The sequence below is a fragment of the Cajanus cajan genome, chromosome 8 (genome assembly GCF_000230855.2).
Source record: "Cajanus cajan strain Asha chromosome 8, NIPB_CcT2T_4, whole genome shotgun sequence".
In the NCBI taxonomy this organism is placed as follows: domain Eukaryota; kingdom Viridiplantae; phylum Streptophyta; class Magnoliopsida; order Fabales; family Fabaceae; genus Cajanus; species Cajanus cajan.
The window spans coordinates 52,768,395-52,840,483 of NC_138524.1; the positions used below are offsets into that span (position 1 = coordinate 52,768,395).

At 36.0% G+C, this 72,089-nt stretch overlaps 5 protein-coding genes across 5 annotated transcripts in view; all 5 read left to right on the top strand.

Annotated features, from left to right (window-relative positions):
* The first annotated feature begins 2,509 nt into the window (after positions 1 to 2,509).
* On the top strand, positions 2,510 to 3,375 carry LOC109793093 (albumin-1). Its single transcript, XM_020352559.2, has 2 exons — positions 2,510 to 2,663; positions 2,762 to 3,375. The coding sequence occupies exons 1-2, from the start codon at positions 2,612 to 2,614 to the stop codon at positions 3,091 to 3,093; spliced, it is 384 nt and encodes a 127-aa protein (XP_020208148.2). The 5' UTR covers positions 2,510 to 2,611; the 3' UTR covers positions 3,094 to 3,375.
* Positions 3,376 to 28,945: 25,570 nt separating this feature from the next.
* LOC145950536 (uncharacterized) lies at positions 28,946 to 31,283 on the top strand. Its single transcript, XM_083061630.1, has 3 exons — positions 28,946 to 29,628; positions 29,694 to 30,977; positions 31,163 to 31,283. The coding sequence occupies exons 1-3, from the start codon at positions 28,946 to 28,948 to the stop codon at positions 31,281 to 31,283; spliced, it is 2,088 nt and encodes a 695-aa protein (XP_082917756.1).
* A 1,687-nt stretch (positions 31,284 to 32,970) lies between these two features.
* On the top strand, positions 32,971 to 34,609 carry LOC145950537 (uncharacterized). Its single transcript, XM_083061631.1, has 2 exons — positions 32,971 to 33,986; positions 34,372 to 34,609. Exons 1-2 carry the CDS (start codon positions 32,971 to 32,973, stop codon positions 34,607 to 34,609), a joined length of 1,254 nt encoding a protein of 417 aa, XP_082917757.1.
* Positions 34,610 to 48,139: 13,530 nt separating this feature from the next.
* LOC145950538 (uncharacterized) lies at positions 48,140 to 49,570 on the top strand. The gene is made up of 2 exons (XM_083061632.1): positions 48,140 to 49,000; positions 49,106 to 49,570. Exons 1-2 carry the CDS (start codon positions 48,140 to 48,142, stop codon positions 49,568 to 49,570), a joined length of 1,326 nt encoding a protein of 441 aa, XP_082917758.1.
* A 17,400-nt stretch (positions 49,571 to 66,970) lies between these two features.
* The window catches only part of LOC109804674 (E3 ubiquitin-protein ligase KEG), a 16,079-nt gene continuing 10,960 nt past the window's right edge, over positions 66,971 to 72,089 (top strand). Inside the window, exons 1-6 of the mRNA XM_083062871.1 lie at positions 66,971 to 67,752; positions 69,919 to 70,284; positions 70,379 to 70,609; positions 70,776 to 70,901; positions 70,995 to 71,331; positions 71,410 to 71,567. Of these exons, the coding sequence (XP_082918997.1) occupies positions 67,136 to 67,752; positions 69,919 to 70,284; positions 70,379 to 70,609; positions 70,776 to 70,901; positions 70,995 to 71,331; positions 71,410 to 71,567 (1,835 nt within the window). The 5' untranslated portion in view covers positions 66,971 to 67,135. The remainder of the gene's footprint in view (positions 67,753 to 69,918; positions 70,285 to 70,378; positions 70,610 to 70,775; positions 70,902 to 70,994; positions 71,332 to 71,409; positions 71,568 to 72,089) is intronic.

The following is a 72,089-nucleotide window of genomic DNA, read 5'->3' on the forward strand; positions in this document are numbered from 1 at the left end:
CTTTTTGCAAACATATATACTCATAATTGTATGCACATATCAGACAAATTACCAAACAAATGAAGAATAAACACAAAAACCCTATATTAGAGAATAAATCAAAGATGAGAATAAATATAGAGACAAATCAGAGATAAACCAAGACTAAAACACATACATAAAACCCTAGATTATGGAAGAAACAAATTAAAGAGAAACTAACTAGGGAGAGAACAGGAGAGGGATCGGGAGAGAGAGCATGAACAAGCAGAGCGAGGGTTTCTCCGAATGAAAATTTAAAATAGTAAACTTTCTTCTTTTAAAATTCTCTTCATAAAATCTTATCCACAAATTATTTTTAATTTGAAAAGGTTGCATCCAGGAAAAGTAAAAAAAAAATGGAAATTTGTATGTTTAGAAATATTCCCTCTGAACTGAAAATAAAATATAAATATATTTTAATTAACTTTACTTTTTTTAATATTATTATCTCTAAAATATCTCTTATTGTTTTATTTAATTAAAAATATTATTTTTTAATATGTAGTAATGTAGAAATGAAATATATATGAATGTATTTTGATTAATATTATTTCTAAAATATCTTTTATTCTTATATATATATATATATATATATATATGTAAAATACATTCTGATTAATGTATTTATTACATATATATGAATGACTTCGGAGGACTCCGCATATATAATTGGAAAAGAAAAGTTTATTGGGTATAGTCAAAAGGCTTGGGACAAAAATCCTTTGAATGGTTTCATTTTATTCGTTTTGGTATTGTCACTGTGATTAATTTTAGACTTGAGTGCATCTCAAAATTTCTAGAACTCAAATCACATTAAACATATTTTTATTTTCTAAAATTAAAAATAAGAAGTTAAATTAAACATATTTTTGAATTTCAAATAATAAAAAGAAATTTATTTTTACTAGAAAAAAAATAGAAAACATTTTCTACAACCATTAATTAAACATATTTTTAAATTTCACAAAATAAAAAGAAATTAATTTTTAAACATATCATTAAAAATTAATTATTTTTATTGACTAATATAATTGATTTAGTGACAATCACATTATTGTTATTAAAAATTATTTTTGTGGTAGTACAAATTTATCCACCTGATAATATATATTAGTTTAGGTTGTAACTCATTCAATATCTAAGTCCTCAATGACTTGTTTTGTAGTGTTGACTTAATAGAAAACTATGTTTGATTTGTAATGTTGTTGATGCTTTTGATAGATTTTATATACTTTATAACCTTGAACTATTGATAAACAAATTAGTAATATTATATGTTTTGAAGTGATGAGATGGTAATATGTTTTGTAAGTAAATATATTTAACTTATTATTTTAATGATAAATCTAATGAATAATCCAAAATAATTGAAATATTAGATCAGTTCAAATCAAAAACTTAAAAAATATTAATTTAAATCAATTAAAGTTGATCCAATAAAAATAAAAGAAAAATCATTAATCCGTTCATATATATCCGTGCCACTCCTAATAGCAACGCTATTTCTTTTCCCACTAGGCTGTAATAATCAAAGAAATTTAATTTAAAGAATAATTTACCGGGAATTGCATGGTTTAAGATCGGGTAAATAATTGCATGCAGCAAAAATAATTTCATAATGCAGTGCGAGAGATACAAGTGGAAGTTTGTCATACATCAACATCTTTTAAGCCTCTCTTGAAAACTCAACGCACATCATTGTCATAATTGAATGCCAGGTGGCTTACATGCAAGCCTTTACACCAACACCACAACGTACATGTTTGGATACATGTAACGTAAAATATTTATACTAATATCGAATATTCCTTTTAATATTAAATCTAACACTAATTGTTAGATTGAAAGTTTATATCACTTTATATGTGTATATTAAATTTTGTTAAAATTGAACAAGTTGAAAATAATTAAAGTATTCATATTTTAGTGTATTTTGAAATGAATATATTACATCAATTTTGTTTTACAAAAGTAAAGTATCAAATCATCTTGGATTAATATAAAATTTTGTATATATAATTTAAGAGATATAAATTTTCAATTTAACAGTTGGATTTACAAAATTAATAATTAATATTAAGTTATTAAGCGGTGTAATACTTAATAAAAGTTACACCGGTATAATTATAACCTCCTCATATATATATATATTAGAACTATAGTTTATGAGTTAATCATTCATACACTGTTAGTTTAAATTTTTTACACTGGTACCCAATCATATCATTTAAATTATTTTATTTTATTTTTATTTCATTAAATGAATAACTGACATAGCACTATTAGAAGATATGATTAGTTGTCAATGTAAAAAAACTTTACACTAATAATGTACGGATAATTAACTCATAATTTATACATCATCATAAATAATACTACTGCAAATAAAATTAATATTATTATAGGAGTCAGTAGGTATTGGATGAGAATCGCATGACTAGAGTTTAACGGTTCACGTGAAACGTAGGACAAATTATTTTGAACCTGTTGCTCTTATTGCAGAAAAACATGCAATAAACAGTGTCTATAAATTGCTGCATGAGAGAAGGAACCAACACAGGAAACATCTTTGGAAATACTAAATCAAGCAATGGCTTATGTTAGGCTTGCTCCTTTGGCTCTCTTCTTTCTTGCCACTTCAGGTATATATATAGCGTTTCAATATCATGAGTTCTTCTTCTTCTATATATACACACTCCCAAAATTATTTTTTCTTCTAACTTTGGCATATGATATTTAGTAATATTCTCGATGAAAAAGATAGAAGCAGTGGATTGTTCGGGTGCTTGTTCACCGTTTGAGGTTCCACCATGTGGCTCGACGGATTGTCGTTGTATCCCCGTTGGACTATTTGTTGGTTACTGCACATATCCAAGTGGACTTGCATCGGTTACAAAGATGATAGTCGAACACCCCAACTTATGTCAATCTCACAATGAATGCAAGAAGAAAGGAAGTGGAAACTTTTGTGCTCGTTATCCCAATAACTATATGGATTATGGTTGGTGTTTTGACTCTGATTCTGAAGCACTAAAAGGTTTCCTGGCAATGCCAAGGGCAATCGCCAAGTAACATGGGTATGCCAAATGAATGTAACCATGCATGATGCATCTACTATTTTAACTAAATAAAAGCTTATGATGCATCACTACTTTCAATAATAAAAGGAGTCTTCCAGATCTTTGGTTTCCAACTCATCGTTGGTTATTTGTAGACTCCATGTACGTTTATATTGTTGTTACAAATAGATAAGAATTCAAAAAAAATGACAAATATATAGTGACCAATATAAAATGAGCGGTTATAATTAATACATACCAACACTACTTTCAATAATTAAAGGAGTGTTCCAGATCTTTGGATTCCGTCTCATCGTTGGTTATTTGTAGACTCCACATACGTTGATGTTGCTGTTACAAATAGATAAGAATTAAAAATAATAATAATAAATATATAGTGACCAATATAAAATCAGCGGTTATAATTAATACATATACAAAGACAAAAACAAATTTATGAAAAAATAGGATTACGTAAACAAGGTGAAGTTGTGTTATAAAATTTAATTTGAAATATTAATAAACTAAATAACTTTCATATTTATTTGAAATTCAACAGAAAAAAAATGTTACATAGAGATAATTATTTGATTTCTACTGTACCTTTATATATTTAAAAAGTTTTGAAACTGCTTTTTTGTTTTTTTATTTTTTAAAGACATGAACATTTGGTATTTTAGAATAATTTAATTACATTTACTTTTTTTAATTTAAATATATATTCTCTTAAAATTCTTAATATATATATTTTTTATATATAAATATATATTCTCTTAAAATTCTTAAATATATATTCTTAAAATTCTCTTAAAATTCTTAATATATATATATTCTCTTAAAATTATGAAATATTTGGATTTATTAAGGATATTTTTTTTATATATCATCAATCATGATAAATTAAGATTCTTCATACTCTTGTATGTAAATTTTGAGAAAAATTGAGTAAAATATTCACAAAATCTTCCTCTACTTCAAGAAATATAATTTTATTGTATTTTTTAAAAAATTATTTTGATTTTTACAAAATGATTTGGAATACTTAGACTAGTACTGTTTGGTGAGAAGAAAGAATAGGTTAATTATTTAGATTATTTATTCATCAATAATACATCACTTAGTGTAGAGAAAAAAAATAAAAGTAAAAAAAAATCCACAAATTAAATCATTTTTATTGATTTCAAAAATTAACCATACGAAAACATATTAATTTACACACTATTAAAATTTCTCTTATTACATACGATTTTTTCTGCGAATTTTTATGAAAAATTCGCTAAAAATTCGCAGGAAATGTTGTTCTTACAAATTTTTCTGCGAAATTTTATATGTAGGTAATACCCTCGTCGATAATATATTTTTGCGAATATTAAAATTTCCTGCGAAAAAAATTTGCAGGAAAGTTTCTTGCAAAAAATATTTGCAGGAAAGTTTCCTACAAAAAAAAATCACAGGAAAGTTTCCTGGAAATTTTTCCCAAAAAATTCTGCAAGAATATTTTTTATGAAAAAAATTAAAGAAATTATTATAAATTCTATCAATAATTCTTCAACTTTCAAATGCTCATAATGAATTCATTTGAAGCATTTGTTTCCATGCCTCCAACATGTGATACATAATCTTTTAAATTCTAAAATTGTAGATTATAAGCCTAACACTCAACCATACAAATCAACTTGTAAGGTAAGTATTGCCCCAACTTATATACTCTTTAATTTTTTTATTTTCAATCGATATGGGACTTGAAATTTTTTTAAAATCTTAAACATATAAATTTAAATATTTTTTTTAATTTTTCCTGCGGATTAAAATTTGCAAGAAAATCCGCAGGAAAAGTTACCTGCAAAATTTTTCTACCATTTAGTAAACATTACTTGTGAATTTATTTTTGTAAGAAAATCTGCAAGAAACAAAATAAAATTCTTACAATATTTTCTGCAAATTTTTACCATGGAAAAAAATTTCTATGATTATTAAAATTGTAGCAAAATTTGTAAGAAATATCTGTAAATTATTTTTCGCAAATAATTTCTGCGAATATTTTTTTGCAGGAAAATTCGCAAAAAATTTCTGCGAATATTTTTTTGTCGGAAAATTCACAAAAAAATTCTATAAATATTTTTTTGCAGGAAAATTCGCATGGTAGTGACATGAGTACCATAATAACCTCATTTTAATCTCACAAAAATGGAGAATGAACATGATTTGAACCACACGTGAAGTGTAATGTTATGGAATTTTGGCATTACCAATTCAGAATTGCTGATTAGTTCTAATTCTCGCGGGTGTGTCACTAACGTCGTACGTGGATCAATATATATAGTAGTGTCAAGTGTCAACCATATATAACTTCATTAATGTTGGTAGTTTTTCATTATCATAATTAAGTATTTTAGGGTTTAACTTCATTAATGTGTGGTGGGTGGAAAAATCTGCAAGAAGGTGAATATCCAACTACAACATCAATAGTGAAAAGACTTGGGGAAGATGTGTGGAGGTGTAGATCAACTTCATTGGTTTAACTCCGGATTTGAATGGAATATTGGACAAGGTGATAGAGCACAATTCTGGTTAGATAAGTGGATTGAAAAAAGAAAAAAAAAACAACCTTTGAAGGATAGGTTCCCGTGATTATTCCAAAACTCGGAGCAAAAATATGAAACTGTGGGTGACATGGAAAGTTGGAGTGGACAGGTATGGAGTTGGGATTTTAAATGGGAAAGACCATGGTTTGAAAGGGAGATTCAACAGTTGATACAAAGCGAAGGCCCACAAGGGCAGGAACCTGATACATGGAAATGGTTGTGTTCTTACCTGACATTGGTGGGTAAGACGATCTTTGAATGAGATCGGTAAGCCTCCTCTGCGTGGTACGTCTGCTGCTCCAAGATGGGGGTGGTACCTGCAAAAGAGACTCAAATGCTTAAGTTAGTCTTTGTGGATGTATGGATCTCATATATATAGTGCATGTACCTTGATATAATTAGGGTTTTTCTTCTGTTGATAATTGAGTTGGTTAGGATATGATAAGATCTCCTTCTTATCAGCTTATCTTATCTGTTGGAGAGATGGGTCGACCTTCCGAGTTGGCGTGGTCCGAGCTCATCATCGCCAGGGTAGGCCCTGGTGCCTATGTGGGCGGTACACTTGCCCCCCGAGCTCCGAGGCCTTGTAGCCGAGGAGTTTGTTTTGAGGTCGATGAAGGGCTCTGACCCTTCATTTCTACCGTTGGGTTTGGGGCCACATGTTACTCAAGTGTCGCCTCGTTTCACGAACGGAGGCGACTATAATAATGAAGGGTGACGTCTCATAATGATGGGGTGTACCCTGTCATTATGGCATTGTATTTAATGCCCTTGTCTCTTGTCATTTTTTTGAAATAAATTTCAGGTTCCCTCCTTATTTCCCCATAGCTTTCCCTTTGTCTCTGTGCTTCCCTTCTTCCTAGTTCTGTCATCTCCTTCCATCGTGCTCTTGTTTCTCTGTGGTGGTGTCTTCCTCGCTCGTTGTCGTCGTTTGTGAGTTTCCGTTCTAGGAGTACCAGGTATTTCCCCTTCCTCTCTCTTTCTCTCCCCATTTTTTTCGAACGATGGGTGGTGAGGGTTCCGCTCCCCCAAAAGCCGCGGCGGTCAAGGCCAAAGGAAAGGCCAAAGCGCGTGGGGATGTGGTGGTGGCAGCCGGGGAAATGGTCGCCGCGGGTGAGGAAAAGAAGAAAAGGGTGGAAACAACCCCAAGGATTCGCATCCCACCATCTCCATTCCAGGCTATGAGTGGGTTAGGAGGGACGTTAGGGAGTTCGAGAGTAGGTATAGGTCTTTCCTCGAGGTGGACGCTTTGTGGGAGTTGTTGCCGATTTGCAAGTCGTCCATATCTAAGCTTATCCGGGTTGAACCTTGTCAGCCCAGTGAGCGTGTCTATATGGCTGGTACAGCGAACACTCCCTTCTTCTATATGTATTTGTACTTTTTAAGGACCTCGGTGTTTGTTTTCCATTCACCGAGTTTGAGTGTGACTTCCTTTCATTTATCAACGTGGCCCCCTATCAATTGCACCCCAATAGTTAAGGGGTTTTGCGCGGTTTCCAAGTGCTATGCTCGGCCTTAGGGATGAGGGCATCTTTGGCCGTCTTTCTTCATTTTTATTAGCTTAAATTAGGTGAGCCTCCTTTTGGTTGGGTGTCGCTCAGTGGGAGCCAGGCTGGGGGGTTGTTCCAAATATACTCCCAGTCTTATAAAAACTTTAAAAAGGAGTTTATTCGGGTTCGACCTGTTAATACCGAATCGAGGAGTGATGAGGTCTTTCATCACGAGGGGGAGCCGAGGTTCCCTTTCTTTTGGCAGAGGAGCCCTTTGAAGTTCAATGGGTCGAGTTGTCTCCATTTGTCAGATTTCGACAAAGACGATATTACCGACTTAGTGGAGTTGTCGCGGTCGTTGGACTGCAAGCTTGTCTTGACCCTTGCCGATTTGACAGACAAAGAGAAGGGTTTAGAGAGTGAGTATTTTGGTTGTTTTTCCGGGTGTTCTTGCTGAGTTATTTGTTTATCGTTTTGATTATCTCCATTTTGTTTTTGCATATCTGATGGGGAAAAGTAAGTGACGTGAACTGAAGGCGAGGTTCAACACCGAGGAGCTTGAGGTGCCCGATCCCGGTAAGGAGGAAGTTGCCTCCTTGAAGCCTCGCCACAAGAGGAAACGTGCGAGGGAGGAAGTTTCGTCGTCCCTGGTTGCGGATGAGGCAACCTCGAAAGCCGCCAAGCCGACTGACACCATTGACTTGACCTCCAGTCCCCGAGCTGAGACCCCCCTGAGGGAGCCTGTGGTGGAGGCTACCCCGGAGCGACAGGTTTTTGATCTTATCTTTGCCTTTGTTGTCTATCTTTTACCTCGCGCCATGAGTTTGAGTTTAACTTAGTATTTTGTTTTTCGCTACAGGTGGTGCCGACTTCCACTGTCACCGATGTCTGTGGGGTAGGTTTCGGTTCTAGAGTTGTCATGGCGGCGCCCTCAAGCGTTGTTCTGCCTGTCCCTGGTTCGTCCTCCGTGTCGAGGTCGAGGTGTATTTATCAGCAGTTTGACAAGGATAATCCGCTAGCGAGGTTGGATCATGTGAGCATGTCGCCCGACGTGACTTTGCTATGGAGTTTCTCCCTGACCGTCGAAGGCTTCTATAAGGAGGATCCAACCTTTGTGGCTAACAAGGCGATGATTGAAAAAGTCAGTCCGGTGGGGGGCTTGGATTCGATTGAGGTCTTCATGCAGAGGTCTATTGTCATAGTTGACCATTGGAAGCGTAGGTGGCAAAGGCATCAGGGCGACCTGGAGAAGGCGTAGAGGGATCAAAGCGAGCTCTAGATTGTCAGGAGGGACTATCCAAAAATGCATAAGTCTTTGGAGGTCACTTTGAAGGCCAATGAGGCTTATGCTGTTCAAGTTGGCGACTAGCGGCACGTCGCCAAAGCTTCAAAGGTGGAGGTTGAGACTGCTCAGGGGCGAATTCGGTCATTGGAGGAGGAGACCGAGGCTTTGAGGGCCAAGTTGCGAGCGGCCGAGGAGAAGCATCTTTGTGATAAGATCTCCTTCTTATCAGCTTATCATATCTATTAGAGAGATGGGCCGACCATCCGAGTTGGCGTGGTCCGAGCTCATCATCGCCAGGGTGGGCCCTGGTGCCAATGTGGGCGGTACAGGTTGTATGGCATTGATGGCAGATATTCGGTCAAAATAGCATACAATGCAATACAAACCATAAATACCCCAAACAGTAGCAACCCCTTCTTCAAAACACTGTGGAAGTCGGATATCCCTCCGAAAGTTGCACTATTTTGTTGGAAGATGCATCATAATGCCTAGCGACGATAGAAAATTTAAGCAGAAGAAATATTAGCCTGGTTGATGTTAACACAAGGTGCACTCTATGTGGGGTTTCCCATTTTACACTTGTATTATGGGGTGTCTTAGATTATAGGATTTTATTTTATAGCTAGGGTATTTTATTAAGGTTGGAAACTAGGCCTAGACATGTTTTTTGGTGGCATTAGATTTATTTTTGAACTTGGCAAGGCTTAGGTCCAAGTGGAGGGCACCTAGGTTGCATGGTCTTATCATGTACCTAGATATAGCTTAACCAAACCCAAAGATTTCATCCTTGGCCACCAAGTAGCATCTAGGGTTAATTTAGGTTTCATTTGAAGTGCATTTGGATTGCATTACTTGGCCATGCACTCTCAAATGTAACCCTAAATGCATCCTCCCTTCTATAAATATCCTAGGCTAGCCTCCTTGTAAATACTTTGGAATTATGATATTAAGAGAGCCTTTGAGTCTTAATATTCTTTCCTTAGTCCCCTTGTTCATTTCAGCCGACTATCCTTCTCATCTTCACCGTGAGTGTTCTCACCTTTAGGAGTGGCCTTCATCCATCAATGAAGTGAGCCAAAACCCTAGAGTACCACCTTAGCATTTCATCAAACACCTAGCCTCCATAAACACCATTCGTCCATCTCCATCACCAAGACTAGAAACCTTGAGTTCCATGATCCAAGGAGTCCGGTCTTCCCTTTTTGATGCTCCTAACTCAATCCATGCAAGGAGGGTTGTCATCACATGTAATGTTCTCTTGTATGTTTGCAGACGGATTATGGAAGGCATGCTATGGATGGATATCGGCAACAACAGTGCTACCACAAGGATTACTTCAACATGTCTTCCAACAACCTCTCTCTAGGATGTCAAACAGAGAAAGAATTAGGTGGCAGGTGGCATGGTGCACGATTACATGGAACATCTGGAAGTCAAGAAATAATAGTAGGTTTAAAGGGCAACAAGTCAGTGTAGACAAGATATATCAAGATATACTGTACTTCACTTGGCTGTGGTTAAGGTTAGATAAGTCGTTTCAATACAGCTACCAACAGTGGCACATCAATCTAGGTGCTTGTATCTCAGATAGTTGTTCCCTACTTATTTATTGAAATTGGAGTGCAAAAAACATACTTATTGTGAAATAATATAGGAGGAATGTAGGAAGAAAAGAATTGTAGGTGTCAACATTTAAGGGGTAAATGATAGAAGAGAAATAATGGATCCTGATGAGGTAGTACTAGCAATTAAAACCTCTTAGAGGTATAGGTACGGGGTGGGACTGTGATTTATGGTTGAAGTGGACCTCGTGCCAAAATTGAAAAATTACATAAGGCTGACACATGGAAGCTGTAGAATGGGGCTTCAAGGGATTATTCAAGGATTGTGACAACCTAAATTTGGAGCAGTAATTTAAAATATAAGTATGTAATGTTGGGACAGTGGGGCGGCATGAGCTTGGTGTAGAAATATCTATGTGATGATGACACCTATATGGATGACTCATTCAGGAATAAAGGTGGGATGTGGCAGGGTCATCTGCACACCAGAGGTTTGCCACTCAAAAGTATTGTGTATGTACTATGTCATTGGAAGTGGATAAGAGAAAGGAAACGAGGAAATTAATGTGGAGAAGCATCTTGTTGGCACGAGTAGAATGTGAAAATGATAGGCTCTAGGATGCTGTAATATATGTGCAAGTTTTTGAGTGTTGGAGACTGAATATATGCCCTGTAGCTAATATTTATGCGAGACCAATTAACACCTTATTGTAGAATATTATTCTAGTTGCTATTTGGCCTCCCACATTAGCATCATTCAATGAAAGGAGGGTATTACAATTCTGATTTAAGTTATTTATCTCTTCTTCTGTTCTAAATGGGTTTATGGTACCCTTGTACCAAATTAATAAAATTCTTTTGCTATTCAAAAGAAATAATTAAGTATTTTAAAGTCTTTGTAATTTTATGTTTTATTTGCAAGTTTGGTTAAATGTTACTTATTGTTAAAACAAATAAGTTGTGCAGGCAAGTGATATTTATTTATTAGCTTAGATATATTTTGGTGTTTGTTTTATTCAATCAAGAGTTAGTCAATTTTAGTATTTAAGTACTTGTTGTAAATACTTTCAAAATGTGAAAATTTGAGTTCATAATTTAAATATATTATATCAATTTTTGTCCCTTTTATTATGTATAATGTTGTAGATTTTCTAATTTGAATCTCTATATTTTGTTTAGTCATACATATTTATTTTTCATGTTCTGTTTTCAACAATTACCCCAACATTGGTTTCTACTATGAATTTGCCTATGGATCCTTCTCAACAAGTGGGAGTTCGATTGGGAGATGGATACCATGTTAGTACAATGGGGAAATGTTGTGGGTTTTTTTTGCAAATAGGTGAAGTAGAGGTCAGCTATGATTCATATGTTTTGGGTTGATGAGGTGTGGATTCAATCCTTGGTGTAGTGTGGTTTGAAACTTTGGAGAAGGTCACGATGGATTTGCATGAAGTGTCGAGAGGTTTTACTAGGAAAGGTCGTTATGCTAAATTGAAAGGGATCATTAATGTTGTTAACAAAAAAGGTTGTGAGGGTGTACTTGCCTCACTCCAAAGTATATTTGGGGAAGAATGAAAGGAAATTGAAGGACTGTTGTTGTCATTTATAGGTTTAAAAAATGAAGAAAGTGTCCATACACAAGGATAGTTAGCTCCTACACTTGAGTCACGTTTATGTTGATTCTTCTTGTTTTATGGTTTGTTATTTTTTAGTTCCAAGTTATATAGTTACGAGATGTCAGATATATATACTTTGAGTTGTATACAATAGCTATTCATTCAATGAGTCTTCTCCATTATTTTTTTCATCTTTTTTACTTTTATAGTATCAAAATATATTCTATCGATTATTAATTATTATTGAACATATTAAGTCACTTACTATTGGACTACTTTTGGAGTATTCAAAAATGTTCAATCTTAAAAAATTTATGTTTAAGATATCGAATCTTTAACATAGGGCCAGTTTTGACATTTTGTAGGTCGTAGGCAATATAATATATAAGGGTCCTTTATTTATAAGTATTTTAATATTATATAAAATGACACACCAGGAAATTGAAAGAACAAATTATGACCAACCTTGCTTTGATTATCAAATGATGTGAATCCGTGCACAAACTTAATGATACTGTTCGATTCAATCGTATCTCACATTGCAAATTCCAAAATTGCATGACTCCACGTCGAGATGAAAGATGACATTCTAAAATGCAATTTAGACATATAAATTACTAAAAAAAGATTAGTAAAATCAGAGATATGAAAATAAGAAAGTTTGGATAGATTCGGAAATTAGCAATGTGGAAAAATAATACGGAAACAGAAAATGAGTGAGGAAGAAACTGATATGCGCCACAAACAATAGATGTTTGATAAGCCTTTAGGATCGCCACCAAAATTTTAGTGAATTCTTGATAAGATCAAATAGTTCAAGGAAGAACTCTAGTAGAGACAATTCTCATGCTTCAGAAAAATAAACATCCAAATCTGACTATATATATATATACACACATACATATATATATACATACATATATATATATATATATATATATATATATAAAGAGTGTATTTTTTCGATCTCTAATTGTTTTCTAAAATGAAAGTATCACATTGAATAATTGAGTATATATAATAATAAAGTTAATATAAATGAACTTTGATATTTGATATTGATTTTCATATATACATATATGTGTGTATTTGTGTGTGTGGGCGCGCAATAATTAAAGCGAAAGTAATTGAAGTAAATATGTTGGCGTGATAAGTTAATCAGCTAATCAAATCTTATTAATTAGCTAATTTGTTAACCAAATCTTATCTTTTATTGTAACATCAATTTATATTCCAATAATTTTTGATATGGTTGTTAAAAATAACCTTTCTCACTATTATATAAGATATGTATCACAAGCATTGATAATCAATTCATAAAACTATTATTTTGCATATGTGTGAATATATGTACATGGTATCAGATTTGCCAATAGTTTAACAGCTTGTTATGATCCCAAATTTCTTATGATGGCTTCTACAAACGCCACCCTCCTTGTGGAAATTTCTACTATAGCCATTCTTCCTATCAAATTTAAACTCCAATAATCATCACATATGGCACACCCAAATCACTTATCTCTATCAACCCCATGATCTTTATGGATATGTTATTAGAGATATCGTTTGTCCTTCTTCGATGGTTAGTACAGGAACTGACACCACTATCAATCCTGCTCACACTCATAGAAAATGTCAAGATCATTATGTATTTTTTTCTCTCCTTGGCTCATGTGGTCCTGATGCTCAAATTGTCATGACCTCTACAAGGTCCTCTACTGATGCTTGGATACGACTCATAAAGATCTTCTACTTTAACTAAATAAAAGCTTATGATGCATCACTACTTTCAATAATAAAAGAAGTGTTTCGGATCTTTGGTTTCTGACTCATTGTTGGTTATTTATAGACTTTACATACGTTGATGTTGCTGTTACAAATAGATAAGAATTAAAAAAATAACAAATATATAGTGACCAATATAAAGTGAGCAGTTATAATACTGACCATGAAAAAACAGGATTGTGTAAACAATATCCAGTTGAGTTACAAAATTTAATTTTACAAAAATAATGAATGTGGGTGAGTTAAAATTCCACAAAAAAAAAGAAGAATGTGTTAGAAAAGAATGGCCCAATCCAAGAGGGGGGTGAATTGGATTCAATGACCCTTTAAAAAATTTATCAGAGTTTTTGGATCTTAAATTCAATCAAAACTTTTCTATGACAGAATTTTCAAATGAAGCACTCTTAAAGACTTGTTACAATGATATGAATGCAATGTGCAACTTGATTACAAGACAATGAGGTTCAAATATAATATCCAATTATAGATTTAAACCATCAAAATTCACATACACATGTTAATCAAGTTTTATCTTCTTTAAAGCACAACCAAGAAATTACAAAATAAGAGATAAGGTTGAAGAAGATTGCACAAGTCTTTTATACTGGTTCAGCCACTCCACATGTGACCTACATCCAGTCCTTAATCACCACCTGATTAAGATTTGATCCACTATATTTTAGCAAGAAGGTTTACAAGCACACACACATGCATATACTTCACTACAAAAAGATAACCACTTTCTTGACCCCAAGAAAGTAACCCTTGTAGAACCCACTACAAGAAACTTCACCACTTGAGAAACCCTTCTCAAGATTTTTCACAAAGATTCACAAAGAATAAAATGAAACGAATTCACCTGGAATTCTTGAACAAATCTTTGTCTTCCTCTTTCAAGAGTATGATGATGATGATGATTTCCTTACAAGCTTTTCACAAACGTTTTTCTCTTGGATTTCACAAAGAAAACTCTCCAAGATGTCACACAGACTCTCTAAAACGTTTTTACTAGTTGATTATCAGTTTTTACTCAATGTTATTAAGTTTCAAAAGAGTTCAAACTATTTATAAAAATTCAAACCCAGATAATCGATTATTTTAAAGAATAATCGATTATTTTGTTCTTCAGATTTCTGGAAATCAATCAAGAACAATTTAATCGATTATTTAGCTGGATAATCGATTATTCTAGAGAGTTGTTCCTGAAATAATCGATTATTTTGGCAAATAATCGATTATTACAGCAAGGCATTCCACTTAGCCCACTTGCTGAAATAATCGATTATATTTAACAATAATCGATTATTTTTGAGTTAGTTCTTAAAACTTCATTTTAAGTCTCAAAATAATTTTCCAATGTTTAACTTATCATCATCTACTCCCTACTTGATTCTAGACAAGATTTGCTCAATGCACAAAGCACACACAGACACAAATATAACAATTCATTCATAACAATTTGCTTCCTAAGCTCTATTACATAGCTATACTTCAAGGTATTTTTCTTGACTCTTCCTTGACTTTGTTTTTGTGTTCAATGTTGTTGTTGTACACTTGTTGTCTCCAAGTTGTTGTGATCATCAAAACTCTTAAAGTCTTCAGCTCCCCTAAGCTCAACAGTATGTTCCTATTCCTATTTAGAAACTCTGAGAGTTCTATCCAGACTTTAAAAGTGATTACTGATTAGAAAAACCTCTTTGTCCTTACCTCGCCTCCATATTATATAATAGTAGAGTTATATTTTTCGATTCTATATCCTCAAATTCTTGTCTATTTGGATTGTTGTTATTAATGATAAGTATATCATTTGATAGTTTCACATGTCAAGCCTCTAAACTCAAGAATCGATAGGTTGTTTGTATGTGTTAAGTCAAAAAACGATTTTAGATCCCTCAAACTTTAATGAAAACAAATAAAAGATTTTTTTTATGCAAAATAAATTATCTACAAAATATTCTATATTAGACGAAGTGTAAAATGTATATCATCAATAAGATGAAGAGAATCAGACGATGTATACAGTTTATCTCATTATGCATTGAACGTATACTTTTAAGTGAAACTAATAATAAATCTCATTAAATGATTTATACCTTAACGAATCGAACAAAAAATATGTGTTGGAACTCTTAAAATTTGTTAAAGAATAAAAATTCAAATTATTCATTAGAAGCAAAAGGAAAAATCTAGGATATTATGGAAAAAGCAAGAAAAAGGCCTTACAATAACTGTTCTACACTGACTTTAACTACTATGTGTTGACACTACTTCTATTATGCCCATTTTAGGGAGAAATGAAGATAAGTAATCTACTAGATCATACAAGAGGTACATGCCTTACTAAAAAGCATTTAACACTCACACTAAATGAAGCAACGATAATCTTTCTCCTTTAGGATGAATAGTGAAGACAAACGAAGCAACTCATGAAGCAATGATGGAATCACACTAAGGCCAAGAAGACCAAGAGGTGATATATTGAAGGAGGCAAGAGGAATGGGTTAGTTTTAAAAACCATAAGAGGAGTGGGCCTACTTTTGGGCCTTAGCTCCTAAATTTTTTTATTAGTATAGGATTTATTCCTATTTTACCCTTGTCTTTAATTTCCTATTTTACCCTTGTATTTTGGGTACCTTAGACATAGGATTTATTTATCTTGTATTTCCTATTTTACCCTTATATTTTGGGGTGTCTTAGTTATAGGATTTATTTTTACTTGTATTTCCCATTTTACCCTTGTATTATCGGGTGCCTTAGATTATAGGATTTTATTTTATAGCTAGGGTATTTTATTAGGGTGAGAAAATAAAGCCTAGACGTGTTTTTTGGTAGCCTTGGATTTATTTTTGGACTTGGCAATGTTTAGGCCCAAGTGGAGGGCACCTAGGTTGCATGGTCTTATCATGTACCTAGATGTAGCTTAACCAAACCCAAAGATTCCATCCTTGGCCACCAAGTAGCATCTAGGGTTAATTTAGATTTCATTTGAAGTGCATTTGGCTTGCATTTTTCAGCTAAGCACTCTCAAATGTAACCATAAATGCATCCTCCCTTCTATAAATACCCTAGGCTAGCAACCTTGTAATACTTTGGAATTTATGATATTAAGAGAGCATTTGTGCCTTAATATTCTTTTCTTAGTCCCCTTGGTCATTTCGGCCACCTATTCTCCTCATCTTCACCGTGAGTGTTCTCACCTTTAGGAGTGACCTTCATAACCCTAGAAATGTGTGATGGCTAGGTCATTATTGGGTGATTATTTCCACCTCAAAATGAGAAGGAAATGCACCATAAATGAGACCCAAATGCAACCCTACATGTGTCGCACATGTTTAGGTCAATATGGCATCTTTTTGGGTTAAGTTAAGCTATAATTAGGTGCATGATAGGAATACACAACCTAGCTGCCCTCCCACTTGGGCCAATGCTCCACTTAGCCCAAAAGACCCTCTCATGTTCACGCCCCACTTACAGTACTCTAGGATTCGAAGCCCTAAATTCTAAATACCCAATAATATAAGGGAAAAATAGGAAATACAAAGAAAAATAAATCCTAACTTTTAAATACCTCAAAATACAAGGGTGAAATGGGAAATACAAATAAATCCTATGTCTAAAGTACCCAAAATACAAGGGTAAAATAGTAAATTAACAACAAGGGTATGTGAATAACCAATTTTATCCGTGTTCTTACCGGAGATCTGCTGTAGAGATGATCTGCCAAGTAAGGTCGGCGAGCCTCCTTCCCTGGTACGTTGATGCCTCCAAGATGGGGGTGGTACCTACAAAAGAGACTCCGATGCTAAAGTTAGGGTTTGTATGAGTATGAATCTCCTATAAATAATGCACGTACCTTAGCGTGAATTAGGGTTGCGTTGGGCCTTGGGCCCGAGATTAGTGGTGATCTGATTAAGTAGAGGATCTCGTCTGGACCGAGATTTCCTGATATCGATTATGATCTATTTAAGTGCCGAGCTGACGTCACGCAACGTGTGCCTGAGGTCAGCTCGTGCTGTGGTACTGAGGTCGGAGCCCGGCTTTACAGTACGGATAGTACACTAGCCCCCCAAGCTCCGAAGACCATAGGTCGAGGAGTTGAGACTGAGCTCGTTGGGGGGACGTGACCTTTCGCGTGTGCTGGCCTATCAAGGTGTCGTGTGTCGTAACTGTCACTTCTTGAAAGCGTGCAGGCGGTGCGTGAGAGATGGTGACGGTTATGTAATTATAATTGGTGCTCATCATAATGGGGGTCCTTAAATGTGTTGCCAGTCGTGCCCCCCTGGCTGACACGTGTTGTGGCCGTTTGGATTTTGGAAAAACCCTTTTCCTCTCATTCGCGCCTCCTCCCCTTTCACTTTACTCATTTTTGCTCTTTCACCTTCTCACACACGCCTTCCTTCTTGCTTCTGTTTGTTTTTTATCTTCGCATTTCTACTTCCGTCGCCGTTCCCGGCCACTGGGTTTTGCTCCCTCCTTATCGCTCTTTCTTTTGTTGAAAGGGGTACCAGGTACTTCGACTTCCTCTGTTCTCTCTTTCTTCTCCACCTTTTCTCCTTCGAGTCTTTCTTGCTTTCTCTATGGCTGGGGGGAGTGGTGCTGGGTCCTCCATGCCTATCAAGGGCAAGGCGCGTGGCAAGGCGGCGGTTGCTGGGGCAGCCACTGCCGAAAAGAAGGATCTGCCCAAGGACCTTGTTCCGGGCATCCCTGGCTACGATTGGGTCAGGTGTGAGATGGTGGGGGTCCAAAGCGTTTTCTGGTCTTTTCTTGAGGTTAATCGGATCTGAAGATCGTGTAGGGTTTGTGACCCTTCCATTTCCCGGATGATCCGGCTTGAACCTTGTTAGGCCTGTGAAGGCGTGTACATGGGGAAGTCTACCGACCTTCCCCATTTCTATATGTACCACTATTTTTTTAGGGATTTAGGTGTCTGCCTTCCCTTTACTCAGTTCGAGTGTGATTTTTTGAACTTTGTCAACTCGGCCCCTTGCCAGTTGCACCCCAATAGTTGGGGTTTTTTGAGGGTTTTTCAAGTCTTGTGTTCAGTTTTAGGGATAGAGGTGTCCCTTCCCGTCTTTCTTCATTTTTACCAGTTGAAGATAGGCGTTCCGCCATACGGCATACTGTCTCTGAGTGGGAGTAGGGATGGGGGTTTGTTTAATCTTTACTCCCAGTCATACAAAAATTTCAAACAAGAGTTTTTCCGAGTTGCTCTTGTGAATGTCGACCCCTTGGAGGATGGGGCGTTTTACTTCGGCGGGCTGCCGAAATTCCCTTTCTATTGGTGCCCTCGTCCGTCTAGGTTTCATGGGGTGGGCAAATTGAAGCTGACGGCTTCGGAGGCAGCCGCCATCGAGAACCTCGCAGTGCTTCCTCGTCCGCTGGATTGCAAGCTCATTCTGTCGCTTGCGAACTCGGCGTACAGGGAGAGGGGCTTGGAGAGTGAGTATTTTGTCTTTCGGTAACTTGTTGGAGTTTGTGTAATTTTTCTTCGTTGATGTGTTTTATTTCCTATCTGTAGGTATCATGGGGAAGAACTTGTGGCGTGAGCTAAATCATCGCTACCACGTTACCGAGATCGAGGTCCCCGAACCTCAAGAGGAGGATGCTTCCCCCATGAGAATTAACCGAAAAAGAAAGAGGGGAGAGAAGGAGGTCGGGGAGACCTCTGCCCCTCCCGACGCCGAGGAGGTGACCTCCAAGGCTGCCGATGCTGGTGCGGTGGACCTTACCGAGAGTCCGCTGCCCAAGGAGGCTCCTCAAGTGGCCACTGAGGAGGTGGTTCGGGTCGCTGAACCTGTTGTTCAGGCTGCCAAGGTGGCGACCCCGGCTGTTGAGCAAGTCGCTCCCTCTACCGAGGTAAGTGTCTTATTTTCTTTAATTTTCCTTCTATGTTGATTTTGCTTGGTTTGTTGAAGTGAAGTCGTTCTTTGTAGGCAAGGATAGCTGTCGGGGTGGGGGCCCAGGTTGCTGAGCAGGTCTCCCAGGCCACCGTGGTAAATGCTTTGCCTTTCCTGGCCTTGGTTCTATCTTTATGTTATTTTTCTGCGTTTTGACTTGAGGTTATTTTCTTCAGGCGGGGGATGCTGCCGAGGCTCAAGTGCCCCCGAGGTCGGAGGTTCCTGTCGTTGATTCTCCCGTCGCCGAGTAGGGGGCGCCGGCTTCTGCCTCTGTCGAGGCTTGTGGCAAAGGGTCGAATCTTGAGGTCCCCGTGTCTACACCTGCAGCTTCGGCGCCGCCGTCCTGTTCGTCGTAGGGGGCTTCCTAGAGTCAATATCTAGCTCACCGCTTTGGGAAGGGCCTTTCAAAGGTGCGATTGGACCATGTGAGTGCCTCGGCTGACATGGACTCGTTGTGGAGCGCGGGGGTGACTGCCGAGAAGTTCTTCCCTCAAGGCTCGCTGAGCTCTGAAGACCAGGGGCTGATAGACGAGGTCGGTTCCGTGGATAGCTTTGACGCTGCTCAGGTCCTTCTATAGAGGGCTATGGCCATTGTAGGCCACTGGAAGCATAAGTGGTCCAAGCAGCAGGAGGACCTGGCTAGACTGAGGGGCCGAGTTCAACCCCTAACGGATGAGAACAAAGTCCTGAAGGGGGAGAACAAGGTTCTTGTGGAGGAGAACAAGGTCCTTAGTGCCGAGCTGCGAGCTGCGAGGGGGGATCTTGCGAGGGTGCAGAAGTCGCTGGAGATTGCTCTGCGCTCGAACGAGAACTACGCCTCCCAGGTGGGCGAGCTGCAAGGGCTTGCCGCCTCGTCTCGAAGTCGGGTGCGCTTCCTTGAAGATGAGGTGACGTCTTCTCGTGGTCGGGTTCGCTCCTTGGAGGATGAAGTAACCTCCCTGAAGAGTGAACTGGTGATGGCGGCCGAGAGGCACCTCTGCGACGAGGTCGTGATTGGCGGCAAAGAGGAGGAGGTCGCCGCCTTGAAAGTGGAGCTGGCGAGGCAGGAGGCGGAGAGGGCGGTGTTGGAGAAGAAGCTGGAGGAAACCGAACGAGCTATCGTAGTTGAACACAAGCGGGGTTTCCTCAAGGCAGCTCGCCAGGCAAGGCTTCTTGCCCTGGGGTTCGACTTCTCTGCCATGCACGTGGAGAAAGTAGTCCGCTTTGGGAAGCTGGTAAAGGAGGACGACCTCGAGGGCAGCTCCAGTGAGAATGCCTCTGCGTAGGCCAGTTTTGTCGTAGCTTAGTTAATGTTTTTCTTTTTTATTTTTCTGTTTGGAATTCAAGTGTAGAACTCTAAAATATTGCTTGTATATATATATTTTTCTTTGTCTTTTTGCGTTTGCGCTTTCTTTTGCCTTTGCGCTTTGGACTTGGTTTTTGCTGTTTGCGTTGTGAGACACGTGTTCGATGTCTGTTGTTCGTACTCGATTTCGAGATTTGAGTATTTCTCGTAAAGGTTCGAACTCGACCTTGATTTGGTTATGCCGAGGCTCGTACTCGACTTCGGACTTTGAGTATTTCTCGTAAAGGTTCGAACTCGACCTTGATTTGGTTATGCCGAGGCTCGTACTCGACCACGGGCTTTTTTTGAGTAATTCTCGTAAAGGTTCGAACTCGACAATGACTGGGTTATGCCGAGGTTCGTACTCGACCTCGGGCTTGGGTAATTCTCGTAAAGGTTCGAACTCGACCTTGATTTGGTTATGCCGAGGTTTGTACTCGACCTTGGGCTTTTGTTGAGTAATTCTCGTAGAGGTTCAAACTCGACCTTGATTTGGTTATGCCGAGGTTCGTACTCGACCTCTGGCTTTTGTTGAGTAATTCTCGTAGAGGTTCGAACTCGACAATGACTGGGTTATGCCGAGGTTCGTACTCGACCTCGAGCTTGGGTAATTCTCGTAAAGGTTCGAACTTGACCTTGATTTGGTTATGCCGAGGTTCGTACTCGACCTCGGGCTTTTGTTGAGTAATTCTCGTAGAGGTTCGAACTCGACCTTGATTTGGTTATGCTGAGGTTCGTACTCGACCTCTAGCTTTTGTTGAGTAATTCTCGTAGAGGTTCGAACTCGACAATGACTGGGTTATGCCGAGGTTCGTACTCGACCTCGGGCTTGGGTAATTCTCGTAAAGGTTCGAACTCGACCTTGATTTGGTTATGCCGAGGTTCGTACTCGACCTCTGGCTTTTGTTGAGTAATTCTCGTAGAGGTTCCAACTCGACAATGACTGGGTTATGCCGAGGTTTGTACTCGACCTCGGGCTTTTGTGGGCGTGAAATGATACAGGACTAAAAATATAAATTGAACAGAATGAGTCATTTTTATTGATTATGTAAGCGTGCCTCGTTAAAAACCCTCTCAGCCGAGTTCGCAGCGTTCCGAGTTCGCGGTATTGGTTTTTTCGCCATGTTCTTGCAGTCGGAGAGCACGTGCTTCTTACGCCTTGTCTCCGGGCTCGCTGGTGGGACTTCGTCCTTCATTACGGGGATCGGTCCTCGAGCCGAGGTCAGTGGTCTCCACGTGGGTGATGTGAGCCACGGTGGGGGAATCCTTCTTGCTTTGCTTGCTGGATGAGGCGATCTTCAGACTCTCGGTTTAGCACTGTCGAGCCGTCTTCTGATTTGCTTTGATGGAGATGATTTTACCGTCACTTCCTGGGAACTTCATGGTGAGGTGTGGAGTAGACACCACTGCTCCGAGCTAATTCAATGTCGGCCTCCCAATGATGATGTTATAGGAGGTGTTGGCCTCAACAAGGAGGTATCGAACCATGATTCTCCTTGTATCCGAGGAAGTTCCGAAGGTGGTCAGCAGGTCTACGTATCCTCGGGTGTGCACCCGTTCTCCTGCAAAACCGACTAGGGGCTCTGTGTGAGGTTGGATGAGAGAGTGAGGGACGTCTAACCTGAGGAATGTTGGCCAATACAGGACGTCGGCCAAACTTCCTTGGTCTATAAGTGTCTTCTGAACCTCCCAGTTGGCTACTTCCACGATGATGACCATGGGGTCATCTTGGTTAGGGCTGACACCAGCATAGTCCTCGTCAGAGAAAGAGATCGGCGGTGAGCTCTGGTGCGAGGCCGAGGTGGTAGAGTGGACGCAATTGATATTCCGCAGGTGCCTCTTCTGGGCTGAGCTGCTGGCGCCTCCCCCAGCGAAACCTCCTGCGATTGTGTTGATTACTCCCCGTAAGGGAGCTGACCCTGTCTCCTAGCTTATCTCGGCTTGCACTACGCCGCCGGCATTTTGTTGGGAGCCTGAGGGTTGGTCCGTGCGAGCTCCCGAACCACGACCTCTGCCTCGTCCTCGTCTGCCATAGCCTCCTCGGTGACCCTGCTGTCGCTGGACGTATTGGCCAAGGTGACCTACCTAAATGAGTTCTTCAATACGGTCTCGGAGTGTGCAGCACTCCTCAGTGGTGTGACCGTGATTCCTGTGGTACCGGCAGTGTTTGGACTTGTCAGCACTGTTGGGGGTGTGATTTGGCGGTGGCAAGGTGAGCAAGTTGTTGTTACTGGCTTCCTCCAGGACATGTACTCGGGGTGTGTTCAGGGGAGTATAGAAGTCGTATCTTCCCCCTCTATTTTCTCTGGCTGATTTCTTGAACTGGTTGTCATTGTTGACTTTGACCTTATCCTTGTGACCCTGCTCTGTCTTCGCTGGTCCTTTTCCACGAACTTGGTCACGGAAAGCAGAGTGTTCCTCCATCTAGATGTAGCCCGCAGCGCGAGCGCGGAGCTCGTCCATGTCGCAAGGAGACTCACGACATAGGCTGTCGACGAATGGCCCGGGCTTGAGTGCCATGAGCATGGCATGCAGGGCGACATCGGGGTTCAGATTTTTGATCTTAACCGAGGTGGCGGAAAATCGTTCCATGAACACCCGGAGTGGTTCGTCGTCGTTTTGCCTGAGACTGGCCAGGGCGGCTGAAGTGACATAGTGAGGTCGGCTCGTCGCGTACTGCACTGTGAACCTTCTAACTAGGGTGCCGAAGCTATCGATGGACTCGGTAGGCAGTTGGGTGTACCAGTTGAGCGCGACCCCCTTGAGCGAGGTCAGAAAAACCCTACACAAGATAGCATCATTATTAGTGTAGAGGTTTACCTATGTCGTATACAGGTCGATGTGCTCATTTGGGTCCGTCGTGCCATCATAGCAATCGAGGTGGAGAGGCTTCCACCCGTGAGGGAGCGGTGTCTCCATGATGCCATCCACAAAAGGGTGGCGGCGGAAGGTTGCCTGATCCCCTGCGACATGAGTAGGGGCCTTGCTGACTTCATGGGCCGACTTGTGCGTTGGTGCATGAGACCGATGCGTGGCAGGTCGTTGAGTCGGTGCCCTACTCGTGGTCCGGGGTTGAGAGACTGAGTGCTTCTCTTCCTCATTGTGGTTGCTCGTATGAGGGGGATGATCAGTGTGTCACCGAGGGAGTTGACCACGAATCCGTTCGTTTTCCGTGCTTAGCGCCGCTAGGTCAGCCTCATTAGCGGTCCGCATTGCAGCTAGGTCAGTTTCGTGCTTGGCACGCATGTTCTGCAGATCGGCGTCGTGTTGTTGCCGCATCTGTTCGACCTGATCAATCAACCTCCTCAATGCTGCTTCGTTATCCATGGTAGATGGATGATCTGGGTCGTTTGTTGCGCGTTTGCTATGGCTTCTGGTGCAAACCATAAGCGTGGACGATAAGAGCTTTCTTGATCGGCCCCACGGTGGGCGCCAAATGTTCTTACCGGAGATCTGTTGTAGAGATGATCTGCCAAGTAAGGTCAGCGAGCCTCCTTCGCTGGTACGTTGATGCTTCCAAGATGGGGGTGGTACCTGCGAAAGAGACTTCGATGCTAAAGTTAGGGTTTGTATGAGTATGAATCACCTATAAATAATGCACGTACCTTAGCGTGAATTAGGTTTGCGTTGGGCCTTGGGCCCGAGATTAGTGGTGATCTGATTAAATAGAGGATCTCGTCTGGACCGAGATTTCCTGAGATCGGTTATGATCTATTTAAGTGCCAAGCTGATGTCGCGCAGTGCGTGCTCGAGGTCAGCTCGTGCTGTGGTACCGAGGTCGGAGCCCGGCTTTACAGTACGGATAGTACAATCCGAATCCACAATAACAATGAAATGGACGTCTACTATGAAGAGGAAGAGCTCCCAAAGTATGGAGTCAATACCATATGACAATAAGGAAGTTTGAAGCCCAAACAAGCTGGTTTAAGGACCCAGGAATGGACTGTTGCAAACCGGAACTGGTCGTTCTCAATTTAGAACGGGCCATTCCAGGCTCCTAAAAGGGCCTAAAACCCTATTTTTGGAACGGGCCGTTCCTAAACTGGAACGGGCCATTCCAAGCTCCTAAAAAAGGCTAAAACCTATGCTTGGAACGGGTCGTTCCCAAAATAGAACGGACCGTTCTAAGTTATTTAAAAGGCCTAAAAATCTTCATTTGGAACGGTTGTTCTAGAGTAGCTAGTTATGTGTTAAACTCATCGTTGGAACGGGTCGTTCTAAAATTAGAACAACCTGTTCCAGTAACAAAATTAACACATAACGTCCATTTTCAGAACTGGCCATTCCGATTTTGGAACGGGCCGTTCTGGCAACTTCTGACGTCTATAAATAGACGACTCGGGCACAATTTTTGCCAGAAAATTTCATCCAAGACTCTTTAGAGCTCGAAATTTCTCTTTCTCTCTCCTCTGTATTTCCTGAGATTTTGTGAGGAATATTGTAGTGTGTTAGGTCGTCAAAAAGTGCCTAATAGATCGTTATATTCGAAGACTCAACAAGTTCAAGCATCTCATTTGGTATCATTTCTTTTCTTTTTATTTATTTATTTATTTTATTTATTTTATTTTTATTATTTAATAATTACTTGTACATAGTGAATATGATTTGTTGTCTTTAAAATAATTGTTTGAAAAGTATTTATTATACAACAAATAATAATGTTAATTGAATAACATTTTTATCTCTAACATTATTTGGTTCTAGGGGTTTAATGACTAGTCATTTGCTAGCTTAAACTCTCCTGTACAAAATTTCTTTTTAAAAAAAATAGATATGTTGCAACCAATAACTTTAATTAAGTAGCACTTCTATTTTTAACGTTATTGGAGGGATTTATTGATTAGCCATTTGCTAACTTGAATCCTTATGCAAAATCTATTTCTTTAGATAAAAAATGTAAACATAATTTTTCTTCATGTATACTTATTTTTATGGTTAATGATATTAATTGAGGAGCACTTCTACCCTTTAATATCATGTAAATCATAAAAGTTAATAGAATAATTATTCATTGTCCTAAGCTTTAAGCATAATTTAGTATCAATAAATAAAAATCAATAACATTGATTGAATAACAATTCTATCTTTCATGTTATTGGAAGGGTTTATTGATTAGCCATTTGCTAACCCAAATCCCTATAATTTTCTAATAAAAATACAAAAAAGGGCATCTCACATTAAAAAAAATATACATATATACATTTCTAAGGAGTAAATTAAATATTTATAAATTTATATAATTTTGTGCAATTAATTAAAGGTACTGTTTTTACAGGCGTCATAGGGTGCTAATACCTTCCCTACAAGTAATTGACTCCCGAACCCAACTTTGATTTTAAAAATAATTTGTTAAAGGGTTCTCCAATGTTTTTCCCTTAAAATAAAATATTGGTGGCGGCTCCATTGAAAAAAATGTTAGCGTCATCCCTTCATGATCCCGGTTACGACAGATGGCAACTCCACTGGGGACGTTTGAGAGTCAAGCCTTATTAAATTAATTGTGCAAAATTATGACTTTATAAATATTAATTTTTTTCCTTTCCTTTTATTTTATTTTATCTTTGTTTTATTTATTTATTTTGTTGTTTTTTTTGCTACGCATGTTTTGTTTGGATTTAAGCTGAAATTAGAGTTTTATTTATTTTATTTGCATGTCTGTTTGTTACCCTACACTCTCACTAACAGTTGTACCTCATACACTTTGGGCTCTATACCCGAGCCTGTGCGAACCTAAGAAGAGAAGGTGGCTTGATGACTATTATTGAGGGGCTTGATGCTCACTTGACCGTTGTTGAGTCACTGCTCAGGTTGTTACTAGTAGCATGGGTTAATCATATTGAGAGGGCATGTTCCCTACTTGTGATTAATTCATGCGCTAGGTCCTTATTTATATGATAAGGGCAACCTGGGCACCAATAAATCTTGAGGAGTTTTTAGATCCACCCACAAACCAATGCACTAATAGGCGGACTTAATGACCTTCCAAAGTAGGGTGTTAACCTTAGAAATTTCCTACCCTAGGTTTACCGTAATAGGTCACATTGCACTACTCTCTATCCCTCTTTTATATATGTTCATACTAACAAAAAAAAACATGTTAATACATTCATGCATCATACATTTATATCCAATATCATTTTTGTAATTAGGTTGCTTTTCTTGCCAAAAATAAAATTTATTAATAAACAAATAAAAGATAAAAATGATGGAAGGCCATGCATACATGCATATTAGGGGCATATTAGGTTGCATGTTTTTTTCATTTAACTAAGTCTTTGTCTCATTCATTAACACTTTAAAACAATTGATAGTATTCAATATGGGGGAGATTCAAAATCATACTAGCAATGCATCAGGGTTAAGCAAGAGTATCAGGATAAATGTGCTAAAAATTGATCTCCAAAGGGTAGGTAAGATCTTCCAAAACAATAGCACATTTGACTTGATATATAACTTGTTTTAGACATCATTTGTTGAGGAGAGAATTCTCCCTTGAGTGATTGTTAATCACATTTTTGATCTTGAGATGATTTATCCTTGTTTGAAAATGTGGTTTGTAATGCTGCATTGCTAGTAAGATGACCTTATCCATTGAGGAGTGAATGCTCCCTTGAAATAAGTGTCAACCATTTTTGCCTCTAACGTTGAGATGTGGGAAGTCACTCTTCAATTTGAATACAAAATCAATCTTTTCCAAATTTGTTTCTTCTTCCTTTTCTTTTATACTCGTAAAATTGACTTTGTATTCAGAAAGTAATAAAGCAAAAAAACAAAGTGTTTCCTCGGCATCGTTATAGAACACGTTCTCAGGCCAGGATCATGGATGAGATGGAGGAACGCAACGAAGAACTGAGAAATGATATCAATCAATTGAAGGAACAAATGACCCAAATTCTAGAGATGTTGCAGTCTATAAAAGTGAAAAATGTTGAAGGGACCCCTCTAGTAGCTAGAGGAGAATCTTCAACTTCTCTTGCGTATCCACCTGGCTTTACCCCAACCCCAGCACAACCATTAACTCTACATCTTAACAAATCCAGTCAACAAGTTGATCCTCTAGAGGTCCAATGGCCACCATATGGTCTTCCGCCCAACTACACACTTCCAACAATCATGGATCCTCCGGATAAGCACCAACCATTGGTGAATCAGCCACCTACACAAATGCAACCTGCTCAACCTGAGGTTTCACCCATGAATGTCACCTCTTATAAACATCAAGTTCCCTACCAACCCCAAAATTCTAATTTTATCAACCAAGGGAATCCTCGTCAAACTTCTAGGGGATATCAACCAACCTATGGAATGGAGCATGTTCAGTCTAGTGAGAAGTTACAAATGCTAGAAGAGAGGCTAAAGGTTGTGGAAGGAGGTAATTATGATATCGGTGAAGCTGTCGATCTTTGTTTGGTTCCAGATATAAAGTTCCCCCCAAAGTTTAAAGTACCTGAATTTGATAAATATAAAGGAACAAGTTGTCTAAAGAATCACATGACCATGTATTGCATAAAGATGGCAGCATATGCTCGCAATGATAAGTTACTTATTCATTGTTTCAGGATTCTTTAACTATGGCAGCTTTGAATTGGTATATGCATCTTGAACGGGCCTATATCCGCTCCTGGAAGGATTTAGCTGATGCTTTCCTTAAACAATACAAATATAATATTGACATGGTTCCAGATAGATTTGAACTACACAGCATGTCTAAAAAGGATGGTGAGACATTTAAGGAATATGCTCAAAGGTGGAGAGAAGTGGCAGCACAAGTGGAACCCCCTTTGTCTGATAGAGAAACGGTAGCCCTGTTCATTGATACTTTAAGAGCACTGTTCTATGATAAGATGATTGGGAATATTTCATCAAATTTCTCTAATATAGTTATCATTGGGGAAAGGATTGAGAATGGCATGAGGAGTGGGAAGATTGTGGTTGACCTTGTTGGAATAGCTGGTTCAAGGAAATTTTCAAGTGGTGCAGGAAAGAAAAAGGAAGGAGATACAAACGCAGTGACATTCAACTCTCATGGGATACCTAACAACAAGTCTCCTCATTTCTATACCCCTCACATGGCCTACCCAAATATTACCACCATCTCACCATACCCTTAACAACCGGTCCATCAAGCTCTGCAAGCTTCACCCGCAACACCTACCATATGACCATCTCAATCTACCCAACCATGGAACCAAAATCCTAGTCATACAAGGTCATAAAACACCCAAGACCGAAAACCAATTGATTTTGACCCTATCCCTATGCCCTATACTGAGTTGTTCCCTCTCCTACTACAAAATTCCTTAGTAGTACCTTGCTCGATGAAGCCCGTAGAACCACCATATCCTAGGGGATACAATGCTAATTCCAAATGTGACTATCATGCAGGAGCTATTGGTCACTCCCTTGGGAATTGTAGAGCTTTGAAATTTAAGGTACAAAGTTTGATTAAGGCCGGATGGTTAAACTTCAAAGAGGATAATCTTAATATCGGGAACAATCCTCTATCAGGGCATGGAGGGCCTACAGTTAATTCTATTGAGGAGAATAAAGAACAGCTCATGATAACGAGAGTGAAGGATGTAAAAACTCCCTTAAACCTCATTTTTGAGGAGATGTGTAAGTTTGGGATGTTGGAAGGTAGTCATGGTAAAGAGGAGGGGTGTGGATTGCATCCTGGTAAGAGTCACAAGATTGATGAATGTGACGAGTTTAAACAAATTCTACAAGATTTAATGGATAAGCAACTTATACAGGTCGACTATTTTGAAAGTCATGTGTGGGCTGTGGATTCAAATGTAGCTTGCCCAAAACCCCTGGTTGTCCATTATACCAGGGGTAAGAACATTTTGAATGTTGATAGACCAAAGCCTATCACAATACAAGTACCAAAAGCTTTTCCCTACAAGGATAATAAAGCAATGCCATGGAGATATGGTGCAAAAGTTTGCATTAATGCCTCTGAAGAGGGATTAGAAGCCATCGACATCACAAATGTTGTTGGGTTGGTGGAATGACTTGAAGTGGTCGAATTTACACTCCTGAAGAGTTGAAAATCAAACAAGATAGAGAGATAGAGAAGAGTCATGAGAAAGGAAAGGAAGTGGTGGATGAAAGGATAATCAAAGAGCAAGAAGAGGAGAAGAAGGAAGTCTCCGACGAAGAGGCACATGAGTTTCTAAAGCTCAAACAACAGAGTGAGTACATGGTGATTTATCAGTTGAACCGAATCCCTTCCAAAATATCACTTTTGTCACTGATGATGAATTCTAAGCCCCATAGACGAATATTGTTAAAGATATTGAATGAAGCGCATGTCGTTCATGACATTTCCGAGGAGAAATTCAAAGGTATTGTTGGAAACATCATTGCCAATAACTACCTTACCTTTACTGATGATGAGATACCAGAGGAAGGATTAGGGCACAATAAAGCTTTGCATATATCGGTAAAATGCACAAATCATATCTTGGCGAGAGTTTTGGTTGACAATGGTTCCTCATTGAATGTGATGCCAAAAGCAACATTGGCAAAACTTCCTTATGATGGATCATACATTAAGCCAAGCACTATGATAGTGAGAGCTTTTGATGGGTCTCGTAGAGAAGTGATTGGCGAGATAAGCTTACCTATCCAAATTGGTCTTGTTACTTTTGAGGTAGTATTTCATGTGATGGACATTGTGCCAGCTTACAGTTGCCTTTTGGGAAGACCTTGGACTCATTGTGCAAGGGCTGTACCCTCCACACTTCACCAAAAGCTAAAATTTATTGTGGATGACAAGTTAATCATTGTATTGGCTGAAGAAAACCTATTGGTTAGTAAACCTTCATCCACTCCTTATATTGAAGTTGCTGAAGAAGCTTTGGAGACTTCATTTCAAGGGCTCGAAATTGCAAATGTAAGTTATGGAAAGAACATCGTGAAGCCACAACCATCTGGTGCCTCCATGATGGTAGCTAAAACCATGTTAGGGAGTGGATATCAACATGGTTGCGGACTGGGAAAAGATGCACAAGGACCAAGCCAATTGCCTGAATTGATAGATAATAAAGATCGATTTGGTTTGGGCTACAAACCTTCAAAAGATGATAAATGGCGGGTTGTGTATGAGAAAAGAGAAAGGAGGCTAGCCAGGATGGAAAATAGGGAGGCAAGAATTGATGGGGTCCCTATCTGTGATCTACGAGAAAGCTTTTGGAGTGCCGGGTTCGAGTTTCCAAACTCAATAGCTGTTGTCGAGCAAGACTTTCGCGAGGACGAACAGGCTAGTTTGGTTTGCGCTCCACCGAACATGGAGCTTAATAATTGGAAGATTGTCGAGCTGCCTATGGTTTTTAATTCAAATTTAAAGTAATTTTCTTGTAATGCTAATCTTATTGCTTTGCCCAAGGCTTTAAGATTTATTTCATTGAATAAGGGCTCATGTATTTCCTTTTAATATTAAATAAAATGCATTCATTCTTCTTTCATCTCTTGCCTTTTTCTTTTTCCTTAATCTCTTTATAAATCTTATCCTAACTTTTTAAATAATGCAGATTTGAGAAAAATGCGTTTGAAAGTGACAATGCTAGTGTTGCATCAAATAATTTTGATTGTCCCGTTAATCAAACTTGTGAGGAAATAGAGGATGATTTAGAACCTACTCTGAGTTATTAAGATTAGTGGAACAAGAGGTTAAAGAGATTCAACCACATGAAGAGCTAACTGAGACAATTAATTTGGGCGACGAAGATGAAAGGAAAGAAGTCAAGATTGGCACGCTCATGAAAGAAGTTGAACGTAATAAGTTGATAAGGCTTTTACATGATTACAAGGATGTCTTCGCTTGGTCGTATTAGGATATGCCAGGGCTTGATACTAGTATAGTGGAACACAAGCTACCGTTGAAGCCAGAATGTCCTCCCGTCAAACAAAAGTTGAGACGAATGAAACCAGAATTATCTTTGAAGATTAAAGAAGAGGTCAAAAAACAATTTGATGCAGGATTTCTAGCTGTTTCCAAATATCCACAATGGGTTGCCAATATAGTACCAGTTCCTAAGAAAGATGGGAAAGCCCGTATGTGTGTGGATTATCGAGAGTTAAATAGAGCCAGCCCGAAGGATGATTTTCCACTACCTCACATTGATGTGTTAGTAGATAACACAGCGCAACATTCATTCTTTTCTTTCGTGGATGGATACTCAGGATATAACCAAATCAAGATGGTTGAGGAGGACAGGGAGAAAATGACATTTATCACACCGTGGGGCACGTTTTGCTACAAGGTTATGCCATTTGGGCTAAAAAATGCTGGGGCAACATATCAAAGGGCAATGGTGATTTTGTTTCATGACATGATACATAACGAGATTGAGGTTTATGTGGATGACATGATCGCAAAATCAAGAAAAGAAGATCATGTGATCCATATGAAGAAATTGTTTGAGCGGCTAAGAAAGTTTAAGTTGAGGCTAAATCCATCGAAGTGTACTTTTGGTGTGAAATTTGGTAAATTGTTGGGATTTATAGTCAGTTAAAAAGGGATAGAAGTGAATCCCGACAAGGTTCGAGCAATTCTTGAGAGGCCACCGCCCAGCACAGAAAGAGAAGTTCGAGGTTTCCTGGGAAGATTGAATTACATTGCCAGATTCATATCTCAATTAACAGCTACTTGTGAACCCATTTTCAAATTGTTACGTAAAAATCAACCAATGAAGTGCAATGATGATTGCCAAGCAGCCTTTGACAGAATAAAATAATATCTACAGAGGCTGCCGATTTTAGTGCCACCAGTCTCTGGAAGGCCTTTCATTATGTATCTAACAGTGCTTGATGGGTCTATGGGTTGCGTCTTAGGCCAACATGATGATTCTGGAAGAAGAGAGCAAGCTATCTATTATTTGAGTAAGAAATTCACTGATTATGAGATTCGATATTCATTGTTGGAGTGAACTTGTTGTGCCTTGGCATGGACAGCCCATCGTCTAAGACAATATATGTTTAGTCATACAACATGGTTAGTGTCTAAAATGGACCCAGTCAAGTACATCTTTGAAAAACTCGCTCTCACAGGAAGGATTGCTCGATGGCAAGTTCTCTTATCAGAATATGACATCACTTACATGACCCAAAAGGCAATTAAAGGAAGTGTTTTGGCAGATTATCTCGCACATCATCCTATAGACGACTATCAATCAGTGTAGTGTGAATTCCCAGATGAAAACATAATGGCACTATTTAATGGAGAAAGGTCACCCCACAAGAAGATAAATGGATCATGTTGTTCGACGGTGCTTCCAACATGTTGGGGCATGGAATTGGAGCTATACTCATCTCTCCAGAAAAATAATATACTCCTATCATGGCTAGGTTGTGTTTTTATTGCAACAATAATATAGCAGAATATGAAGCATGTACTCTGGGGATACAAGTAGCTATAGAAGCAAAAGCCAAAATACTTGAGGTATACAGTGATTCAGCCTTGGTTATTCATCAGTTAAAAGAGGAGTGGGAAACTCGAGACACAAAATTAATTCCTTACCAAGCTTACATTAAGGAGTTGATAAGGCAATTTGAGAAAATCACTTTTAATCACATCCCTCGAGAGGATAACCAATTGGCAGATGCACTAGCCACCCTGTCATCTATGTTCACGTTGAGTAATGATGAAGATATGCCACTTATAAAGATTCAATGTCATGACCAACCTGCATATTGTCAGTCAGTGGAAGAAGAGCCAGATGGAAATCCTTGGTACTATGATATTAAGAAGTATATCAAAAGTAGACAATATCCACCAAATGCTTCAGAGAATGACAAGAGAACTTTGAGAAGACTAGCCATGAGTTTCTTTCTAAATGGAGAGGTGTTGTATAAGAGAAATCATGATATGGTTTTGCTTAGATGTTTAGATGCGGTTGAAGCTCAACAGATTATCAAAGAAGTTCATGAAGGCTCTTTTGGCACTCATACCAAGAGGCATGCCATGGCAAGGAAAATCTTAAGGGCTGGTTATTATTGGTTAACCATGGAGAATGATTGCTTCAAATACGTGAAGAAATTTCATAAGTGCCAGACATATGCTGATAACATCAATGCTCTACCAACTTCCCTTAATGTTTTATCATCACCTTGGCCATTTTCAATGTGGGGAATGGATGTTATTGGCCCTATTGAGCCGAAAGCGTCAAATGGACATCGCTTCATTCTGGTTGTTATTGACTATTTCACCAAATGGGTTGAAGCCACTTCATATGCCCATGTGACTCGAAATGTGGTTGTAAAGTTCATCAAAAGGGAATTAATTTGTCGTTACAGTGTGCCAAGCAGAATCGTTACTGATAATGGAACCAACTTGAATAACAAGATGATGACAGAGTTATGTGTTGACTTCAAAATTCAGCACCATAACTCTTCCCCATACCGCCCAAAGATGAATGGGGCAGTTGAAGCAGCAAACAAGAACATCAAGAAGATCATTCAAAAAATGGTGGTGACATACAAAGATTGGCATGAAATGCTTCCCTTTGCCTTACACGGATATTGAAACTCAAGTTCGAACCTCAATTGGGGCAATCCCATTTTCTTTAGTTTATGGAATGGAAGCAGTCCTTCCAATTGAGGTTGAAATTCTATCTTTAAGAGTATTGACAGAAGCCAAATTATAAGAAGCAGAATGGGTCCAAACCCGTTTGGATCAACTAAATCTCATTAAGGAGAAAAGGTTGAATGCAATTTGTCATGGCCAATTATACCAAAAAAGATTGAAGAAGGCGTTTGAAAAGAAAGTACACCCTAGAGAGTTTCGAGAAAGAGACTTAGTGCTTAAGAAAATTCTACAAGTTCAAAAAGATCGTCTTGGTAAATGGGCACCAAATTATGAAGGACCTTTTGTAGTTAAAAAGGTTTTATCTAGGGGAGCTTTGATCCTCACAAATATGGATGGTAAAGATCTCCTACATCCTGTAAATTCTGATGTAGTAAAAAAATATTATGCCTAAAAAAATATATATGAAAATACAAAAAAAAAACGCTCACTAGATTGAAAACCTGAAAGGGTGATCTAGGAAAAAGTTAGAGCAGCCCGCTAGGTTGAAAACTCAAAAAAGAAATCTAGGCAAAAATTAGGGTAAAAAAACACAAAAAAAGAGCTGGTTAGATTGAAAACATATAAAGGCGATCTAAGAAAATTCAAAGCGACATGTTAGGTTGAAAACCCGAAAAAGAAATCTAGCAGATAAGTATCATGCCAAATTTCAAGGCCAGTGTGACACCCTCTACCCCAACATACATATACAGTAATTATAAACAAATAAAAATTTTCATCATTAAAAATCAAATTTCCAACCACGTAAGGGTAAAGAGTTCACATTCATAAACTTAATCCAAATAACATGTCGGTAAAATTACAAAGAAATAAAACTGAATTTTCCAAAATGATTTAATAAGAACATCTTAAACTAATCCTATCTATGTCCCGATGTCACATGTCCTATCAGAGCAAAATCCAACATAGAAGCCTAAGCTTCATCACCAACATCTTAGCCTCACGCTGACGATCACCTGTATAACAGTAAAAAAAAACAACACGAGAAAAGGGAGTGAGAAACATCTCACTCTGGCTCACGGTGTAGAAATATACGCCGGATAGCCAAACACAAACAAAACAAGTATAACATAAATAAATTAATAATAACATCACACTCGTCCAAGACATAAAAATATCAATTAATTATATAACATTGAAAATGCACATGTATGGACACGGACTACATATTATCATGCATGTGGCGCCAGTAAAACATCACATGGCATATTGCCGCTAGCAATATACGAAGAGTAGTCTAGGAGTACATGCCGGGTCACACCCTCTGCGCACTCTCACTAGAAGGATATACTACCAGAGTCTCGTCGGGATAGCTAAGCCGCGCAAGATACATCCCATGCACACAATGGGCGAGACTGGGACTTCCAAACCGAGCTATCTCCAAGGACTAATCCCCAAAGCTTTTACACTAGGGGGCCTTCTCTGGTGATGTATTCCATATCGTACCCTTAAAACACTTATGCAAATGATGCATGTCAATCAAGACTCTATGCATTCTCATATTACATTATCATGTCTCGTTCTCATATCACATTATCATGTCTCAACACATCTCATCATCACATCTCCTCATTACATTTCATCATCTCATTGACATTATCACATCATATTTACAATTTTCACTGAGCACTTTTATTCATATCAGAACTCATATATTTGCAAAGGTAAACATATATTCATACATCTCGTACAACAAAGAATACAACAGAACAATTAAAACAGAAAATATTATAAATATGCCTATTTCTCATAGGGTTCCCACAGGAACCCACAGAGCAAACTAATTCATATCAAAACTTATTTATTTTCAAAATTAGACACTTATTTACACTCTATAAACATTAAAGAACACAACAGAAAATTCAAAAGGGTAAAACAGAATACATTTAAAATTTGCCTGTTTCTCATAGGGTTCCCACAAGAACCCACAGAGCACTCTAATTCATACAATAAACATTTAAAATAATATAATTTACTTATATAATTACTCTTTAAACAATCTCCTCTTACAATCACTAATTCATTCCCTTAGGGTTTCCCATAGGAACCCACAGAGATCTCAAATCATATATTTATTTACATATAAAAAGAGCAAATAGAAGAAACAAATATAATTGGGAGAAACTCCTCATAAAGAAGCATACAACAAATACAGGATTGAGGGCCAATCCCACTACCCAGCATACAATCCCACACCTAGAGCGAGGTTTCTCACTCCCCCCTTACCTCGATAAGCAGGAGCCGAATCTTGTTGGTCGTCCCCTCTAGGTTGACCTTCGTCTTCAGAGAGGAAGGAGGAAAAAAATTAGAAAATGAAGAAAATGAATTTTAAAGAGTGCAAAACGCTCTATTCATAGGCATCAGGCCGCGACCAGAACGGCCCGTTCCGAATCCGGAACGGCCCGTTCTGGGCACACGGAATAGGTACAAAAGCCTCTCCCAGAACGGCCCGTTCCAAAACCAGAACGTCTCGTTCTGGGGTTTCCGGAACGGCCCGTTTCAACGTGGAACGACCCGTTCTGAGTCAAACTTTGTTCTTTTAAAATCACATCCGGAACGTCCCGTTCCCAAATTGGAACGGCCCGTTCTGGGTTAAAATTTTACCCATGCATGCCTGATTTGGAACGGCCCGTTCCTAAAGTGGAACGGCCCGTTCCAGAGCTATGAAAATCCAGGATTATTAGTTAATGAATAAATAAATAGCATGTATATATATATATATCAAATTAAAATAAAATATCAAAACAATTTAAAAGATGATTTTCTTCAAATAATAATTATAACAAAATATCATAATTAATAATATTATACAAAATAATTTTCATAAATGATTATTATTAAAAACCTTTAAAACTTCAATCAAACTCATTTAATTAATCACAATAATTATAAGGAAATAATCTTCATAAATACAAAAATAAATAATAATTATTCGTAGTATTAGTAGAAAAATTCGGGATGTTACAGCCAGACACAACAGAGAAAAACAAACTGGGGCAAATACATTGAATTATCCTCTCAAGTTTATTGGTGAGCAATCAATGTTATTGAAGTGTAGTACTAACATTGTTCATCTGGAAAGTATCACTCACATAACAGTTACCTCCTATTGCTACCATTGTACATATTTGCCATTCTTGTCATACAATGACTTCCTTTGTAAACACATTCTTACTCTCTTAAATAAGATTATCCTACCTCTTTGTTGTCAATTCTTTTTGCATTTTATGATAATATACTGAAAGGAAATGCATGTTATATCTAAAAAAGGAAAATTCAAGGCATTACAAATTATTTTTATGAGTTTTAAAAGCCACAGTATGCTTGATAATTTCTTGATAAATGTTACAAAGCGCAACCAACAGGATAACGTTGTTTCAACTCATAAGTGCTTACAACAGCTTAAGGGTAACCCAAGAGAATAACTGACTATCATTCAAGTCAAAAGTATCCAAAGGCCTCACTCCTCCATGATCCTTGGCTGTGTGTCACAATGAGGAATTTCTGAAAAATAAAGCAAAAGCAAAAATAAAAAGGGAAATAAACAAAAGTTTAAGTCTTGAAAGTTGTGTCTCATAACATTTTGCATCATATCACCATTGCATCACATTTCATTTGCATCTCTTGCTTCCTAGAACTTATGACGTAGATTTTTTAGGCTAAACACTTACTTCACATTTGACTTTCTATTTAAGTCCAGTACTTACCTGGCACAAGTTATATTTTTCTTTTGTATAAGCCAAGTATCTACCTGGCACAAGTTACATTTTTCTTTTGTATAAGCCCAGTATCTACCTGGCACCAGTTATATTTTTCTTTTGTATAAGCCCAGTATCTACCTGGCACCAGTTATATTTTTCTTTTATTTAAGTCCAATACTTACCTGACACAAGTTATATTTTTCTTTTGTATAAGCCCAGTATCTACCTGGCATAAGTTGCATTTTTCTTTTGTATAAGCCCAGTACTTACCTGGCACAAGTTACATTTTTCTTTTGTATAAGCCCAGTATCTACCTGGCACAAGTTACATTTTTCTTTTGTATAAGCCCAGTATCTACCTGGCACAAGTTACATTTTTCTTTTGTATAAGCCCAGTATCTACCTAGCACAAGCTACATTTTTTTTTGTATAAGCCCAGTATCTACCTGGCACAAATATTCAGTCGATACAATACAAGCATTCGACCACTCCAGCATTAGTGTTCAGTTCATCAACATTCAATCAATCCAACACCAACATTTTATTGAATTGGCACCAGCATTCGGTCGATACAGCACAAACATTTGACAACTCCAGCATTAGCATTCAATCCATCAACATTCAATCAATCCAGCACCAGCATTTGATTGAATTGGCACCAACATTCAGTCGATACAGTACAAGCATTCGACCATTCCGTCAAACATTGACATTTGGTTGATAAAGCACAAGTATTCAACCACTTCAGCATTGGCATTCGGTTGATCAAGCACAAGCATTCAACTACTTCAGCATAAGCATTCGGTCGATCCAACACAAGCATTCGACCACTCCATCAAACATTGACATTCGGTAGATCAAGTACAAGCATTCAACCACTCCAGCATTAGCATTCAATACATCAACATTCAATCAATCCAGCACCAGCATTTGATTGAATTAGCACAAGCATTCAACCACTCCATCAAACATTGACATTCGATTGATCAAGCACAAGCATTCAACCACTTCAGCATTGGCATTCGGTTGATCAAGCACAAGCATTCAACCCCTCCAGCACAAGCATTCAACATTAACATTCGGTTGATCCAGAACTAGCACTTGACGATCCCAACCCAACGTTCTAGCATCTGACTGTGCAAACAAAAGCATTGAATCTTTCTAGTACCAACATCGACAATAGGAGCTACGTCTTGGGTAGCTGGATAAAATTAATTCACATCTTTATTCATTTCTTATTACCAATAATCTAAATTTCTTTATTTAGATTATTTAATAAGAAATAAATAAAGAGGGGCAACTGTGAATAACTAATTTTATCCGGATCCACAATAACAATGAAATGGACATCTACTACGAAGAGGAAGAGCTCCCAAAGTATGGAGTCAATACCATATGACAATAAGGAAGTTTGAAGCCCAAACAAGCTGGTTTAAGGACCCAGGAATGGACTGTTGCAAAGCCAGATGGGCCAATCTCAATTTAGAACGGGCCGTTCCAGGTTCCTAAAAGGGCCTAAAACCCTATTTTTGGAACGGGTCGTTCCTAAACTGGAACGGGCCGTTCCAAGATCCTAAAAAGGGCTAAAACTTATGCTTGGAACGGGTCGTTCCTAAAATAGAACGGGTCGTTCCTAAAACGGAACGGGCCGTTCTAAGTTATTTAAAAGGCCTAAAAATCTTTATTTGGATTGGTTGTTCTAGAGTAACCAGTTATGTGTTAAACTCATCGTTGGAACGGACCGTTCTAAAATTAGAACAGCCCGTTCCAGTAACAACATTAACACATAACGTCCATTTTCAGAATGGGCCGTTCTGATTTAAGAACGAGCCGTTCTAGCAACTTTTGACATCTATAAATAGACGACTCGGGCACAGTTTTTGCCAGAAAATTTCGTCCAAGACTCTTTAGAGCTCGAAATTTCTCTTTCTCTCTCCTCTATATCTCTTGAGATTTTGTGAGGAATATTGTAGTGTGTTAGGTCGTCAAAAAGCGCCTAATAAATCGTTATATTCGAAGATTCAACAAGTTCAAGCATCTCATTTGGTATCATTTCTTTTCTTTTTATTTATTTATTTTTTTTTATTTTTATTATTTAATAATTGCTTGTACATAGTGAATATGATCTGTTGTCTTTAAAATATTTGTTTGAAAAGTATTTATTATACAACAAATAATAATGTTAATTGAATAACATTTTTTATCTCTAACATTATTTGGTTCTAGAGGTTTAATGACTAGTCATTTGCTAGCTTAAACTCTCTTGTACAAAATTTCTTTTTTTAAAAAATAGAGATATGTTGCAACCAATAACATTAATTAAGTAGCACTTCTATTTTTAACGTTATTGGAGAGATTTATTTCTTAGCTATTTGCTAACTTGAATCCTTATGCAAAATCTATTTCTTTAGATAAAAAATGTAAACATAATTTTGCTTCATGTATACTTATTTTTATGGTTAATGATATTAATTGAGGAGCACTTATACCCTTTAATAACATGTAAATCATAAAAGTTAATAGAATAATTATTCATTGTCCTAAGCTTTAAGCATAATTTAGTATCAACAAATAAAAATCAATAACATTGATTGAATAACAATTCTATCTTTCATGTTATTGGAAAGGTTTATTGATTAGCCATTTGCTAACCCAAATCCCTATAATTTTCTAATAAAAATACAAAAAAGGGCATCTCACATTAAAAAAAAAATATATACATATATACATTTCTAAGGAGTAAATTAAACATTTATAAATTTATATAATTTTGTACAATTAATTAAAAGTACTGTTTTTACAGGCGTCGTAGGGTGCTAATACCTTCCCTGCACGTAATTGACTCTCGAACCCAACTTTGATTTTAAAAATAATTTGTTAAAGGGTTTTCCAATGTTTTTCCCTTAAAATAAAATATTGGTGGCGGCTCCATTGAAAAAAAATGTTAGCGTCATCCCTTCGTGATCCCGGTTACGACAAGGTAAAATAGGAATAATAAAATAAACCTATGCTAACAAAGCTTAGGAGAGTAATCAATACTCTATAATTGTGAAGAGCATATCTTTAGTAGTGTTAGCTTCCCCACCCTCTTCTAGTCTCCTAGCCATGAACCTAGTAATGGGTCCCACATGTGTCTCCAATGATGGTCTTCCATCATCCTCTCCTTCTTGAGAAGGATTTGTCCTCATATCAAGATTCTCATCCATGTCCTCAGCCCCTAAAAAAGGTGTAAGATTATAAACATTAAATGAAGAGTTAACTTCATAATCGGATGGAAGATCTAACTTATATGCATTGTCATTTTTTTTGAAGGACTTGGAAAGGTCCATCTTCAACAAATCATCAACTTGAGATTCTATCTATTTGGTCTCTTGGGATTAGTCCTATAAGCGAGCCTATTTGGAAGACTTGCACATGGTATGCCGTCTATTTGATGTTCTAACCCTCTTAAAGGTGGAAGTCCACTTGGAGCCTCTTGAGGGAATAGGTCATCAAATTCTTTCAAAAGTTTTTGAACCTCTTGAGGTAGAGACTCAAGTTCATGACTAGTGGCAGCTAGCGTCTCTTTGAAATAGAGGAGGTACAAAGATTTTTCAAGAAAAAGTGTTTTCTTGATGTCATTTTTAAGTGATAAATGACTTTTGTGAACAACTTCTTTAAAGGGGACACTTGCTGCTAAACTTAATACCTCCTATTCCCTTTCTTTATTCGTCAAGGGAAGACTTTTTTCTTTCTTTTGCCTCTTTTTTTTCCTCCTCTCTTTTAGCTTTTATCTTGAGTTAGTCCTCACTCACTTGAGAAGGTGATAGAGGACACAACACAATTTTCTTACCTAAGTGATGGAAACTTATTTTGTTAGTGAGGCCATCATGAATAGTTTTCTTGTCAAATTGCCAAGGCCTACCATGTAAAATATGACTAGCATCCTGTTGCGGGTTGCATCAAATGTCCCGTGGCGGAGGCTAGGTGGGCCAAGTCACTGTCGAATCATGGTGCTTGGGCTGCTACGCTCTTAAGTAGAAAGAGTTGCGCCCTGACTATCATCTATAGCTTTTGGCCTAGTGGTAAGCACTCGATCCAACAATTGGTATCAGAGCCAAGGTCATGAGTTCGATTCCCAGCGGGGCAATTGCTGAGGGAGAGATTGTTGCGGGTTGCATCAAATGTCCCGTGGCGGAGGCTAGGTGGGCCAAGTCACTGTCGAATCATGGTGCTTGGGCTGCTACGCTCTTAAGTAGAAAGAGTTGCGCCCTGACTATCAGCTATAGCTTTTGGCCTAGTGGTAAGCACTCGATCCAACACATCCAATGACACTATATCTCAAAAAAATTCATATTTGTACTTTTCAATGGAGATAGGTATATTTACTTGTTGGTTAACTACAATACCCCTTTCCTTATTTATCCATTGTAATTTGTAAGGTTTGGGATGAGGTAGAGTAGTTAAGGTTAGCTTTTCAACTAATCTAGTGCTACAACAATTGCAACTAGATCCCTTATCCACAATGAGAGAACAAGTATTTTCTAAAACCTTGCATCTTGTGTGAAACAAATTCTCTCTTTGGGATTGGTCTATGTCACTAGATTGGTTTCCAAGGAACCTTATAACCATTAATAAGTCTCTTTCACAAGGATAGGTCTCTTCCTTAGATTCTAAGATTTCTTCTTTGTCACTTGAAGAATAAGAAGTAGCTTCATCAAGGCTACTATAGTGGTCTCAGCCCCTTAAAATCATGATTTTCTTTGTTGTTCATTGAGAAGAAATATGCCCTCGACCAAGACACTTAAAGCACTTGATGTCACTTGTCTTAGATTCCTTGGAAGGTGCCTTAAGAGAGGATTTTTCTTCTTCTTTTTCCTTGGGAAAAGGTCTAGAAGAGTGGCCCTCCTCTTGAAACTCTTTGAATAAGAGGGAGTGAAGTCTTTTCGAATAGATTTTCTTTTAAGTTGATGCTTCACTCTTGAACAAATTTGAACAAGTTCATTCAAATATCTAAAAGTCAAGATTTCAACTTTGTATCTTATTTTAAGGTTAAGACCACTTTAAAATCTAGAGATGGTGGTCCTCTCTTCTTTCCTTATCCCAGCCCTCATCATTAGTAACTCCATTTGTTTCCTATATTCCTCCACACTAGATGACCCTTGTTTCAACCTTTGTAGCTTATCCATAAGCTTTCGGTCATAGTATAGGGGAATATGCCTCATTCTCAAGGCACTATGGAGTTCGTTCCAATATTGGATTGGGGGCTCATGATTTATTCTCCATTATTTTTCTAAGGAGGTTCATCAATACATAGCATACCCTTGGAAGCTAAGGGTTGCTAAGGAAACCTTATTTTCTTCACTCACTCCATGGAAAGAGAAAAGTGGTCAACTTTCATTTTCCAATCTAAATAGGTTTCCACATTGTCTTTGACATGAAATGAGGGAAAAGTGATGTTAGGTTCCTTATTGGAAGACTCCCTATGTCTAGGTTGTCTAGGGGGCCTTTAATAGTTTAGGATTTAGGGTTTAGGGTTTCACAAATGGTTTAGAGGTGAAAGATTAGTATTAGAAGCCTAAGTGTACAAAGAATCACTTAATAACCAAGCCTTTTCAAGTAAAAATCATTAAGCCTTCTTATACCTTTCTTACAAACAATTTTGCACAAAGATTAAGTGTGTGTGTGTGTGCACGAACCCCTAGTAGGAAACTTGAAGCCTTCTAGATGAACATAAGCAAAGTAAAGAACCTAAGCAAATATACTATCAAAGTAATAGGAATGTAAAGAAAGCAATTAAAGCATATGCTAGTCGAATTTTCCTAGGGTGGGAGCTTGAAGTGACCTTGATGGTATTAAATCCACTCTCCCAAGCACTACATGAATTGGTCTAAAACTACTTAACAAAATGCCAATTACACACCAAAAGGAAAAGGAAACAAAGGCCAAAAATACAAGTGGTCGAAACATTGCACAAGAAAGAAAAAAAGAAAATTACGTCTTCAATCCTCCAACTTGCTTCCTTCACGAAGGCCCAAGTTAGTCCTCTCCTTTGGTGTTTGCTCTCTTAAATTTTGGTGAATCCCTCCAAAGCACCTTCGTAACAAATTCGAACAGCCTCTCCACTCAATCCACCAAGAATGTGTGTGGTTTTAGAAGCTTTCCTCGCCTAAACCAAGAAGAAACCAAACCAAGAGTACAAGAGTCCAAAGAACAAAAACTAAAAAGGCACAATTAAAAAGGCTAAACTCAAATGGAGATTGATTTGAAAAAACTTAAAGATTATAAGGAAGACACAAAAATTAAAATTAAGGGTACTTTAAAAGGGCTAGCACTCAAAAGAATAATTCCTAGAAAGGCACTAGAATTGAGTAAGAAGTGTTTGATAAAATGTTGAACTGAACTTGAATAAATTTTAAAGTCCCATTCAGCCACTAATTTATGGTCCAAGTGATATAGAAAAAATCCAAATTCTAAGCTAGGAAACTTGTCCAAAAAGTTCACAAGTCTAACAAAGGTTCCTTTTTTGTTTGTAAATTAATTTCTCCTTGTTCTTTGACTCAGATTCCTCTTTTTTTGTAACAATGGTCCAACAAATTTCTTTATTGTTTTTAAATTAATGTTCTTTGACTTGGTTTCTTTGTTTTTACACTTGTGTTTGTTGATTTTGATTAGCAAAATTTTGGAGTCTCCTTTTAGCAATTAGTGATGGCTTAATGAGACAATAATTTGAGTGTTTCTTAGAGTTTTAATGTGGAAATGGTCCAGCAGACAAATATGCACATAGAAACCAATCTCATACTCAAATTATCAAACAATATATAAGCATATCAAGTGCACATGGAAGTACTCAAATGGCCGAAAAAAATTTTTAACAATGATGTGCCAAGAAATTAATCACACATGAACATTTAAGTGATTTAGAACATGTTAGGACTAATTAGCATACATGATTGACTCTTTAAACACTACAAGAAAATTGTCATATAGTGACACACACCCTATGGTAACACAATATATGTCACTAAAAATTACTTTTACCTACATAATAAATGCAATATATGTTGGTATATTGTTAAAAAGAGTGGATATAAGTTATAGTGACACAAAAAATATGTTGTTAAATCTCATTCAAAATCAATACTAAAATTGTGTATAGCTATATGTCAAATAAATATATACCAACATATATTATATTTATAGTGACTATTTTTGTGTGTCACTATATGTAACATTTTTTGTAGTGAAAGCACTCTAGACTCACATGGCCATTTCATCAAACACATAGCATGCATTACATATTTATGATCAAAACGTGTTTAAGCTAGATTACTTGGTATCCTTTTCAAGACAATTTGGAAATACATAACTTTAAGACAAAATCGGATTGATTACAAAGTAAAAAAACACATGTTCAAGAGAATTTTCAATGCAGCCAATTTTTTTTAGCAACTCAAACCTAAAAAGAAAATGGACAGAACTTATTTAAAGAAACATAAAACACCAAGATGATTCACAAGAAATTATTGCATGAATCAATACACAAGACAAGACATATAGATCATGAGAATATAACATGAATATGATCTATTTAGCACAACTTTAAGACAAGCAAGAAGACACCATGACATGACCAAAATTTTGAAAGAAAGACTAGACTAAAAATTATCCTTGAAGAACCTTGGCTCTAGATACCACATAATGGAGTTCCTCCTTGCATTGATGGATGAAGGATGATCAAAGGGAGGACCCCTAGACTCCACGGATCATAGTTCTTCAAAGGCCTAGCCTTGGATGATGGTGATAACTGAAAATGATAAAGGAAGGAAGGTCTTTGATGGAACGCTTGAGAGGCACTCTAGGGTTTGGCTCACTCCAAGGTAGATGAAGGCCACTTCTAGGGTTTTCACTCAAGGTGGAGATAGGTAGGGTCTTGGCCGAAAATGCCCAAGAGAGACTAAGGAAATATAAAGGCCTAAAAGGCTCACTTTATATTATTTTCCAAAGTATTTACAAGTCGTGCATCCTAAGGTATTTATAAGTCATACGTGAGGTCATAACCCTAGAAATGTGTGACAGCTAGGTCATCATTGGGTGATCATTTCCACCTCAAAATGAGAAGGAAATGCACCCTAAATGAGACCCAAATGCTACCCTACATGTGCTGCACATGTCTAGGTCAAGATGGCATCTTTTTGGGTTAAGCTACAACTAGGTGCATGATAGGAATATGCAACCTAGTTGCCCTCCCACTTGGGTCAATGCTCCACTTAGCCCAAAAGACCCTCTCATGCTCATGCACCACTTACAATACTCTAGGATTCAAAGCCCTAAATTCTAAATACCCCACAATACAAGGGCAAAATAGAAAATACAAAGCAAAATAAATCCTAACTTCTAAATACCTCAAAATACAAGGATAAAATGGGAAATACAAATAAATCCTATGTCTAAGGTACCCAAAATACAAGGGAAAAATAGTAAATTAACAAGGGTAAAATAGGAATAATAAAATAAACCTATGTTAACAAGGCTTATGAGAGTAATCAATACTCTATAACCATGAGGAGCATATCTCTAGGAGTGTTAGCTTCCCCACCCTTTTCTAATCTCCTAGCCATGGACCTAGTAATGGATCCCATGTGTGTCTCCAAGGATGGTCTTCCATCAATAACCAAGTTATGTGAGTTAAAAGACTAACCTCATATCTGTATGCAAAATGTAACATGCGTACGTTGTAAACTTTTTAAATAGACTTAAATAGAAAAATTAGGTTTTGTAATCTCATCAACGTTGTAGCTTTGGATGATATCTTTTAAATTTCATTGGAATCACCTAAAAGTGAGGTTTAGAACTCAAGTTATGATCAAATTAGTAAGTAAAGGTCAGACTGTTAGATTTATGATGAAATGTTGTAGTTTTGTATTTATTTAAAATAGTAGATGACATATTTAACTCTTGAGGTCAACATAGAAGTTGAAGATAATTATCTTATCTTTCTAATAAAATTAATACCAATTTAATAGCATATATATAGCTCTAACTAAGATGTTTGGGCCATGTGATATTGTAGAAGATTTTGAAAATATAGTATGTCATTCTGCTATTGATATGCTTCTGAGCTATGTATGAGTTGTAGTTATGTGATCCCACTGATTACTAATATTTAATTAATATAGTTTAATGATTTGGTTTGGATATTTGCTTAATTTTCCTTTTTATGGTTTTGCTGATTTTGCTTTCAAATGATTGTCATGAATATTATATTTAAAATTCTAAACAAAAAATCATCATGATTATTTGCACCTTTATGATTCTATCATGTAACTTTTAATTTGAGTTTGTCTTATCTTCGATATGTGTTGCCTTTATAAGATTTGCTTATTAACATATTATTTTAAAATTCTATAATTTAAGGATCATAGTGATCAAACGCGTTTTTAAAGTCTACTAGTGATAGATATAGCTGCAATTAAAAATTGTTGACAATTAAAACGTACTTGCAGAAGTGAAATTTCCTCACAACAAGTCAAATGGGAAAAAGGAAAAGCAGATTTTGAAAAACTGAAAAATAAAAGTGATGAATACCATAATGCAATGTAAAACTAATACCGTAACAACTTCTTGTTAACAGATTGTTAACAAAGTTTGTTATTATATAAAATATAATTCTGAAGTTGTTATGTAAGTTAGGAAAAGATTGATTATTTATCTTTTTGTTAGAATCTAAGAGATATTTTAGGAATAGTTTTGTGTATATAAACAATAGACCATTGAGGAATAAAGGCATCTGGAACCATTATTCACATGGTATTAGAGCCGTAAATGGCAGACACGATGGATAAAGGTGCTCAGAAGAAAAAGTCTTCGCCTTATGACTTGAATTCCAGCGACAATCCTGGAAATGTGATCGCCCAAGTACAGCTAAAAGGCGACAACTATGATGAATGGGCTAGAGCTATGAATAGGTCTTTGGGAGAAAGAAGAAAATGGTGTTTCATTGACGGAACCATAGTAGAACCTGAAGAAGGATCTTCAGACTTGGAAGATTGGTGGATTGTTCAAGCAATGTTGGCGTCATGGATTTTGAATACAATTGAGCCAACTTTGCGAACAACCATGTCATACTTGGAAACTACCAAGGAGATGTGGGGTGACATAAAAGAAAGATTCTCAGTTGTGAATGGCCCACAAATTTATTAACTGAAATCAGAACTGGCACAATGCAAACAAGGAGGGTTGTCCATGGTAGCCTATTACGGGAAGTTAAAGGCATTGTGGGATGATTTAGCTGTCTATGAACCAGCTTTGACCTGCACCTGTAAAGGGTGCACATGTGGCCTTGCGGTAAATCTTGAAAAACGCAAGGAAGAAGAAAGATGCCACACCTTCTTAATGGGGCTAGACGACGCAATGTATGGAACAATTCGTTCCAACCTACTCGCTGAAGACCTTATACCATCCCTAAACAAAATGTACTCAATTCTTGTACAAGAAGAACGAGTGCGGAATATCACCCAAGAAAGAGAAGAGCATCCGAAAGTCATGACCTTAGTAGTTCAAGCAAGCACGAAGGTCAAGGGGCGTGAAAACAAAAGTAAAATTGTTTGCACACATTGCAATAAGGCAGGACACGATGAAGCCGATTGTTTTCTGCTCATAGGATACCCAGAATGGTGGGGAGACCGTCCAAGAAACAATGGAAAAATAGTTGCACGAGGACAAAATCAAAACCGAAGTGGAGGAACAGGATCATCTACCTCTCGTGCACCAAAGGGACTTGTACGCGCTAATGCAGTACAAAAATCTGATTCTAATCTTGGTGGTGATGCAGAATATGGAGGACTGAGCAAGGAGCAATGGAAAACTCTGGTAGAAATGCTTAATTCATCTAAAGTCACTCCAAATGAAAGCATGACTGGTATGTTTAAAAATAATGCATGGATACTTGATAGTGGAGCATCAAATCACATGACAGGAAATTTGCAACACCTGTGCAATGTGAGGGACGTGTCTGGATGTCCTGTTAGGCTTCCAAATGGACACACTATTATTTCTAATAAGGAAGGAACAGTAAAACTTACTGATAATTTAAACTTTGAACAAGTACTTTATGTACCTCAATTGAAATGCAACTTGATTTCTATATCGCAATTTTCAGATGAATTAAATTGTAATGTCCAGTTTGTTGGTAATCTGTGTGCTATATAGGACCGAACCTCGAAGATCCTGATTGGAGCGGGTGAACGAAGGGATGGACTCTATTTCTTTCGAGAGGCCCTCATGAAGAAGGTATGCAACATTGAAGGAATGAATGAGCTAGAAGTGTGGCACAAAAGGTTGGGACATCCATCTTGGAAAACTACTCAATTAATTTTCAATGACAATGGAAGTAGAATTAGTACTATCAAAAATAAAGTTTGTGATACATGCCAAAGAGAAAAGCAAACTAGAGAAACGTTTCCTTTGAGTAATAATCAAGCTTCTAATATATTTGATTTGATACACTGTGATTTATGGGGTCCATATAGAACTCGTTCATCTTGTGCTGCTTCGTATTTCCCTACAATTGTTGACGATTGCTCACATGCGGTGTGGATCTATTTGCTAATTGATAAGAAAGAAGTCATGAAAATGCTAAAAAAAATTCTTTTCTATGGTAGAAAGGCAATATAACAAAAAGGTTAAAACTGTGAGAAATGATAATGGAACAGAATTCATTTGCATGAGAAATTATTTTCTAGATCATGGGATAATTTTTCAAACTTCATGTACGAACACAACTCAACAAAATGGGAGGGTCGAACGCAAACATTGACATATTCTCAATATTGCTTGAGCTTTGCAATTTCAAGTTAATTTGGCTATTGATTTTTGGGGAGAGTGTGTATTGACAGTAGGATATTTGATCAATACACTCCAAGCATAGTTCTAAAAGGAAAAACACCATATGAAGTGTTACATGAACAACAACCCTCCTACAATCACCTACGCGTGTTTGGTTCTTTATGTTTTGCTCGCAACCAACACACCAATGGTGACAAATTTGCAAGTCGAAGTCGTAAATGTGCCTTTATAGGATACCCTTATGGGCAAAAAGGTTGGAGAGTTTATGATCTCGAAACTCATGAATTCTTTATTTCACGAGATGTGCAATTCTTTGAAAACCAATTTCCATATCAGTGTTCTAAAAATGAAAAAGAATCCTTTCATTCCTTGCCTGCTGATAATATGGTAGACATTGTTCTTGATGACATGGAATCATCAACAGACCTTGCTCTCGATAGGGGGGTACACACACAAGCACTGTAGCATCCACAGGTTCCGTAATGGAGACTCCGAACATCGCTAGAGGTATTCTCGAAAACATCATTTTAGAAACTCAACCGCAAACCCTAATAGAGCACACCACAATGCCCAATAATGATGAAAATTTGTTACTTGGACGTGGGCATCGTGTAAAACAGCCATCAACAAGACTTCAAGGGTATGTAACACACACTGCGCAGAAGTTGAGTCTTTCCCCTAGCATATCAGCTCCATCACATCCTTCAGGTACTCCTTATCCTATTGCTCACTATGTAAATTGTGCCAAATTTTCTTCGCCACACAAACACTTCCTTGCAGCAATCACTACTGAAAAAGAGCCCCTATACTTTCATGAGGCAGTGAAAGATGCAATATGGAGACAAGCCATGCAAGTTAAGATAGATGCACTAGAACGTAACAATACATGGAGCATGCAACCATTGCCTTCAAGGAAGAAAGCTCTCGGATGCAAGTGGGTGTATCGCATTAAGTATAATTCTAATGGCACTCGAGTGATTTAAAGCCCGTTTAGATGTGCTCGAAAATCATCAAGAGAAAGACATCAACTACACTGAAATGTTTGCTCCCTTTGTAAAGATGGTAATGGTGCGAATTATTCTTGTTATGGCAGCTGCCAAATCCTGGGAACTTCATCAAATGGATGTACACAATGCGTTTCTACAAGGTGATCTCCATGACGAAGTGTTCATTCACATGCCTCCTGGTTTTTTGTTTCAACACCAAACATGGTGTGCAAACTTCAAAAATCGTTATACGACTTATGATAGACTATGGCCAAGGCTAAGGAATCCAAGAGGTGATATCTTAAAAGAACCAAGAGGAATAGGATGATCTTAAAGACCTTTTTCATATGTTTGTACATATAGTAGTTTCTTTGTATAGGCTTATTTTTGCCTTTGTATTTGAGGCATTTTACTTGCTTTTATTAGTGTTTGTATATTGATTTTAAGGTAGGTTACTTGGAGAGTTTAACTCCATTTAACCTCCCTAGTTGATACATTCATTTTGTATTTTTCCAGTAGGGAAAAAGGGGTGGCATTTAGCAATGCTTGAGGGTGTGACTAGTAATTAGGCCAGAATTGGGCCTAGGCAAAATTTTGCATATTAGACTCATTTTGCTCCTAATTTTTCATAGATTTGATTTAGCTAGGTCTCATCATTATATGATGAACCTAACTAAACCAAATCAAATATTTTTGAATTAAATCATGGAGCATTTTGGAGCCTTGGCCGCCTAGCCTCCTTCCTTGCTCTAGCCGAAATTCACTAAGTTCTCCTTCAAGTTTTTAAGCTTCTCCTCCAAGTTTCTAAACCTTGGTAGGTTAGGCTGACCTTACCATGGTTCTTAAGTGAACCATGATCAAGGTTAGCTTCTCCTACAAGTTTTATAAACCATGGATGGTTAGCTACACCTTACCATGGTTCCTAGTGAACCATGGTTAAGGTTAGCTTCTCCTAGAAGCTACCTCTCCCTATATATTTGTAAATCCCTCTCTTGTAATCACTTTTGAACATTTGAGAAATAAAAAATTTAGATTTCTCTCCCAAAAGTCTCTCCTAAAACCGAAGAGAATTTTCTCTCTAAGGTTCTCACCAAAGGTTTTCAACCTTTGGCCTTGGTTCCTCAAGCTTCCTTCACAAGCTAGGAAGTAACCGAACCTATTCCATTGCTTCTCCACCATTGGAGAATCCTCCAAGGTGATTCCTCCACCTCAAGGAGTTCAACCTCAAGAGTTCTTCGGTCCTTTGCATGGAAGCTTGGAAGAACATCAATCTTCTCCAAGTAGTTCCATCAATTTTGGTATCTAGAGCCTAGTGCTCTTGAGGTTTGGTGTTCTAATTTTTTTTTGTTGAATCCGTGTTGTTTCTTCCTTCTCCTATGTCTAAATATGTGTTTGTTGCATGGATCTAAATTTTATAAAAATTTTTGATAGATCCTATATGTCACATAAGAATAAATTGATTCATGTTTTTGCTTGTTCCTATTAATCCGTGAATCAATTGTTTTGTGCTTTAGGTTCCTATACTTGTGCGTTTTTCTTTTGTTTGAGTCTCTCCATTCTATAACATGTGTCCGTGATTGGACTTCATTCACATTGCATTAGTTTTATTTTTGAATCAATTGTTTTGTCATAGAAGTCATGTGTAGTCCTTTTCATGTTGAAAATTCCTAGACTAGTAGCTTGTTGACCTAATTTTTTGTGTGTTGTTTGTGTCCGAAATTTTTTGTGTATTTTCTTATTGAATTTGATCCTTACCTATATGTGCTTTTGTTTTACATATTCGTGTTCATAATTTGCTATTAGTTCTATCAAATTTCCTAGAGTTAGGTTTCTATTATGTCTTGTTAAAAGTTTTGTCAAAAAATTACTAAACACTAATTCCTATTAGGTTTCCTTGAGTCTTATTGTGTGGCTGAAACTTTTAACAAATTTTATACATTAGAAACAGAGGCAAAACAGAGGTGTATGTGTTCCAAATGCATGAGAAAAATAAAAGAAAATAGTGCCTAAAAATTTGACCTAAAAATACTATAAAATTGTGATGCACTAGTGAAAACATGCTTGTGAACATCTCTTGTTTCGTGAAAATATTTTTGCTGCAGTTTTTCTAGCCTAAGGCCAAGACCTATAATTGTTCAAAAGGCATTTAAACTCCTGATTAATCAAAGAAAAAAAAAAGTGAAAAATATTTTGCAAAAAGAAAAGAAAGAAAATAGCAAAAGAAAAAGCCAAAAGGAGTGAAAATTTTGTGTGAATTAGCTTTCGGTTTTGGTGAAATCTTTGCCTATTAATTTTCAGCCAGCAACATATTTTGTGTCTTAATTTTGTTTCTAATCTTAGCTTTTTTTTTTAATCCATTCTAGTGCCTTTGATAGGTTATCCTTTGTGTGCTAGCTTTCTAAATTTGCCTTAATTTTTTGCTTGTCTTTTTTGTGGAACTCCTTCTAGTTTGTCTCATTTTATTCTACCAATTGGTGTAGCCATTATAAATTGTGCCTTTTCAGTTTTAGCACTAATATTCCAGCAATTGAAGGTGGTTGAGTGCTTCTTAAAAGGTGTAGGAGGCCAAGTCAAAGGAAGTCAACTTGAAGGCTTTGGTGGTTGCTTAGGGAGCTTGTTCTCTCTTGGTGGAAGGTCTCTTGGAAAACACCTAGAAGTAACCAAAGTCAAGGTTGCTTCTAAAAGAAGAGTGATACACTTGTGAGGGCTGCATGCTTGGTGGCTAAAATTGGAAGAGAAGGAGCAACAATTTCTTGGAAAATTTTATGAACTTTAGAGACCAATTTTAGTGACGGAAATTTTTGTTACTAAACCTATTTTCCTTACAAAATCCGTCTCTAAAATTTCTTTCTAATTAGTGGCTAATTTGTTTTCTTTGAAATTAAGTGCAGCCACTAAATTTCATTTGATTGTGAATTTACATTTCATTTGGTGTGAATTTACATTTCATTTAAGTGTGAATTTGCATTTCATTTGGTGAAAATTTGCATTTCATTTTTTCTTGTAAATTTTCAATTCTCATTTTTTGTACAAGGCCTTTATTAAGGAGTGTCTTAGAGTGCCTTTGGTGTATCTCCATCTCTCCTTAAGTGTTCTAATAGTAAAATCGTGTAGTACTTGTGAGAGGGTCCTTGAAGGTCTTTGGTGCCTTTTAAGCTCTCACATAGGTTTAATTGCTTTCAACTCCTAGTTTATGTTTTCTTGTCTTTAAGATTTCATGCAATTTATGTTTTAAGCAATTTCTGTTTTAAGCAATTTATGTTTTCAGCAATTTAAGTTTTCAAGCAAACTATGTTTTCTCGCCATTTATGTTTTCAAGTATTGATTAATTGTACACTTTAGGCACTTGCTTGTTATTTTTCTTTGAAAAATATCTTTGTGAAAATTGTTTTGTACAAGGCAATCGTACAAGGGGGTTTAGAGATTTTTACTTGAAGAGGCTTGGTTATTAAGTGGCTCTTTAGTAGCTCACCTCCCTCCATAGTTCAATTTGTACTCTTAGACCTCTAAGTGTCAAGTCTAAGCACTTCAAAAATATTATTTTCTTAAAATTTATTTTTGTGTGAAGAGAAAAATCTTGTTGTTTAAAATGTCTCAACAATCCAACTATAGTGGAAGTGATAGCTCTCCTAAAAGAATTTCTTACTTAACAAAAGAGGTAAAATCACTTAAACTATGGAAGAAGCAAGAGGCCTTTCAAAAAGAGAAGGAGAAAATTGAAAGAGAGGCAAAACTTGCTATCCTAGATGAGAAGTTGAGAATTCTTAAACAAGAAGAAGAAAAATTGAAAGAAGACATGAGAAAACACAAAAGAAGAAGACAAATAAAAATCAAAAGAAAAGAAGAAATAGAAAAAAAAAAAAAAAAAAAAGAAAGAACTTTGTGCAGGGAAGAGTAAAGAGGAAGAAATATCCTCTAAAGGATTTGTGACTAAAGAGAATTGTTTTAGTACTAAAAATCCTGTGAAAAAAAATTCTCTTTATTCATAAAGATCTTAACTCTTGCCCTCATTCTGCCACTAGTCTTGAGGAAGAGATTAATAAATCCATTATTTTTAAAGAAAAAGAGTCTCAACTTCAAGATTTGGTGAAGGAAAAGTGGACTTCACTTAGTTCCACTTCTCATGCTACTTCCTTGGTGGTGCCCAAGGTAGATAGCTTTCCTTTGTGTAGGACTTTTCCTACCTTAGTTGTGTCAATAATGCACCCAATTTATGGAATATATTATTTGTTGGATATAACATATGAACCTTCAAGGTTCCTTGTGACAAATTCTTTTCATAACTATCCAACAAATAATATAATCCAAAATTGTTTAGGAAATTTCTTAGTAGTATTTTCCTTATTTTCTAGGAAATGCCTAGGTTACCACATAGGGTACTTTAGGCAAGATGTTTTAGTTTTTAGGATTTTCTTTAGTGTGCTATTGTTTTAGTTTTAGCACATTTTTAGGATTTAGTAATATACCTAGTCTATGTTTAGGAGAGGATCCTATTCATTATATTAGAAGGTTTAGTATCACAGACTTCTTTAGGTTTCATGAAAGGATTCCTTCTAGGATATACCTTTCACATTTATTTGTTGAAAATATCACCTATAATGAATTTTATTATATATTTGTAGGTATGGCCAATAATCATGAGGACCTTGAGATTTGAGGTCAAATCCTTTTCAAGAGGGAGGGGATGATAGACTATGGCCAAGGCTAAGGAATCCAAGAAGTTATATCTTAAAAGAACCAAGAGGAATGGGATGATCTTAAAGACCTTTTTCATATGTTTGTACATATAGTAGTTTCTTTGTATAGGCTTATTTTTGCCTTTGTATTTGTGAGGCACTTTACTTGCTTTTATTAGTGTTTGTATATTGATTTTAAGGTAGGTTACTTGGAGAGTTTAACTCCATTTAACCTCCCTAGTTGATACATTCATTTTGTATTTTTCCAGTAGGGAAAAAGGGGTGGCATTTAGCAATGCTTGAGGGTGTGACTAGTAATTGAGCCAGAATTGGGCCTAGGCAAAATTTTGCATATTAGACTCACTTTGCTCCTAATTTTTCATAGATTTGATTTAGCTAGGTCTCATCATCATATGATGAACCTAACTAAACCAAATCAAATATTTTTTAATTAAATCATGGAGCATTTTGGAGCCTTGGCCGCCTAGCCTCCTTCCTTGTTCTTGGCCGAAATTCACTAAGTTCTCCTTCAAGTTTTGAAGCTTCTCCTCCAAGTTTCTAAACCTTGGTAGGTTAGGCTGACCTTACCATGGTTCTTAAGTGAACCATGGTCAAGTTTAGCTTCTCCTACAAGTTTTATAAACCATGGATGGTTAACTACACCTTACCATGGTTCCTAGTGAACCATGGTTAAGGTTAGCTTCTCTTAGAAGCTACCTCTCCCTATATATTTGTAAATCCCTCTCTTGTAATTACTTTTGAACATTTGAGAAATAAAAACTTCAGATTTCTCTCCCAAAAGTCTCTCCTAAAATCGAAGAGAATTTTCTCTCTAAGGTTCTCACCAAAGGTTTTCAACCTTTGGCCTTGGTTCCTCAAGTTTCCTTCACAAGCTAGGAAGTAACCGAACCTATTCCATTGCTTCTCCACCATTGGAGAATCCTCCAAGGTGATTCCGCCACCTCAAGGAGTTCAACCTCAAGATTTCTTCAGTCCTTTGCATGGAAGCTTGGAAGAACATCAATCTTCTCCAAGTAGTTCCATCAACTTAAAGCAAGCTCTGCGTTGCTGGTTCACTAAATTGTCTCATGCACTTATATCTTATGGATTTCAGCAATCATGTCTTGATCATTCTCTGTTCACTTTGCATCAAGAAGGGGTTCAACTTGTTGTTCTTATTTATGTCGATGATCTAATTATTGCTTGCAATGTCTCCTCAGCCATCAAACGATTTAAAGCCTACCTCAATGAATTCTTCCACATGAAAAATCTTGGCAAATTGAAGTATTTTCTAGGTATTGAGGTTGCTCACAATCCTACAGGCATTTTTCTTTGTCAATGTAAGTACACGCTCGATATTATTTCTAAAGCTGGCCTCCTTGGAGCTAAACCTCCAGGCACCCCATTAGAGCAAAATCATCGTTTGTCTCTTACTATCGGAGCTCTTCTTGCCAATCTAGAATGTTATCGCAGGTTAGTTGGGCGACTGATTTATCTGTGTTTTACATGCCCGAAGCTTTTGTTTAGTGTTCACACGCTATCTCATTTCATGCAAGAGCCATGAATTGAGCATTGGGAAGCTGCTCTCCGAGTGGTTCAATTTCTCAAAGGCAATCCCGGTCAAGGCATATTGCTTTCTTGCAACTGTGATCTACAACTTCATGGCTGGTGCGACTCTGACTGGGCTAGCTGCCCTCTTACACGCCGCTCCGTTACCAGTTGGTTGGTCCAGCTTGGTCAATCCCCTATCTCTTGGAAAACAAAGAAACAACACACTGTTTCTCGATCGTCAGTTCAAGCTGAGTATCGGTCCATGGCAACTACTACATGCGAACTCAAATGGTTAAAAGGGATTCTTTCCAACCTCGGCAGCACTCATACCAAACCTATGATCATTCATTGTGATAGTCAAGTGGCCTTGCACATTGCTAAAAATCCGGTGTTTCATGAACGTACCAAGCACATAGAAATAGATTGTCATTTTGTTCGCGATGAAGTATTTCGCCACAATATTCTTCCAACCTATGTCTCTACTACCGATCAACTAGCAGATATCTTCACAAAAGCTTTGGGAAAACCGCAGTTTGAATCCTTCTTAGGCAAGTTGGGCATTATAAATCTCCATGCTCCCACTTGAGGGGGGTAATACCGTAACAACTTCTTGTTAACAAAGTTTGTTATTATTAAAATATAATTCTGAAGTTGTTATGTAAATCAAGAAAAGATTGATTATTTATCTTTTTGTTAGAATCTAAAAGATATTTTAGGAACAGTTTCATGTATATAAACAATAGACCATTGAGGAATAAAGGCATCTAGAACCATTATTCACAAAAACCGTGATGATACCAATTATAAAACAGTTTTTGCTTACTTAGAAAATTCAAATAAAAGATTTCCATAAGAAACTGATACAAATTTTTAAAAGATTTCCATAACAACAACTAGTTTAGTTGTTAAATGTGTTACTATTGCAGTAAAAAAAAATTGTAATTGCTGGATGTAAAAGGAGTGAGATTGAATTCCTATTTTTTAAATTTTAAATAATTTGTAATCTTATTTTTAAATAACACATCATTATAATATCATGTAATTTTTTAATTTTATTTTCACATGACACATTATTATATTATGTTAGTGTTGATTTTTAACTGTTATTATATTATGTTAGTGTTGATTTTTAACGATAAATTGAAGTAAAAATTAAAATTATATAATTATGATATTTAAAATTACGACTTCACTTCTTCTTGTAACCATTTGTATCAAATACTATATAGGAAAGAATTTCGTCAAAAAATTTAAATAAGAAATCAAATTCTATTTTATGAAAAAAAAAATAATAAAAGACATGAAATTTACTCTTTTTTAGTTCCTTCTAGAAAGCACTGTTGTAAGTTGTAACACGCAGATGACATTTTTTGACAAAATCAAGGTCAAGAACCAATAAATGTTGAATATTGACATGTATCATAAGAAAGGACGCGTCTGTTTCTCTTACTTAAGTGGGTGGCATCAAATGACTAAGTGTCTAGATTAAGTCTCTTGTCTAGTTTGTTTGGTGATCGAAGTCTTTTATTCTGCTGTAAACAGCTAAATTAATAGGAAAATATATGATAATTTTTAAGAAGTTTTGTTAAAATATAAAGTTTTAAATAAAAAATAAGAAATAAATTAAATTAAAAATATATTTTTTAAAACATATATTTATATTAAAATAATTTTATATATTTATACTAAAGTAAATAATTATGACATATATATTTATACTAAAAATTAATTAAACCAAATTATTATATATATAATTTTAAAGTATGGGTATTTGCATGTATAGCTACTAGGGATGGTAAAATGTATCTGTTAGATCAAAAGGTGATCTCTAACCCCTTAGGATATAAGTTTTAATGATAACAAACTTAAATTTTTTTTAGAAAATTTTTTTTCAGATCATACTATAAGACAAATTAATAAAAATAATTGGTTATGATGACGTATGATCTCTCAAATGAATTACTTCGTCTATAAGACGAATGCATTTACTATATATCATTTATGATGTTAGATAACCAAATGATATTAGTCTATGACATTCCTTAATAAATCAAAAAAAATAAAAAAATCTTATTCGATACTCTCACTTCAAAAATAAATGAAGAAATGTTTTGTACCAAAGAAAGGACAAACATATCCCTTAAACGATGCAAAATTTCATAAAAAGTCACTCCTGACTAACACACGTAACATTTTATTCTATTTGATATAAAAAAAGGTGATAAGTAATCTCTTTGATTAAATACAAAATGATAATTTGGTGAAATACATTTAATGCTCACAATTAATGTACCAATGAACATTTCTTTTCACAATAAAAGGAAGATGAAGACAGATGAAACAAGTTTGTGAGAAAGAAGCACCTATACAAAGAAATTTGAAGATTTAGAAAGAAAAAAAAAAAAGAGAGAACAATCATTGTAAAAATTCATGTTCAGTCTTTCTATAAAAAGTGTTGTACTTAAATTAATTATATCACATCTTGATAGTAAGATGAAACAACAACTGATTTATTAGCTTTAACTTTGTGCTATTGTTTTGGGCTTGAAGCTGTGTGACTGTAAAGAATAATTGGTTGTTAAAGTTTGAGAAGGCTTCGTGGTTAAATGAATACTTAGTTGTTAAGCTTAAAGAAGCTTTGTGATTAAAATAATACTTATTGTTGAAATTTGAAGAGACTTCGTTGTTAAAAGAATACATGGTGGTTGAAACCTGGAGAGACTTTGTTGTTCAAAAAATATTTGGATAGTTGCTTGAAAAGATAAGTCAAAAAAATACTTAAGTTGAGTTAGAAGTGACTTGTGAAAGAATACTTGTAAAAGAATACTTGTATTTTTGTAAAACATGGTAGAACTTGATTAGGTTGATCAAGAATTAAAAGTAATTTTGGTGATTGAGATGAACTAGTATAAAAGTGTTTTGTTCTTTTCTCTTGACTCTTCGTCTACACTTAGAAGTCCTTCATACTACTTCACAGTTTCAAAAAAGTTGAGTTTTTTTTATTGATACTATTAACCCCTAGTTTTAGTGTCTTTCTTTTCTCTACAATATCAAATCCAATGAGTACTCACAAAAATACTCTTAATAAAAAGGGTAAAACCCACATAAATGGGGATGGATGTGACACCCATTTTATCCCAATATACACAATAAAGTAAATTAAAGAAATATCAATTTAACATAGGTAAAATGGTTTACATATCCAAAAGAAAATACATTTCCAATATTCGATCAATTTAAAATAAAGTTTAGAAAGCAAATAAATTCGTAAATAGTTTCAAGGGAAATGTAAAAACTCCAATTACAATAAGTTAAAGTCCTAGAAGACCCTTGTCCCAATGTCACACTATTAGATCACTCCTATGATTCAATTATTGGCACCTTGAATGTCACTTATTTCCATATCTTCCTCACCTAAAAATAGCCACAAATGTACAGTAAGAAAATAAAATATTTATATAGAAAGCACATCACGAAATTCTACAAAATAATATCAAAGTAATATAATCCATAAATACAACATTCATCATTCAAACATGTTCAACATCATTTATCAAATCCATATATTCCATCATCTCATCACAATCCACCATCTCATCGCAATCCACATATGTACATATAAATAAATTGCACATATACATTGTGTCACGCATCCAACACCGTATCACGTACACATCCCTATTGTCACATCATACACTCAACATCATGTATGCACACGGCTATGCCAATGCATTCCACTACTGGCATTGATATCACGCATACGAATGTACTAACCCATCACACATCTAATACCGTATCACGCATACGACCATGCCCACAACAACACAAAAATAGCATCGTATGACGTGCATGCCCTTACGGCCCGATGTCATGCATACGACTATGCCAAATCATCACATCACAGTTCACAATTCAATTCCACGTCACATGCTGAACCAACGTTTCCACAATAATTCACACACACGTCTTGCACAACCTCCTCGTACACATTAATATTTCATTCACAATTAATTTACATTCCATCCAGCACACACCATTTATACCTCTTCATACAATGATAATTACTGGACATCATACAATTCACAACCATCATCAAAATCCATCAATATAATACCATATTTCACAATCCCACATCAAACTTATTCGATTATATCATAAGTATTATAAAGCATCACTAAGAAATTATAAATTATCACAAACATGCCAAAAAGTGGGTCCCAAAATGTCAAAAATGCAAAGTAAAATAGAATACCCATGTCGGGCATCGTAAATCCTGATAAATTAACCTCTACTCACTATTTTGACCATAACTTACGTTATACACATTCTTTTTGAGTGATTCCAAAGCCATTAGAAAGATGAAATCCAAAGATACAACTTTTATGAAGAACAAAAAGCCTAAAAATGTCGTTAAGGACACCTTACATGATTGACAACACAAAACTTAATATTTTGTGTACTAAAATGGAGACTGGACTTATAACTCGCATAACTCAATTAATTCTTAACATTTTTACACGATTATAGAGTCTGAATTATAGCCCCAAGTATCTACTTTCTAACCCAACAAATGAAATTGTTTTGGTTAATCACACAGAAGGATATTACAAAAATAATAAGGTACATCCATAAGTAAAATCTCTCGATTAGTCATTAATTCATATAATTAAGGGTGTTCATCAATCTACAAGAACCCTAACTTACAAAGCACATCCCAATAAATTCAATTATCATATAGATCATCAATTTTATCAAATAATATAACAACCACATTTATAAATCAATATAAAACCCAATTGAATCATCAATTTTATAGAATCTTAACTCAAATAGTAAAACCCCCAATTTTTTCAAAACCTAACTCATAAACACTTTTCTATAATTTTGTTCTCTCTCCCAGATCATCATCCTTGATTCTTCAAACAGAAACAATTGTAAATTTACCAATAATCCTACAAAATTCCTCCTCAACCTATTCCCTCATGCATACAAATAAATCATTTTCTCCCGTACTTAGTTGTGTAAATCCAAATAATTTTGATGTAGGGGAATTTGTTCTTGATCTCTTTTTGGGTATTCCTTCTCAAAGCTTTTTATTTTTCCTCTCTTTCTTTCCTAATCCTTCAAAACGTAAACGAGGCAGATAGGGTTAACTTCGATTGACCCCTTTCTTAAAATAAACCACCAGCCTAGGTCAACCCAACTTATCTTCCTATAAAATGAACCTTTTAGATTTTAAAATAAAATATATAATTTATCAACTTTCAAATCATCCCTTAAAACATATAAATAATTATTTAAAATGCTAATAAAAATATTTATTTAATATGTATAAAATAATTATTTAAAATGTACAAAATAATATTACTTTATAATAATAAAATAATATTAACCAAATACTATATAATAATAATAATAGTATTTTAAAAAATAGGATATTACAATGGAAATAAGGGGAGATTTACCCACAAAATTCAATAAGGATGAGTATGATACTATATTACCTATCCCGTTGTCTCACATATTTAATTATATATACTTATTTAAATAAATATTTATATTATAATATAAATATTAATATAAAATTATAAACCTTTTCTTATTTTTTTTTATGACTTTACACTAAATCAGTCTTGAAACCTCTATTTATGTTTTATACTTAGTCTAGTTAACTTCTATTTATGCTAAATTTTAATATTTTATTTAGATTTTAATTTAGTGAGATTTTATTGAGCTTGATATTCAATCATCATCAATTGTTTGATTTTGTGTATTTAATCTTTCTCTCTTATTTAAGAGATATTTGGAGTTACATGAATCTAATTTAGACAATTTAGGTGTTTTGGAAAATAAGAAAAAGTACTACATTTGCATATCTCATAAGTTTTCTGTTTCTTTTTCCAGTTTGGATGTATTAAGGCCAAAAACTTGCTTTAAAGTTTCAAATGATACCTCATCAAAACCTTCCCACACTATTTTTTGGACATAAGTCTCTCATCTCAAGTCCGATTTAAACATATCATATCTCTTTGGAAAAATAATTTGAAGGGGCAAATGTTTTATATACCCCTCATTTCTAATAGATATACCTTTCTTCTCAATTTTTTTTTCCATAAAATTCCTTTGAAACCCTTTTAATTCATTGCTTTTTTAAAATAAATTTTGTTTTCAAAAACTATCTTTTTCATTCACTCCCCTATTCCTCCATTCATTTTCTTCTTTTACATACTTTATCACTCTCTATTTACACTTCATACATCTCTCTTCTTCTTTTTTACCTTTTATTTTGGAATTTTTCTCTTCAACAATTAAAATACTCTTTCCTCATCTTTATTACTTTTTAAACACTTTTTTTTTTTTTGCACTTTCGATTTCAACAAATTTTAAATCTAATTTTTCACTCTATTTTCAATATTGCATATATTGGATACAAAGTTGTGAATTTTGTGAAGACATTGTTGAAGTATTACTTGTTGATTTTATGATAAAATATTGAGTAAAAATAATACATTTTTTTATTAGTTCCATTATGAAATTGTGCTTTATGATCCTTAAAATATACTTTCAGAATCCAAAAGTATATTTTTATTATTCTAAAAAATACTTTCTAGAAAATTATTTTTACTCTTGGAATTTGGGTACTAAAACATACTATCACTACTACAATATGAATAATCTAAGTTGCTCAATCTAAAACGGTTTACTAAAAAAATGATGTAGAATAAGACGCGGTGACATTTTTTGTAAAAAAAAAGTAACATAATCTACGACGGTTTAGATAGTAACCATAGTAGAATAGCCTACACGAACATATCTACAACAGTTTATTGTAAAATTGACTTAGATGATAAGTGATCTACGATGGTGTTTGTGTAAAACCGACTTAGATGGAGACCCAAGATTAGCGCGCACGAGTTTCTCCTAGTTCATTCACGCCCTTCAGTCTCCCACTCGCTGCCCTCGTGTTCGCTCCACATTCTCGCAAGCTCTCAATGTTGTCTTCTCTCTCTGTTCTCAAACATAGCCATCATCATCTCTCGCAACTCTCAATGATGACACCCTTCAGTCTCTCACCCGTAGCCTTCGTGTTCTCTCCACCTTCTCGAAAGCTCTCAACGTCATCTTCTCTCTCTATTCTCACCCACAGTTGTCGTCGTCTCCCGCAACTCTCAACGATGATGCCCTTCAGTCTCCCACCCGCAACCCTCGTGTTCTCTCCACATTCTTGGAAGCTCTCAACGTCGTCTTCTCTCTATTCTCACCCATAGTCATCATTGTCTCTTTCAACTCTCAGTGATGACTCTTTGAGATATAACAACTCTCAACATTCCCTTTGCAATCGTGAAGGAACAAAAAGGTATTGATGTTGTTTAGGTTAACTGGTTGTTTCTTCTGGAGATAGATTGGGCATTGGGGTTCTTCATTCATGACTTTTTTTTTACAGGAGCACAATAACTCGTGAGAAATTTGAAGAGCTTTGTGAAGACATTTGGGAAAAATTACTTTCATCTATGAAAGAGGTGCTTGAGCATTCTAGCCTGTCATTGGAATAGATATGCATTGGAGTTGATTGGAGGTGCCACTAGAGTACCAAAATTATAGGTTTGAATAATCTTTTTCCCTTTGACAATTCTTTTGGAAGTGTGCACTTGGGGAAGATTGGGATTAGATTTTGCTGTGTTGTATGACAGTTATGCATGTATTCATAGATAGGATGTGTGATAGGCTTAGTGTTATAATGTCATGAATGGTAGATCTATTGCACTATCAAAGACCTTAGAATGGATTTACCCCATGGTAAGTAAGTGGTTTGTAATTAAAGTCAATGTGCCTAACAAATGTCTTTTATTACCTTAATTAAAAAAAACTACTTATACTACTCAATTTGGTATTCATTTTAGAGTTATAAACAACAAGGACATTACAAATGTGGATACTATGTCATGAATTGGATGTCAGAAATAATTGAAGGGGGAGTAACAAATGGTTGGAGTGGAGTACATTTAAAAATATTATTAATTTCTTTTAATGCTTATTATGATGTAACTAATATATGATGTATATATGTTGCAACTTTTTGAAGATGCTACACCATTAGAGGAAACTAAATTGGAAGACATTCGGATTCATTGGAGAAATTTCTTTTTAGAAAAATTTAGAAATAGATCATGTTGAAAGGTTTAGTATTACATGTAAAATTTACAAATAGGTGAATGTGGCTTTAGCATTAGATGGCTAAGTACATGTTTAATGTAGTATGACCTAATTTTTTTGAGCTTCTCTTCTCCTTGTAAGAAAAAACTCTTCTTTATGGATCCCAGATTGGCCTTTATTGATTTTTGAGTATATGGCTTTTTAGTATTATTTATTATATAATGATAATGATGACTAAGCCATTTCTATAATGATAAGGATCCCAGATTGGCCTCTCTTGGTTCATGTTGGATTTTGATGTGGCTTCTCTTACATTGGATAATTGGATCAATTTTATTGAATCACTTTTTACATATTATTTATAATGGAGTCAATTTTATTTTAAAAATTAGCCTAGTTAAAAAAATATATAATCTACAACGGTTCTACGCAAAAATTGACTTAGATGTATGTGTACATCTAAGATAGTTTTTGTTGAAAACTGACTTAGATCAACACATACATAAATATCATTCATCTACGTCACCCTCATCTAAGTCGATTTTAGAACTGATGTAGATATGACAAAATAACCGACTTAGAATATAATCTTTCTAGTAGTGTATTGAAAAGTATTTTCTAGAAGAAAAAAATATACTTTTGGATAGTACTTTCCCGAAGAGTAAATTTATTTATCTTTTCGAAGTATATTTTTGTCTTTTGAAACATACTTTTGGAAGTGTAAATTTATTTTCTAAATATATTTTTTGAAAGTGTATTTTTTTTTTCAAAAGTATATTCTGTATATTCCGAAAAATATTTTTTGGAAGCAAAAAATTATACTTCTAATTAAAAAATACTTTTTAAAAGAGTAAATTTGTTTATCTTTATTTTTTTGAAGTGTAATTTTTTTCTTTTAAAAAAATATTTTTTGAAAGAAATTTTTTTTTTTGGAAAGTAGATCGTTACAATAATTTATTGATTAATATACTCCAGTGGTTTGATACTACATCGTTATAAATAAAAAAATTATTAATTTATATAATAATTATTTTAAAATTTATATTAAAAATATTTTTAATTAACTGATAATATGAAATTCTATGGACCAATAACAGATACAAAATTTATCTGCAAAAATATTATCTTTTTAAAGCAAACTAGATGTAATAAATATTGGGTCCATCAAAATCAAAATTAAATGGGAAAGAAAACCAATGCTTTCAAACTCACAACATTCAAAGTCAACTTCTACCCACCTTAGCAGCTTAGCCAATCCACGAAATTAAAGTTGAAATTCGGAAACCCTGCAGAAAAACAAATGAGAAATTACCAATTGCCTTTGGGTTTTGTCAAAGTTCTTATTTCATAAGTATCCAATAATTTAATTGGCAATTAGCAAGACTAAATAACTGTCTCATTCACGAGCACATTTTAATTCCGAATGCTGTGTTAATAGATTTAAGCATGATTTATGTAGTTATATAAAAATTTAAATATATTTTTATTTCCTTAAATTTAAAATAAATTTATTTTTTTTCTTAAATTTAAAATAATTATTTTTTAGTCTCTATAATTTTAAAAAATTTTGTATTAATCCTTCATACCACTAAGAATATATATAAAAGTGACAAATTAAGACGATCATGCAATATCAATTAAATTTATTACGATATTTTTATTAATAAAAACACTAATAAATAAATTTTATGTATTAATATTTGATAAATTTTTTAACAAAATTTAAATATAAAAATTAAAATAATATTTTTTTAAAATTATAAAAATTAAAAATAATAATTTTAAATTTGAGGAAAATAAACAATTACTAAAAAAACATGTTCTGGTTAGTGGGAGAAAAACTCTTGAAATGCATCCAAAATAAACTATCCATAAGCAGAAAATAGGGGGGAAAAAGAAAAAAAACACAGCATCTCCTCTTTGACGCAAACAAAGAAACAAACAACACAAACTAACTGGGTTTCTCATTCACTTTCTTTGTCTCGGTGTTTTCCTCTATTTCCGTTCCTACGGTTCCGTCCGGTTCGATGAAGAGCAAGGTTCCGTGCTGTTCCGTGTGTCAAACGCGTTACGACGAGGAGCAGCGGGTCCCACTTCTTCTCCAATGCGGCCACGGCTTCTGCCGAGACTGCCTTTCCAGAATGTTCTCCGCGTCAACGGACACCACGCTCACGTGTCCCCGCTGCCGCCACGTGTCCCGCGTCGGAAACTCCGTCCACGCCCTCCCCAAGAACTTCCCCGTCCTGGCGCTCCTCCGCCCGCCCTCGGCTAACGCCGTGAGGTCCGTGCTGGACTTCGATTTCGACTACACCGACGACGAGGAGGAGGAGGAGGAGGAGCGGCGGGGCGGTGGGGGATTGAGGGTGGGGCGGCGGATTGGGGAGGGGAGGACGTGGACGGCGGTGAGGGGCGGGAAGAAGGTGGCGGTGAAGAAGGTGGAGGCGGTGGAGGAGGTGGAGTGGGTGATGGAGAGGCTTGAGTGGTTGCGGAGGGCTTCCATGTGGTGTAGGAATGTGTGCGCCTTTCACGGGGCTGTCAGAGTTGGTCATGATGGATTGTGGCTTCTCATGGATAGGTGTTACGGTTCCATTCACTCTGAGATGCAACGCAACCATGGTAGACTCACTCTCGAGCAAGTCCTAAGGTTCTTTTCTTCATCTTCTTTTTTTTTTTTTTTTTTTATAATTAGAATATAATTTTTTGGTTCGTCCTGGAGTTTTCAGGATCGTCATTAATCTCCTCGAGGGAGGTACCTAAAAAATAAGACACGACACGTTAATTAGAATATAATTTATAACATATATGTTTTTTTTACAGAATTTTTCTAGTAAAAATAACTAAAAACGCGTCTGAACCTATATTCAAATGTGTTAATGTTCATCTTCTAAGTTTCTTTTTTGTTTTTTTTTTCTCTCTTCAATATCATCTAATTATTGACTTTTATAATAATAAATAAAAAGTCATAACAATATAGATATTTAATTGGTCCATAATGTGTGTTTGGAAACACGTCTTGGAGGCTTGTATTCCACTATCACTTAATTTTTCATTTCATGTTGTATTTAAAATGGTCTCCAAACATGCCATAAAATAAAACTATGGATATGCATATGGATCCTTTCCTAGATTATCTCCATCCTCTCTAATTTTTCTCAGAAGATCTAGTTTGGTAAACTATTTTGAAATATATAAATTGTATTAAAATTAAAATTTGTAATAAATAAATATTTTTATGATATAAAATATATTTTATATTTATGATAAATAATTTATATTATGATATAATATTATTTTAAAAAATTGATACTTTTTTAAATAAATATTTTGAAATTTAACATAAAAGTAACAAAAATGGTAGGAATTTTTTTTTTTTTGGTATAGAAAATTAGGAGTGTGTCTGTAATATTTCTCTTTTTATCAAAATTAAACTTATTAAATTTGAGGAGTAAGTGAATCATGCTTCCTTTAGGAAACTCCACCACTTAACGTAAAGAATTGACTTGCATCATCTTTCTTATTTTAAGGAGACAAGCTGTTGCAGTTTGCTGCAAGTTACTTTTTGTATTTTAATTGTTGTTTTATTACGTTACAACTATGATTATTAGTTATAAATAAATATAATGTTTAAAATATAGATGTATTGTGTGGTAAAAAGTTATATTAAACTTTGTATGACAAGCCATGAATATGATTCGAAATTGTAAATAAATAGTTATAATAAGACAGAGGTTGTAAAAATGTAAGTAGGTATCATAAACTATACTTTATAAGTATCTTGTCACGTATAAGATGGACGTTAGACCCTTTCATGTGTTAACATATTATAGGCCGTTTTTACCAAAAAAATAAAATAAAATAAAATAAAATTATAGGCCATGAATATGATTAAAAATAATGAATAAATAGATATTATGAAATCCAGACGATACATAAGTCATTTCGTACTCAGGTACCATGAGATTGTACTACCAAATATTTTTAATAGCCGATAGTTGAATCAATTTAGACATTGATTCAAAGTTTAAGAGTTAAATTGTAGTTGAATCATGATTAAATCAGTATTAATGAAATAATATTAAATAAATATAACATCATAATTTTATAATACTAAAAGTAAAAAAAAATGTTATTTATAGATTCTTAATATTTAATGTGTGCGTAAAATTCTAAGCTAAATATAATATAAAAAACTGTTATTTCTGGTTGTAGCAATTTTTTTTTTCTTTTTATATGTGGTTTCTGTAGAAAGGTTGTGGCAAGAAAATTATTGCTGGAAGTTGGTACATATAATAGTATAAAAAGAGAAGCATAGTGATACTAATGTTTTGTTAGTTTAATACTTTAATTTATCTAGATTGGTTTGATGGGTATTATTGCCAATGTCACATGTTATAAATAGGATGAACCATGTTCTGTTGAGAATTTAAAGAAAATGCAATGATTATGTGCATATTGCTGTCAATGCTAATTAATGTGTGTCTGGAGCGAAACTACCTGAATGATCATCTAGACTGTGGTTAATATCTAAACTTTATCGGCTAACTGGATTTTCTCCCTATGCTTTTCTGTTTTCATGCTAATAAATTATAAATAAAGTAATGTTTCAATTATTTGGATGAAATTGTGTTAAAATTTTGAAAACATCTCATCAGAGAATGACTTGATGATTTGCTTTTCTTAATTCTTATTTAGTGCAATATGGGCAACTTAAAAGTCATTTCCATGAAATTTGAGTTCTTCCTTATTGTAAACCAATTGTCTGCACTTTGCAATAATTATGAATAGTGTCATCAAATTTTGCTAAATGTAGGTATGGGGCAGACATTACACGAGGGATTGCCGAACTTCATGCTGCAGGCATTATTTGCATGAATATAAAACCATCCAATCTTCTTCTTGATTCGAATGGTCATGCAGTGGTTTCTGATTATGGGCTTGCTGCTATTCTGAAGAAGCATTCTTGTTGGAAGGTCCAACCTGAGTGTGCCTCTTCAAAGAACCACTCCTGTATAGAATGTACAGTGCTCAGTCCACATTACACAGCTCCAGAGGCTTGGGAGCAACCTGCGAAGAAGTCATTAAATTTGTTCTGGGATGATGCAATAGGCATATCAGCAGAGTCTGATGCCTGGAGTTTTGGTTGCACACTGGTGGAGATGTGCACGGGTTCTGTTCCGTATGTGAATCAACTTGTTATTCAATTTTTATTCCTTACATTTCTCACATTTTGTTTTCTAGAATTTCATATCATAAATTTTATGCTCGTGTAGTTGGGCTGGTTTAAGTACAGAGGAAATTTATCAAGCAGTTGTCAAGACAAAGAAACCGCCTCCACAGTATGCTAGTGTGGTTGGTGGTGGAATACCTAGTGATTTGTGGAGGATGATTGGAGATTGCTTACATTTCAAGCCATCTAAAAGGCCTAGTTTTGATGCAATGTTAGCAATATTTCTCCGTCATTTGCAGGGAATACCACGCAGCCTTCCTGCAAGCCCTGATAAGTAAGTCCCATAAGTTATTATTTCCATGACTTGTATATTCTATTCTGGTTTTATGGCATCTGATTGAGCAGTCAACGTGTAGGGTATTTATAGTTTTGATATGTGATGTGTAAATGAGCCAAATTTGCAATGTCTTATATAATGTTATATATTTCTGTAAATACAGTGGCTTTGTTAAAAGCTTTTCGTCAAATGTGATGGAGTTGTCCCCTGGGCCTGAATTAGTAGTTTCTCAGCAAAACCCGTTCCATCTTCATCAACTTGTGTCTGAGGGGGATGTCAGAAGTGTTAGGTTGGTTGGTGCTACAAAGTCACAAACAATCTTCCTTGAGCTAGATTTCATCTGAATTTTGCAATAATGCTTTTTCTTTATACTTTTATACAGAGATCTTCTAGTCAAGGCTGCATCAGATTATGGCAGCAACTACATATCTTCTCTATTGGAAGTTCAAAATGCTGATGGGCAAACTGCTCTCCACTTGGCTTGTAGACGTGGCATGGCAGAACTTGTTGAGGCAATTTTGGAGTATGAGGAGGCAAATGTTAATGTCTTGGACAAAGATGGAGATCCTCCTCTCATTTATGCATTAGCTGCTGGATCCCCAGAATGTGTTCATAATCTTATTAAAAGAGGTGCTAACGTGAGGTCACAATTAAGAGATGGCTTTGGCCCATCTGTTGCTCATGTTTGTGCTCATCATGGTCATCCAGATTGCATGCAAGTATGTTTTAGTTGAATCATATTCATATTCGTGTATTTACTAGATTTATATTCATATAAATTTATGGTAACATAACAGGAATTACTATTAGCTGGAGCTGATCCTAATGCAGTGGATGATGAAGGTGAATCTGTACTGCATAGAGCAGTTGCCAAGAAGTCCACTGATTGCGCCCTTGTGATACTGGAAAATGGGGGCAGTAGATCAATGGCCATCTTGAATTCAAAGAATATGACGTAAGTATAAACTTTCCTTCAATTTTATTTTTATGCTAAAAATGTGTTTGCCAAGCAAGTCAATCAGTCCAGGACTTTAGACGTACAGAAAGAAACTAATGTTACTCAATTTTGCATTTCCTGTCATCAATGTGAAACGTGCACTTTGGCTGTCTCAGTCCACTGCATGACTTTTTCTCCAGCATGGAGCAGCATACTCATGTTGAAACATGCACCTATAAGAGTTCCCGTGAACTACTTCTGTAATTTCTTAGCTACTTGTACAATTGAATACAATTTTAAGATTGGAATTAGAACAGAATGACAATACTTCTAAGTTACTGTATTTATAATGAATAATTGTTTTTAATGCTCAATATCTTACATAAGTGATGTTTATTCTTATTATCTCTTCATTATGGTGCGTTCCTTATGAATTATTAATGCCAAATATAGTTTGCCGTTTTCCCATAGTTCTCTTATCTTCAAACTCAGAGTGTCGTGGATCTCACCTTTTCAATATATAGTTTTTTGTATGTTGTC

Bases quoted from the DNA above. Each gene is read 5' to 3' on its own strand.
- LOC145950537 (XM_083061631.1), top strand. From the start codon at position 32,971: ATGGCTAGGTTGTGTTTTTATTGCAACAATAATATAGCAGAATATGAA. The intron at 33,987-34,371 runs GTTATGTGTTGA...ATACCAAAAAAG, and splicing joins AATAACAAGATGATGACAGA to ATTGAAGAAGGCGTTTGAAA.
- LOC109793093 (XM_020352559.2), top strand. From the start codon at position 2,612: ATGGCTTATGTTAGGCTTGCTCCTTTGGCTCTCTTCTTTCTTGCCACT. The intron at 2,664-2,761 runs GTATATATATAG...TATGATATTTAG, and splicing joins CTTCTTTCTTGCCACTTCAG to TAATATTCTCGATGAAAAAG.
- LOC145950538 (XM_083061632.1), top strand. From the start codon at position 48,140: ATGGTAGCCTATTACGGGAAGTTAAAGGCATTGTGGGATGATTTAGCT. The intron at 49,001-49,105 runs GTACTTTATGTA...TGTGCTATATAG, and splicing joins ATAATTTAAACTTTGAACAA to GACCGAACCTCGAAGATCCT.
- LOC145950536 (XM_083061630.1), top strand. From the start codon at position 28,946: ATGAAGCCCGTAGAACCACCATATCCTAGGGGATACAATGCTAATTCC. The intron at 29,629-29,693 runs GTTGGTGGAATG...CAAACAAGATAG, and splicing joins GACATCACAAATGTTGTTGG to AGAGATAGAGAAGAGTCATG. The intron at 30,978-31,162 runs GTAATTTTCTTG...TAAATAATGCAG, and splicing joins GTTTTTAATTCAAATTTAAA to ATTTGAGAAAAATGCGTTTG.